Source organism: Zingiber officinale, chromosome 5B (genome assembly GCF_018446385.1).
Source record: "Zingiber officinale cultivar Zhangliang chromosome 5B, Zo_v1.1, whole genome shotgun sequence".
Classification (NCBI taxonomy): domain Eukaryota; kingdom Viridiplantae; phylum Streptophyta; class Magnoliopsida; order Zingiberales; family Zingiberaceae; genus Zingiber; species Zingiber officinale.
Genome location: NC_055995.1, coordinates 57810664 through 57882752, shown reverse-complemented (window position 1 = coordinate 57882752; position 72089 = coordinate 57810664). Strand labels below are relative to the sequence as shown.

Sequence of the window (72089 nt, the reverse complement as noted above, 5' to 3'; positions counted from 1 at the left end):
AGTTCTTCTCCAAAGCTTTCATCTCCTCAAGAATAGCTTCTCTCAACTCAGGAATATTCAGGGCTTCCTGGATGCTGTTAGGAATGGATACACTAGATAATTGTGAAATAAATGTACAATAGGAAGGTGAAATATTTTCATAAGACACATAGTTTGACAGGGGATATTTGTACAAGATCTAACACCTTTCCTAAGAGCAATGGGAAGATCCAGTTGATTAGAAAACTCAGGACTACCTGGAAGATTGGGTCCTTGTGAATCATGAATTTCATGATTGAACCTCTGATTGGATACTTGAGGATACTGGGAACTAGGGCCTTCCTTTTTCTTTGAATAGACCAGACCTTTATATCGTTTCCCATCCATTTCTGTTATTTCATTTTGTTCATTTTGAGATGGCATTATCATAGAGTGTTCTTGTTTGTCGGTAGACTCAATATTTTTCCCATTTTCTACCTCTTTTACTTTTAGTGATAGAGCATCATTAGGAACAAACGCAAAGGTTAAGTCAGATTTATCAATACATTCATCTTCATTAGGTTTGTTCTCCCCTTGAAGATGAGTGTTCTGGTATGAAGTTCCCTCAAGAAAAGTGACATCTATAGAGACAAATATTTTTTTCTAAATTGGATCAAAGCATTTGTAACCCTTTTGATTGTTGGGGTATCCTACAAATATGCATTTATGTGCTTTTGGATCAAGTTTTGATTTTCTAGGATCAAAATTATGAACAAATGCAACACTTCCAAAATTTTTAAAGGGATGTTTGTCACTAACCAAGAATCAGGAAAGCATTCTGTGTAAACCTGGATTGGAGTTCTAAACGACAAATTTTGGGTTGACATTCGATTAATCAAATAGGTTGCTGTCAGAACTGCTTCTCTCCAAAGATACTTAGGAACCTTAGTTGTAAAACTCAAGGCTCTAACAACTTCATTGAGGTGTTTGTTTTTCCTTTCGGCAATCCCATTTTCTTGGGGTGTATAATTACATGAACTTTGGTGCATAATTCCTTTCTCATAAAAAAAATTTCCCAACATATTGTTAAAGAATTCCATTCCATTATCACTTTGAAAAATTTTAATCTGAGTCTGAAATTGAGTTTTAACCATGTTATAAAAAATTTTGAACATCATTGCAGCCTCAAAATATTCTTTTAGCAAAAAAACCCATGTGACCCTAGTATGATCGTCAATGAAAGTAATGTACCATTGTTTCCCAGAAAGAGTGGTCACCCTAGAAGGACCCCAAATATCACTATGAATCATAGTAAAAAGTGCTGATTTTTTGTATGGTTGAGGTTGAAAAACAGATCGATGATGTTTTGCTAATTCACATGATTCACATTGAAAAACTGACTGCTCTTTATTAATAAACAGCTTGGGAACCAACAACTTTAAATATTGAAAACTAGGATGACCCAATCTATAATGCCATAACAAAATTTCACTATTATTTGGAACAGAAATAGAGTTGAAACAAGTTTTATGGTTTGACCCTTCATTAAATAGGTAAAGCCCACCATCCTGTTTAGCATCCCCAATCATCTTCCCCGAGGTTAAATCCTGAAATTCACAATGCAAGGAACAAAAATTAGCTCTACAATTATGATCATGGGTGAATTTACTGATGGATAGAAGATTGTAGGAAAGGGTGGGAACATATAGAACATCTTTCAATGTTATAGATTGAGAAATAGGATTGGTCCTTTTCTTGCAACAGTAGCAAAGGAACCACATGCAATTTTGATCTTTTGATTCCCTGCACTTGGTGTATAAGAAGAGAAATATTGCGAAATACCAGTCATATGATCAGTAGCACCTGAATCTAAGATCCAGAAGCCATTAGATTTGGTACATGCAAGGGTACCGATGGGAACAATACTTGAATCAGCAAGGGCACATGAAGAATTAGAATTTCCTAAGGATTGGGACTGAAATAGTTTTTGTAAGTGCTCCATTTGTTCCTTAGTGAAGAGAAAAGATTCCGAGGAAGATTGCTGCTTTGGATCTGAATGGTTCACATGAAGGGCACGACTTTCATGTGCTCCCCCTAACTTGTTATCACTGCCCTATTTCCTCTTCCCATATGCTAGTTTTCCATGCAACTTCCAGCAGTTTTCATGAGTGTGCCACGATTTTCTGCAATAGTCACACCAAGGCCTTTGCTTTCCTTGTCTATTTCCTTCAAATTCTGCACCACGAACTGTAAGAGCAGACCCTTCCATTTCTGGTTTTGATTCAGGAATATTTTTTAGCATCACATATCGTCTTGATTCTTCCCTACGTACTTCTGAGAAAACTTCCCTTGAGGAGGCAAAGGCTTTCGTCCCAGGATACACCCTCGAACCTCATCGAGTTCCTTGTTCAAACCAGCCAGGAACACAAATACCCGACCTCTTTCTATCTTCTTTTTATAGTGAGCACTATCATTTGGATTTTCCCAATCTTCTTCTTCAAACAAATTCAACTCCTGCCAAACAATCATCATCTCATTATAATAAGTTGTTAACTCACGATCTCCTTGCTCCATTTTCCATTGTCGAGTGTTTAATTCGAACAATTGAGAATGATTGTCCAAATCTGAATACGTTTCTCTAACAGTTTCCCACACATCTTGAGCCGTGGGTAGAAATATAAATGGCTTTCCAATCATAGGATCCATAGAGTTTATTAACCAAGCAGTGACCATAGAATTTTGAGACCGCCACTGCTCGAATCTTGGATCCTTTGTGGTTGGAGGTTTGATTTCACCATTGAGATACCCAAGTTTTTCTTTGCCGTCTATTGCCAATCGTACTGTCTGAGATCACTAAAGATAATTTTTTCCATTCAGTTTATGAAGAGTAATCTGGAGAGATCCAGTAGAGTTGTCAGGAAGAAAATCTACCATCGGTTGAGCATTTGCTTGGGCTTTTGCCTCCAAAGGCATCATCTCACTCCCAGCATCCGAAAATGCTAGACCAGAGCCAACTATGGCTGCCTTTAAATTTATCCTTGCATCCTATTGCTCTGATACCATGTGGAATTGTATGAAGAGAAAAAGGACATAACTCTTTTTCATTATTGTATAATTTACAAGGAGTCAGACTAAAATAGAAAGATACAAGAGACATTAGAAAGGAAGATTACAAAATAAAAAAGAAGATTACAAAATAAAAATCTCTCTCAATCACATATTTAATTCCTTTTATTCTATGTCATTTCATTAATCATATCAAATTAATTCCTTTCCTTCTATATCATTTCCTTAATCCTATCAAATTAATTCCTTTCCTTCTATATCAATTCCTTAATCATATCAAATCAGATCAGAATATTCTTTAATGTTGTCAAATCAAATCAGAATATTCCTTAATACTGTCAACATATCGTTTTCATGTTATTGGCCACACATTGCTTTTATACCTTTGTTATGTCAAACCTATAAAAGAGCATAGAAATTTTTAGCTAAGTCAATCTAATTTTGATCCCAGATGTCAATGAGGATAAAAGGAGTCTATGTTGAGTGGAGTTGATTGAGTTGCAGGTTCTGTTCAATAGAGCTTGACGATGTGGAAATGTGATGTGTTAGCCTCATTTGAAGTAGAACTTGTATGGATTCAACTCTTCAAACTGCAAGTGGTCCAAATGGGTAAATAAAAGAATTATACTGGCTTAGATCCGGCTGAAGAGCTTACTAGGTTGCTTACCTGTTAAACTGACACAGTATTTATGGTTAAAACGTTATTCACATAGCCATTTTCCAAAAAAAAAAATGTTCTACTTTGGGCTGGACCTTAGTATGAAGAGCATGTCGATCTCAAACTTTACCAAACATCCAATTGTTTAAAATGATTAGAACCAGCTCCATGTATAAACCTACTTGTTCACTCTTAATGGTTTGATTGGTTAGATTTACCAAATGTTTCCAGTCAAGGTTTTTGTTTAACCTATACAGATCTAATGAAATCATCGTTTCCTAGATAAGCAAATTTTCACTAATGAGGTAATTTATATTCTTTGGTAGGTCCACTCATTATCCAAAGATAGCTAAACCAAGTTACTGATAGTTCACCCTTCTAAGCCACAACCCACAACCTATAAAGCACCCACATCAACCCACAACCTCTTCCTTGGGAAATTATAGTCATCCTAACTCAAGACCGTTGACCTATTCATTAAGGCATGAAGTTCAACTTATAATTCAGAATCATCCTTAGTTGGTGAAGAAATATCCAATAATGGCAGCTCTGGTGCCATATGCTGATGTTTTAGATTTGCTACTTTTCTGGTTTTAAGAATGTTGACATGAAACATAGAAACTTGTCAGATCAAATAGACAAGTGTTAATCGGTAATTGCAGGCCTCTAACAAGTTAAGTTTCGGCACCAATATTTAATTCACTGAGCATGATAGGCTAGAGAATGACCTATTAGCTCAGTTGGTTAGAGTGTCGTGCCTTTATGAGGGAGATTTGTAGACTACCTACTCTTATGTTAGCAATTTTGAGCCGTAAAAATCGCTTTATGCGTTGCGGAAACCTCGAAGCTAGCCACGGAGCCGTGCAAAGATAGATAAATAAAAGATTCATGTACATGTTTGTCTACACTAGATCTACCTTAGATCTATATGAAAAAGAAGTATTACCCTTGCAGCGATACCCTTCGCGTATCCCGCTCGTCCAAATGGTTGCCGGATCTCGTAGAGTGTCAAGTGTACACTCCTCTACACGTATCCACACAGACAAAAGGTGGAGAGAACCACTTAGAGTATGCTAGCACTCTTGAGAGGTCTCGACAATGGAGGAGAAGGAGAGAAAAAGAAGAGAGGAAGAAGAAGAGACCTTGAATAAGCACACCCTTGCTTCCCTTCACTTGTGGTCGGCCACTTATTAGAGCATTTTATACCTCCATATAATACCAAGAGTCATGGCTTTTGGTCTTCCTCATGAGGTGGCACACAATGATGTAGCCTTGATGATGTGGAACATCATCATTGGCCAACCCATGCCAAGTCACAATGAAGTGACATTTAGTTAAGTCAAACTTGACCCTTCATCTTCCCTCTCAAGTCAAGTCAAACTTGACCTCTTATCTCCCATGGTTGATCAAATCTACCCTTTGACTCAAATCAATTTAATTTAATGAATCTCTATTCATTGGTTTAAATTGACTCAATGAATCATAGTCTAAATTAGACTCATTCGACACATGAATCAAATTGAGTCCAACTCAATTAGTTTAATTTGGATTACTCTTAATCCAATTTGGTTCATCACATGAACCTAATCCTCTTGGTTCATGTTATGAACCTAATCTCCATCTAACTGCCCTTTGTGTGTGACCCTATAAGTTCTTGTAACGTTGGCAATGCTCCTAAACTCATTTAGAAACATAAGCAATGAACGGTATCTAGCAACACATCATTACTACCCAATTTACAGGAATGTTGAGATCCAACATCACCATTGTGACTACTAATTGTGATTCTCACAATTTGTGACAATGTCCTTCTATCCTTGACATCTAAATTGATCAATTGAGGTATAGACCGTGTCATCCTCTAATCAATCTATGTCTTGAACTCCAAGTAGACTCACTCTAATCAAATGAGCTCAATATCTCATATTGACTTATTTGGGCATGACCATACACTTAGTGGTCTCACTCTATCAAGAATCATGATATCACTCCCGTCATATAGGAGGGATAGCACCCTTCTACATCACTCACATCCCTCCGCATAATTTGTTACATACCCAGTAGTCGCTTTTATAGTCCACCCATTTACGGGTGACGTTTGACGAAGCCAAAGTATGCAACTCCTTATATAGGGAACCATGGTGACTTCAGGTCCAAGGACTGATAGTCATACTAATAGTCATATGAGAAAGTATATTACAATCATATAACGATCTATAATACTTTCTCATGGCGGGTCATTCAGTATACATTCTCCAATGCATACCCATGTGTCAACTTGATATCTAATATCCATGACTTGTGAGATTAAGTCATTGAGTTGACCTACATTCTAGTCTCATCGCATTAACATTGTCCCTGAATGTTAATACTTGACTAGGAATGATTAAGAGTAGTGTTCTCTATATCATCTCATTATCAATTCAACCAATCGATTGATATAGATAAGAACCTTCTACTCAAGGGCGCTATTATACTCAGTTATTTGGCACCAATACAAGTAAGTATAATAACTATAAAGAAATGCCTTTATGATAGATCGAATCCATACAATAATCATCACATGATCGACTCTAGGGCTCTCACTAACAATCTCCCACTAGCACTAGTGTCAATCAGTGTAGGCTCTAACACCCAATGACCTAGTGTGACCATCATGCTTTCTTTGTGCCAAAGTCTTGGTCAAGGGATTAGCGACGTTAGCCTCTGTGGGTACTCTACAAATTTTCACATCTCCTCTATTGATGATCTCTCGAATGAGATGGAAGCGTCGTAGTATGTGTTTGGTCTGCTGGTGTGAGTGAGGTTCCTTAGCCTGCGCAATTGCTCCATTATTGTCACAATAGAGCTCTATAGGATCTGCTATGCTAGGAACCACTCCAAGCTCAATAATGAACTTGCGGATCCAAACTTCCTCCTTTGCTACTTCTGATGCAACAATATACTCGGCCTCTGTTGTAGAATCAGCAACTGTGTCATGCTTCAAACTCTTTCAGCTCACAGCACCACCATTCAAGAAAAACACGAACCCAGACTACAATCTATAATCATCCTGGTCAGTTTGGAAGCTGGCATCACTGTAACCCTTTACAGCTAGCTCGCCATTGCCTCTAAATATCAAGAAATATTCTTTAGTACTTCTCAAGTACTTAAGAATATTCTTGACCGCTATCCAGTGACACTCGCCTGGATCTGATTGGTATCTGCTCGTCATGCTCAAAGCATACGAAACATCAGGACAAGTACATAGCATGGCGTACATGATAGATCCTATGGCTGAAGCATAAGGGATCTTATCCATGTGGTCTCTCTCATCTCTAGAAAAGGGACTTTGAGTCTTTGAAAGACTCACACCATGTGACATCGGCAGAAATCCTTTCTTGGAACACTGCATGGCAAACCGTAGTAATACCATGTCAATGTATGTACTTTGACTTAGGCCAAGCAATCTTTTAGATCTATCTCTATAGATCTTTATGCTTAGAATATAGGCTGCTTCACCTATGTCCTTCATTGAGAAACAATTCCCCAGCCAAGTCTTTACATACTGCAGCAAAGGGATGTCATTTCCAATGAGTAGTATGTCATCCACATACAATACAAGGAAGACAACTGTGTTCCCAACAACCTTCTTGTAGACACAGGGTTCATCTTCATTCTTGATGAAATCAAACTGTTTGATCGCATCATCGAATCGAAGATTTCAGCTCCGAGAAGCTTGCTTTAGTCCATAAATGGACTTATGCAGCTTGCATACTCTACCAGTATGCAGTGGATCTACAAAACCTTCAGGTTGTGTCATGTACACATCCTCGAGCAAGTTTCCATTCAGAAACATGGTTTTGACATCCATCTGTCAGATCTCATAATTATGGTATGTTGCAATAGCAAGCATGATCCGAATAGACTTAAACATCGCTACTGGAGAAAAAGTTTCATCATAGTCAATACCATGAATTTGCTTGAAAACTTTAGCTACCAAACGACCCTTATAGGTATGCATAAGTCCATCTATGTCAGTCTTTCTCTTAAAGACCCACTTACACCCAATGGGTTTGACGCCTTCAGGTGGATCAACCAAAGTCCATACTTGGTTGGTGTACATGGATTCCATCTCGGATCTCATGGCCTCTAGCCATTCCCCAGAATCTGGTCTCATCACAGCTTCCTGATAGGAGATAGGCTCATTCTCAACGAGCATAACATCATCATGATCAGACAACAAAAATGAGTATCTCTCAAGCTGACGACGTACCCTGTCAGACCTGCGAAGAGGTAGGTCTACTTGAACTGGTTATTGCTCCTCAACTCCTTGTGCAACAATCTCATCATCCACAACATTTTGCGGTTCCAGTTCAACTTCCATCAAGGCTTCAGTGCTATGGTCCATATCTATAATTTCTTCAAGATCAAACGTACTCCCACTAGTTTTTCTAGAAACAAAGTTCTTTTCTAGAAATATCCCAGTCTTAGCCACAAACACTTTGTGGTGACTGGGAATATAGAAGTATTATCCCTTCGTTTCCTTGGAATATCCTATAAAATAGTACTTATCGGATTTGGGTCCCAGTTTGTCTAAGACTTGACGTTGAACGTAAGCCTCACAACCCCAAATCCTCATAAAAGATATCTGAGCATCTCTCCCAGTCCATATCCTATATGGTGTCTTTTATCACAGCTTTGGATGGAACATGGTTAAGTGTGAAGGCTGCTGTGTCTAGAGCATATCCCCAAAAAGATATAGGAAGATCTGTGTGACTCATCATAGATCGTACCATATCTAATAGGGTACGATTCCTCCTTTCGGATACACCATTCCACTGTGGTGTTCCAGGAGGAGTGAGTTGGGATATAATCCCACACTCAGCTAGATAGTCACGAAACTCATGGCTAAGGTATTCTCCACCTCGATCTGATCGAAGTATCTTAATACTCTTGCCAAGATGATTTTGTACTTCATTCATGAATTCTTTGAACTTATCAAAGGATTCAGACTTATGTGTCATCAAGTACACATAACCATATCTACTGAAGTCATCAGTAAATGTAATGAAGTACCTATAAACACCTCTGGCAGTGACATTGAAAGGGCCACATACATCACTATGTATAAGACCTAACAAGTCAGTCGCTCTCTCACTGTGTCCACTAAAGGGAGTCTTGGTCATCTTGCCTAGAAGGCATGACTCACATGTCTCATATGATTCAAAATCAAATGAGTCCAGCAAACCATCTTTATGGAGCTGGGATAAGCGATTTTCATTTATATGACCTAAGCAACAATGCCAGAGATAGGTTCGGTTCATTTCATTTAACTTGAACCTTTTGATACTTATGTTATAGATGAGGTTCTCTAAGTCTAGAATGTAGAGTACGTTCATCAGAGGTGCACTACAATAGAACATATTTTTCAAATAAACGAAACAACATTTGTTCTTTATTATAAATAAAAAGCCTTTCTTGTCTAAACAAGAAACTGAAATGATGTTCTTTGTGAGAGCAGGCACATAACAACATTCATCTAATTCTAGTACAAGCCCAGAGGGTAGAGATAGAAAGTAAGTTCCTACAGCAACAGCAGCAACCCATGCTCCATTGCCTACTTGTAGGTCCACCTCGCCCTTCGTCAATGCCCTACTATTTCTCAGCGCCTGTAAACTAGTACAAATGTGAGAAGCACATCAGGTATCTAATACCCACGATGAAGAAATAGAGAGATTGACTTCTATAACATATATACCTGAAGTATAAATATCATTTCTCTTCTTCTTAAGATCTTCCAGGTATCCTTTGTAGTTCCTCTTCCAGTGTCCGGTCTGACCGCAGTAGAAGCAGGTAGCATCCTTGGCAACCCCTCCTTTAGGTTTCATTACCTTGCCTTTACCCTTGGCTTGGGACTTTCCCTTACTTTTAGGCTTGCCCTTGCCTTTATGCTTTTGCACCATCAAAATGAAGTTGGGCTTTACCTTCTTAAGGTTGAGCTCAGCAGTTCGCAACATGCTTAGCAGCTTAGGCAGTGACTTATCAATTTCGTTCATGTTGTAATTTATGACAAATTGACTGTAACTTTCTGGCAAGGATTACAAGATCATGTCAGTGCCAGTTCTTGGTCAAGTGGGAATCCCAACCTCTGTAGGTTCTCTTTGTACCCAATCATCTTGAGTACATATGGACCTACGGGAGTCCCATCTTGCATCTTGCACTGAAATAGTGCCTTAGAGATCTCAAATCTCTCGTGTCTTGCTTGTCCTTGATATAGTTGACGAAGATGTTCAACCACATCATAAGCAGTCATCAACTCGTGTTGCTTCTGAAGCTCAGAGTTCATGGTTGCGAGCATGAGGCATGACACATCTAATGCATCATCTTGATACTTCTTATAAGTATCTCGGTCGGCTCGCGTGGCAGTGGCAGGAGGTGCCTCCGGAATGGGTTGCTCCAGGACGTACAGTTTTCTTTCTTGTGTGAGAACGATTCTCAGATTCCTGTACCAGTCCAGGAAATTAGCTCCATTGAGCTTGTCCTTGTCAAGGACAGAATGCAGGGAGAAAATGTTCGTGTTCGTTGGCATGACAATCTACAACATAAATAAAGCAGAAAGTAAATATCATATTCCACTTATCATTTAATTAGGCCTTTAACTAAATGATGCTTCCATTGAATTATAGGGCTTTTGTAGAATGAAGTCATGGATGTGGTCAAACCACACTACTAAATTCATACCAATTAGCTATAATTCTCACGGGACAAGATCCACATCATACTACGCCTTGAGTTAGCTTTGGCTAAATCGCCCAAGACTTAGTATGAATGGTAGATAACTAATTACCAATTACATCTTTATGCAACTCTTGTTTATACTATCTTCCCAACCGTTGGAAAATACTTATAGTTTTACCCGATCTAATTGAGTTAACTAGTTATACTCAATCTAATTGAGCTTGTTCTCACCCAAGCTTTGATAGGTGGGACCAAGATTGTCCCTCCGCACCCTGCCAAGATAATATGCGTTGCTCTGCTTTGGCAGATTCAACAACAACAAATGATAGAGGTAGTGATGGGTATCAAAACTTGGTAGGCATTTTGAGTTGACTTGATTAAGATCTAATCTAATCATGAATGTGTATCATATACGCATTAAGGCACTAATTACCCTACATTAGCATGCATCACATACACATAAGCAATGATAGATACATATATATATACATATATACTGATTAATTAATTTGTGATGAGGTCATGACCCTACTACGATCTTCTCAAGCCAATGAAAAGATCGGACGGTCAACCTAGGGTTAACGGCTTCTTCAAGCGCCTCCTTTTGACCAGCATGTGTTGACAGCACCCTCTTCGTAACTCCTTCTTGAGTGGACCTTTCACCGCTTCATTTTGTACATTACAAATATGAAACTTGAGTTACATTTGAGTCTAAAATCTATTTACAACAGGAACATAATAAGGGAGGCATGACGCGCAGGTCGCATATCATATACAACACGCACAATACTAAAATGGGACGTAGGCCATATTATAAATTACAACACAATTTTAACCAATCACATTGGGGTTTTTGGGCCATGACCATCACAATATCATACATAATTCTAAATTATGTATTTTACATAAATTTCTATAATTTTACTACTGTTTTATCAATTTTATGAGTCACAACTCCTTGGTGGTCCCGTTAAGCGGTTTTCGGGCGCAATCGCGAGACAATGCCCCTTGCGGGGTTAGGGGCAGCGCCCCATCTCACGAAATGAATATTGTGAGTATCCCAAACTGATCTAATAGCATCTTAAGTCACTGTCCCAAAAAAAATAATTTTATTTGGGCGAGACCTTGCTGATTTGGAAGGTTTTCCTCGGTATTTGAAGCCTACAAGTGTCCAAGCACTTGTTGCTTCGCCTCTACAAGAAAACTACTCACAAAATCCATAAAAATATAAAAATTACAGAAACTTACAGAACTGAAACCTTTTTCATAATAACAAAAACAAACATGTACAAGCTTCGCATGAGGCTCTAATACCACTGTTAGTAATTTCGAGCCGCAAAAATCGCTTTTTGCGTTGCGGAAACCTTGAAGCTAGCCACGGATCCGTGCGAAGATAGATAAATAAAAGATTCATGTACATGTTTGTCTACACTAGATCTACCTTAGATCTACATGAAAAATAAGTATTACCTTTGCAGCGATGCCCTTCACGTATCCCGCTCGTCCAAATGGTTGTCGGATCTCGTAGAGTGACAAGTGTACACTCCCTCTACACGTATCCACACAGACAAAAGGTGGAGAGAACCACTTAGAGTGTGCTAGCACTCTTGAGAGGTCTCGACAATGGAGGAGAAGGAGAGAAAAAGAAGAGAGGAAGAAGAAGAGACCTTGAATAAGCACACCCTTGCTTCCCTTCACTTGTGGTCGGCCACTTATTAGAGCATTTTATACCTCCATGTAATACCAAGAGTCATGGCTCTTGGTCTTCCTCATGAGGTGGCACACAATGATGTAGCCTTGATGATGTGGAACATCATCATTGGCCAGCCCATGCCAAGTCACAACGAAGTGGCATTTGGTCAAGTCAAACTTGACCCTTCATCTTCCATCTCAAGTCAAGTCAAACTTGACCTCTTATCTCCCATGGTTGATCAAATCTACCCTTTGACTCAAATCAATTTAATTTAATGAATCTCTATTCATTGATTTAAATTGACTAAATGAATCATAGTCTAAATTAGACTCATTCGACACATAAATCAAATTGAGTCCAACTCAATTAGTTTAATTTGGATTACTCTTAATCTAATTTGATTCATCACATGAACCTAATCCTCTTGATCTATCATATGAACCTAATCTCCATCTAACTGCTCTTTGTGTGTGACTCTATAGGTTCTTGTAACGTTGCAATGCTTCTAAACCCATTTAGAAACATAAGCAATGAGCGGTATCTAGCAACACATCATTACTACCCAAGTTACAAGAATGTTGAGATTCAACATCACCATTGTAACTACTAATTGTGACTCTCACAATATGTGGTAATGTCCTTCTATCCTTAACATCTAAATTGATAAATTGAGGCATAGACCATGTCATCCTCTAATCAATCTATGTCTTGAACTCCAAGTAGACTCACTCTAATCAAATGAGCTCAATATCTCATATTGACTTATTTGGGCATGACCATGCACTTAGTGGTCTCACTCTATCAAGAATCATGATATCACTCCCGTCATATAGGAGGGATAGATCCCTTCTACATCACTCACATTCCTCCGCATAATTTGTTATATACCCAGTAGTCGCCTTTATAGTCCACCCATTTACGGGTGACGTTTGACGAAGCCAAAGTATGCAACTCCTTATGTAGGGAACCATGGTGACTTCAGGTCCAAGGACTGATAGTCATACTAATAGTCACATGAGAAAGTATATTACAATCATATAACTATCCATAATACTTTCTCATGGCGGGTCATTCAGTATACATTCTCCAATGCATACCCATGTGTCAACTTGATATCTAATATCCATGACTTGTGAGATCAAGTCATCGAGTTGACCTATATGCTAGTCTCATCACATTAACATTGTCCCTGAATGTTAATACTTGACTAGGAATGATTAAGAGTAGTGTTCTCTATATCATCTCATTATCAATTCAACCAATCGATTGATATAGATAAGAACCTTCTACTCAAGGACGCTATTATACTCAGTTATTTGGCACCAATACAAGTAAGTATAATAACCATAAAGAAATGCCTTTATAAATAAGAATATGATGTATCGAGTCCATACAACAATCATCACATGATCGGCTCTAGGGCTCTCACTAACATCTTAGACCGTAGTGACTGACCGTCTCTCTACCGTCTGATGATACTTTGGACATCACTCAGGAGGTCAGAGGTTGCCCGTTAGATTTTGGAAATATGATACTCATGGTTGATTTATTAGTACTGGAAATGGTCGAGTTCAACATTATCCTTGGTATGGATTGATTGCCTGCATATCATGCCACGGTGGATTGCTAGATGAGGGTGGTCACATTCCGAACTCCGAACCAACCCTCGTGGGATTTCACTAGCATTAGGGATGACGACATATCGATCATTTCTGCAATGCAAGCTCAGAAGCTGCTGTCACATGGCTGTCAAGGATTTCTTTTGTCTTTGATTAATACTGACGACAGCAGTAGTACTCAGCTCTCAAATGTTCCAGTGCTCCGAGAGTATCCAGATGTATTTCTAGATGAGCTACCAGACTTGCCTCCCAGAAGGCAAGTGGAGTTTACTATTGAGCTGCTTCCGGGGACCGCGCCAGCATCGAAAGCTCCATATCGTATGGCGTCGAACGAGTTGGACGAGCTAAAGGTCCAACCCCAGGAGCTATTGGACAAAGGATTTATTTGCCCTAGTGTTTCTCCATGGGGTTCTTCGGTGTTGTTTGTCAAGAAAAAGGATGGTACTCTGAGGTTGTGCATCAATTACAGATAGCTGAATGCAGTGACTGTCAGGAATAAGTACCCCTTACCATGGATTGAGGATTTGTTTAATCAGCTCAGAGGTACATCAGTATATTCTAAGATTGATCTACGGTCCGGATATCATCAGCTGAGAGTTAAAGAATTTGATATTCAGAAGATAACATTCCGTTCCAGATACGGACATTATGAATTTTTGGTAATGTCATTTGAGATTACCAATACTTCAGCGGTGTTTATAGATTTGATGAACCACATTTTTCTAGAGTATCTAGATCAGTTCGTTGTCATTTTCATTGACGACATATTGATCTACTCGCGTTTCGAGGCGGAGCATGCATAGCATCTTCGCATAGTTTTGGAGACTCTTCGACGACATCGTCTATATGCGAAGTTAAGCAAGTGTGCTTTTTCTCTATCCTCAGTTGGTTTTCTGGGTCACGTAGTTTCCAGCCAAGGTATTTCAGTAGACCCTCAGAAGATCGAGGTTGTCACTAGCTGGGAGCAGCCGAAATCAGTTCAGGAGATTCGGAGTTTCTTGAGATTGGCCGGATGTTACAGACGGTTCATCGAGGGTTTCTCGCGTATCGCTATGCCGCCGACACGCCTGACCAGGAAAGGCGTGAAGTTCACGTGGTCCGAGACTTGTGAGACCAGTTTTCAAGAGCTAAATCAGAGATTAGTGTCGGCACCAGTTTTGGTTTTACCTTCTGGAGAGGACGGATTCATACTCTACACCGATGCTTCTTTATAGGGTTTGGGTGCTGTGTTGATGCAGCACGGCAGGGTAGTCTCCTATGCTTCTTGTAAGTTGAAGGAGCATGAGAAAAACTACCCAGTACATGATCTGGAGTTGACCGACATTATATTTGCTTTGAAGATTTGACGGCATCATCTGTATGGTATTACTTTTGAGATTCTCATTGATCATAAGAGTCTCAAATACCTTTTCACTCAGAAGAAACGTAATCTTCGACAGAGGAGATGGATGGAGTTCTTGAAGGATTACGACTGCACTATTAGCTACCACCTGGGGAAAGCTAATGTGGTTGGCGATGCACTTAGCAGGAAGTCCAGAGGGACTTTGGCTTGCCACCGAGTTATGGTCACAGACTTGATTCAGGATTTTTCCGAGTTGGGCCTTGAGGAGCAGGGACGGACAGAGCAGGGTATTCTAGTTATCATGGTTGCTCAGTTGTCGATCAGGACAAGGATCCGAGAGGCATAGGCCGGTGATCAGCGATTACAATCCATTGGCAGCCAGATAGCTTCTGGGCAGCCGACCGATTTCACCCGAGATGACGAGGGCATTATATATTTCCAAGGCAGATTATGCGTACCTCAGTCTCACCCGGTCTTGCAGGAGCTATTTCAGGAGGCTCATCGCTCTCGATTTGCAATCCACCTGGGCGGAACCCACATGTATCGAGATTTGAGGTGTTCCTATTGGTGGAACGGCATGAAGAAAGACACCACGGAATTTGTAGCTAGATGTCTTGTCTGTCAACAGGTGAAGGCTGAGCACCAGAGACCTACCGAATTAATTCAGAGGATTCCGATTCTAGAGTGGAAATGGGATCACATTACTATGGATTTTGTGGTGGGATTGCCTAGGACACGACGAGGCCATGATGCGATTTCGATAGGCATTGATCGATTAACCGAATCTGCGCACTTCTTAGCAATCCGGAAGACCGACTCTCTGGACTGATTGACAGGGTTGTATTGCAGAGATGTCATAAGATTGCATGGTGTGCCATTGAGTATTATATCGGATAGAGACCCACGGTTCACGTCTCGGTTCTGGCAGAGTCTACAGCAAGCCTTGGGCACACAGCTCCATCTACAGACAGATGGACAGTCAGAGCGGACCATCCAGACTTTAGAGGACTTGCTGAGGTTTTACGTTTTGGATTTCAGAGGTAGCTGGGAGGATCATTTTCCATTAGTTGAGTTCGCCTACAACAACAACTATCATTCGGCTATCCAGATGGCACCGTTTGAAGCGTTGTATGGTAGGCCTTGTCGGACACCCACCCTTTGGGAGGACGTTGGGTAGGCCCAACTGTTAGGACCTCAGAGAGCTCAGCGGGAGGCAGAGTTGGTCCGCACTATTAGACGGAGGATGGTCGAGGCACTGGACCGCCAGAAAAGTTATGCTAATCGGAGACGCAGACCCCTAGAGTTCTCTACTGGCGACCATGTTTTTCTGAGAGTCTCACCTACGAAAGGGGTGAAGAGATTTAGCCTCCAAGGTAAGCTAGCTCCACGATACATTGGGCCTTTCCAGATCATGGAGAGGAGTGGAGCAGTAGCGTATCGTCTGGCACTACCACCGGCTTTGGCAAGCGTACACGATGTGTTCCACGTGTCTATGCTGAGGAGATACGTAGCCAACCCAACCTATGTGCTATCAGATATACCAGTTTCCATTCAGCCTGACATGACCTACGAGAAGGTTTCGGTACGGATTTTGGATAAAAAAGAGCGTCAGTTGCGGAACAAGAATATCCGGTTGGTTAAAGTCAGATGGCAGCATCATTCTGACGAGGAGGCTACTTGGGAGCTCGAGGATACGATTCGAGTTCGATACCCTCATCTTTTCATTTGAGGTATGTGAGTTAATTTTTGTTCAGCATTTATACTATCTATCTGTTATTAGTACTTGTTGATGGTAGATAACGAAATTTGGGGACCAAATTTTTTATTAATAGAGGAGAATGTAAAATATTGAAAAAAGGGTGAATAACCATAATGGAATTTTTCAGAATTTTTAGAAATTTTCTGAGAATTTTTCGGAGACCGTATGGTGCAGGTTACGTGGATAAATATGGGTCCGGGGAAAGTCTGTTTAGGCTATCCATTTAAACGAGGAAAAATTTTAATTTTTCTTTTATTTTCTTTTTCTTCCTTTTCTTGTTTCGTTTTCTTTTCTCTTAGCCGACTCCCCCGACCCATGTCGGTTCTCCCAATCCCTTCATCTCCTCCAATCGACGGCGCCGCCAAGACACTTCGTCTCCTCTCTTGTGGACAAAAGGGGTAGACAAGGAGAAGTTGGTCACTTCTTCTCCCGATCTCCTCTGCTTTGGCCGATCTTCCTTCTCTCCCGATTTCTCTACATCGGACAACACCGAGTTCCTTGCCCAAGAGCCGGCGACGCTCGAGTCACCGTCGGTCATGCCCTTCTCCTGATCGCCTTCAGTCACTCTTTCTCCCGATCACCTCCCTTGCATGAGTGATCTTCGGTAGGAAGAGAGAGAACCCAAACCGCTCTTCTACCCGTGCCCTAGCCCTTGATCGTCGGCATGGAGGGTGTTCCGGACTTGGAGGGTAAGTTAACTTTGACCTATTCTTCTTCTTTTGCTTCTCTCCGATTCACACTGTTGTCGATTCTTCTCTTCGTCGTAGCCACTACCTCGCGGTAAATCGCCGACAAAGCCTCAGCCACATACTCGAGGCGATGTTCCACTAATCGAAATCCACTACCACCTACTGCAGTCACCTCCCGATGCCCTAGTGCCCTTTGCTCTAGTTCACCACCACAGTCGCATTTGGATTTCATCTGAGGGAAATCGGTGGATCCAGTTTAGGGCTTTAGGCGGGTAGATTTGAGGGATAGCTGGACTGTGGTTTTCTCCAGCGATGGTTCAACAGCTAAGATATCAGATTTGGGTAAGAAATGCTTGGTTTCGATCTGATATCATATTATAATTTTGAGATATTGAGGTTAGTTGTCTGATCCAGCCACTGTAGCTTCAGTAATAGCACGACTAAAATTGGCTTTGGCTGGCAGTGCTATTAAGGAGGTTTTTCTAACAGTGGACTGATTCAGGAACAAACGGATTTTTGTGTAAGTTGTGCTATGAAATTATTACATTTAGTACTGATTTAGATTAAGTTGTTTAGATTGATTACGTTTATTACAAGTCCTAATTTAAAGGGATTTATTAGAATTGATTGAGGAGTTAGATGATCCAATTAGGGTTTATAATTAGATTTGGATTTAGGTTATCTTCTCGGGGATTTAATTTAGCTAATTAATTTATATGTAATTAGCTAAATCTGTATATCATGTATTACAGGACTTTCATTCGAGATGGTGTCTCGACGTGAGATCTATTTCTGAAATGATCTCCACTTTTTGAGGTGGGTACCCTGACTTATCTCTTTTGATATGTCATGTTAATATGCTTAGTAGATTTTTAACGAGTAGTAAAATTATGTTTATATCTGCATTGGTATGTCACTATTTATTTCTGAGCCTGTTTTGTTTGTTACCTGTTTAGCATTCATGCACCTGTTTATTCTTTATGTTATAGAGGTAGTGACATGTCATGCCTTATGATATACCAGACTGGTTAGATACCATACCTGACCTGTGTACTTAGATCATATTATTTGATCCACGTATTTTTGTACATGTTTTATGGAGGTAGATATGGTCAGGAACTTTATGCTTAGTGTCATGCACCATCTCGCATGATTGCATGCTGAGCGAATAGCAGCTCCATTATTGTTGAGCACATCGCCAGTTACATGGATCTGCACACACAATCACTCATGGGTTAGTGGTAATCAGGCAGGGTGTGTGGCATTTATGCTCTGTTAGGCTTCGCTGGTCCACTCATGGGTAGTGTTGACGCAGCGTGGTAGCCGGCAGACAGATTTGCTCTGTTTGGCTCCATTGATCCGCTCATGGGTAATGTGATGCAGCGTGGTAGCCGACAGGAATCCCTCCTCTAGACTGGCTCAGGGAGATGAGAGTATTGAGCTCCCCCACTTATGATTTGGGGTAGGAGGATAGGTGTACTCCGACAACATCTTGTTCACTCGGTCACTCATCAGGAGCAGTGATAGCAGAGTGCACAGTTGTCATAGCCTTACCACTCGGTCTCACCATCGTGTGTGAGATGGCTCACTGGCGTCAGGGGTGATCAGGACATGTCATTTGCATCATATGCATTATTGCATTTATTGCTTGTGCTTGCTACATTTATTTGCTGCATATTGGATGGATGTATATGATTGACATGCATAGAGGGACATGTTATTTTCGGTCTAACGACCTATCCTGATAGGAGGTCCTGGTGAGTACAGCTTCTTCCTTTTTCTTTCAGTTTTGCATTGTATATTATCTCAGGAGGCTGTACACATATTTATTACTATTAGTTATAGTTTGCTATGCATGTCAACTTGGTATCCGCTGAGGAGTTGACTCACCCCGTTGATATTACCATTTTAGGTTAATGCTGTCAGGAGGTTCCAATCGTTAGTCCCCCACCACTTCGCGTCGCAACGAGTTTGCACATTTTGGTTTTTGGTTTTACTTGCTATATTTAATATATATGTGATGTATGATGGTACTCGAGGATTTTCATCGAGTTTTGGTCTACTGCACTTCTTTTTCCACTGTGTTGTTTTCTCTGTTGTGGTTTTATGTTTTCCGTTGTGTAGTGGAGTAGGTGGCTTTCAAATATAAATTGCGTGGTTGTGATAGCCAGAGGCTGATATATATATAAACTGCGTGGATTACTTGTTGTATTTATTTGTATTATGTTCCGGCCGTGTTGGCCGAGGTATGAGTGGCCCTGAGGGCTTGTAGAAAGTTTCATATTGTCATCCGTATAGGGGAGATGTTGCCGAAATTTCTTCTGGCAAGGACTACCTGGGGCATGACAAAAATATAGTCCGAAGTGAACCTCCTGCTATCCAAGCATCTAGCAAAATCGGAGTCTAAATATCCAATCACCTCTAGGTGATTTAATCTCTGATACGTGAGCATGCACCCTTTAGTTCTTTTTAAATACTACATTACTCTCTTTACCGCATTCCAGTGTGATGGTCCTATGTTATTAACATATATGTTTAACATCCTCACTATAAATGATATATCTGATCGAGTATAAATTTGTGCATACATGAGATTTTCCATTGTTGACGCATATAAGAATTGTGATAGTCCAAGAATGGACGATCACGATAGATCTGTATGTCTAAAACAAAGGATACTTTATCAAGATTTTTCATTTCAAAATTACTAGATAGAAATATCTTAGTTTCATGCAGCTACCCCTTATTATTGCTTTCAAGCAATATATCATCCACGTACAAAATAAGTATAATAAACTTAGGAGTGTGTATTCAATGTTGGACTTTTAATTATTTTAAATGACTTTTGTGGATTTTAAAAGTCTAGGTGTATTCAATCTAGACTTTTATAAACTTTATAGAAATTTAGTGGTATCCAAATCAGATTTTTATAGAGTTTTAAAAAGTTGTGTGGTATTCAAATTTAACTTTTTAAAACTCTATAAAAATCTTTTGGTATCCAAAGTTTCAATAGATTTTTATGGATTATTTTAGAATTCCTTAAATACAAATTTTAACCAATAAGAGCTCTCTAAAACATTTGATACAACTTTCAAAATAAAATAAAAAGTCTTCTCCTCACCCTTGAGATTTCTATAGACTTCAAATCATTTTAATTTTATGAATAAGTCCTTTCTCTTCTTTCTCCTCAATTTTGATTATTTCTTTAATCTTATTAAAAGAGATGTATTCAACTTTGCTCTTCCTGTGCCAGAGAGAAGGCGAGGAAAGGGGATGGAAGAGTAATGTAGAGATGACTCTTCCAGCAATCCTCCAGCTCCTGCTTGATTGAGTTGCTGACACTCTGCTGAAGTGCTTCAATTACACAGGACACACTACTTTGGGTTGGTGAGAAGTGATAGATTGAGGTTTGGTGATTGGTTATCCAGATCCATATCTTCCATTTTCTTCGGCAAAGTAGACGAGAGGGTAGGTGGACACTGATCTCTTAGATGGCTATAGGATAACCAATGGTGATGAAGGTGATGTTGGAAGCTGGCGCAGATTGAATTGCGAGCTCGATGCCTGCATTGGCTTCTCTATTGTTATCTGGTCACTGCGATAGATGAATGTGTGATAGAGGTCAAATGTGGCAGATCCCGTGGCTTTATCGCTTTCACGAGGCTTACAAGAAAGGGAAGAAGGGTGCTTGTGAGGTAGGAATTAGCCCAGGAAGCGAAGCGATTCAGGTGAAGATTCGAACCGGAATGCAAGGGTCTTCTACATCGGGGTCGATTGACCTGGGCGACTCGAGAATAATGCAAGGCCAAGTTTCTCTCTTGGGGTCGCTTACTTGTCTCGTTCCTAAGGCATTTAAATTCTTTATTTTTCGGCCTGATAAAAAGAATGCAATTGGTGACTACTCAGTGGGTGGGAGGGATATGCCATGATTCAAATATTTTGACAGATACTTTATCAAGAAATAATGGGTTTAAAGTTCCACAAGGTATGTATATTTTATTCTATATGTCATTTACTTATTTTATTTTATTTTATTATAAGATTTTAAAATTACAAGTCAGGTGAAGATTGAATTAAGAAAGGTGTATTCAATCAAGAGTTTGTACACCTTGGTGACTACTTATGGATTAAAGTTAATGAAAGTCATTCAATCTCTTGATTGAATACACCTTTCTTAATTCCACTGAACTAGATATATATGTACTGATCAACGAAATTCTCTTTAAATTCAAATGAGATAACCACTTAATCAAATTTATGGTACGACTGAAGGGACACCTGTTTCAAACGATAAATGGGCGTTTTTAATCTACATACTAGGTGCTTTGAGTTTGAGGACTTAAAGTTTTTCGGTTGTACCATATATATAGACTCCTCTATGTCTCTATTGAGGAATGTAGTCTTTACATCCATTTGGTATAGCTCTAAATCATAATGAGCTACAAGTGCCATGATTACCCTAAAGGAGTTTTTCATCGACACAAGTGAGAAAGCCTCCTTATAATCAATGTCTTTTTTCTGAGTGAATTCCTTGACAATAAGACGAGTCTTATACTTTTCGATATTGTCTCTTGAATCCCGTTTGATTTTAAATATCCATTTACAACAAATGGGCTTTTTTATCTTTAGGCAATTCGACAAGTTCTCAAATATCATTATCTACCATAGACTTCAACTCTTCTTGCATGGCGTTAATCCACCTTTCAGGGTTAGAGCATTGTTTGATTTCTTGGAAAGATATAGGATCATTTTCCAATCCTATGCCAAAATCATGCTCTTGGAGATAAAGATAATCACAAGAATTCGTGGTTCTCCGTTCTCTTGTGGATCGTCTTCAAGGTACTTATGCTTGAGGTGGTTGAGGTACTTGTTCATCAAGATGGGGCAATACCTCAATTTCAGTGGCAGACTCCTCTAATTGTATTGGAGATGCCATGGGAAGATCTTAGTTCATTGCGCTCACTAGATGTGTGATACTCATAATGTGCGGTATAGTAATCACACCGCTATTGATCACATTAGTAGTGATCATAGGAGGATCGCCAACGCATTCCTCAAAAGATACCTCCTTGATGTTATCACTCCCACTATCCTTAATGAACTTGATGTTTCTCGTTTTGAAAAAGGATCTATTAGAGAAATCATAAAATTTATATCCTCTTGACTTCTCAGAGTAACTTACAAAATTACAGCTAATTGTTCTTGAGTACAGTTTTCTTTCGATAGGCCTGTAAGGCCTAGTCTCAGTTGGACAACCCTAGACATATAAATGTCTAATGCTAGGCTTTCTAACTATCCACATCTTGAATGCGATTTTAGTTACTGCCTTATTAGGTATTCTATTGAGTAAGTAAACTGCAGTCTAGAGTGTGTCACCTCATAAAGACTCCGGTAGAGAAGTGAAGGTCATTATACTTCTCATCATATCTATAAGTTTCCATGAAGTTTATAAATATCTGTAATGAAAGTCATTCAATCTCTTGATCAAGTATTTAAAGTATCCATAAGTCATTCAATCTCTTGAATTAAGAAAGGTGTATTCAATCAAGAGTTTGTACACCTTGGTGGCTACTTATGGATTAAAGTCAATGAAAGTCATTCAATCTCTTGATTGAATACACCTTTCTTAATTCCACTGAACTTGATATATATGTACTGATCAACGAGATTCTCTTTAAATTCAAATGAGATAACCACTTAATCAAATTTCTGGTACAACTAAAGGGACACCTGTTTCAAACCATAAATGGACGTTTTTAATCTACATACTAGGTGCTTTGAGTCTGAGGACTCAAAGTTTTTCGGTTGCACCATATATATAGACTCCTCTATGCCTCTATTGAGGAATGTAGTCTTTATATCCATTTGGTATAGCTCTAAATCATAATGAGCTACAAGTGCCATGATTACCCTAAAGGAGTTTTTCATCGACACAAGTGAGAAAGTCTCCTTATAATCAATGTCTTTATTCTGAGTGAATCCCTTGACAACAAGACGAGCCTTATACTTTTCGATATTGTCTCTTGAATCCCGTTTGACTTTAAATATCCATTTACAACCAACGGACTTTTTATCTTTAGGTAATTCGACAAGTTCCCAAATATCATTATCTACCATAGACTTCAACTCTTCTTGCATGACATTAATCCACCTTTCAGGGTTAGAGAATTATTTGAGTTCTTGGAAAAATATAGGATTATTTTCCAATCCTATGCCGAAATCATGCTCTTGGAGATAAAGATAATCACAAGAATTCGTGGTTCTCCGTTCTCTTGTGGATCGTCTTAAAGGTACTTGTGCTTGATGTGGTTGAGGTACTTGTTCATCAAGATGAGGTAATGCCTCAATTTCAGTCGCAGACTCCTCTAATTGCATTGGAGATGCCATGGGAAGATCTTGGTTCACTGCACTCACTAGATGTGTGATACTCATAATGTGCGGTATGATAATCAGACCGCTATTGATCACATTAGTAGTGATCATAGGAGGATCGCCAACGCATTCCTCAAAAGATACCTCCATGATGTTATCACTCCCACTATCCTTAATGAACTTGACATTTCTCGTTTTGAAGAAGGATCTATTAGAGAAATCATAAAATTTATATCCTCTTGACTTCTCAGAATAACTTACAAAATTACAGCTAATTGTTCTTGAGTACAGTTTTCTTTCGTTAGGCCTGTAAGGTCTAGTCTCAGTTGGACAACCCTAGACATATAAATGTCTAATGCTAGGCTTTCTAACTGCCCACATCTCGAATACGATTTTAGTTACTGCCTTATTAGGTATTCTATTGAGTAAGTAAACTGCAGTCTAGAGTGTGTCACCTCATAAAGACTCCGATAGAGAAGTGAATGTCATTATACTTCTTATCATATCTTTTATGGTTCGATTGTGACGCTCAGTTATACCATTCTGATTGAGTGTATCACAACCATATCACATAACCTAGCAGCTTGCCATAACTTATAAGAGATATAACATACAATAATAAATGGTCAACTGATTCCTAGTGTATCAACATAACCAACAATAATTATGAATCAATATTCCTTAACCATATTATATCCACAGTCGACAATTTTCCATGAAATTAAATCCACACACAATGAAAGAAAATCTTTGACAGATGTCCTTTAAACTATACTAGGTTCCACCATTTTTCACTGGATCTATTCCGTTAGTCCTACAAAGCTTCACAAGCATTCACAAGAAAGAATCATTCTTGTGAGAAATTCCAAACAATCACATCCTTCTCATCCATTCTAAATATTCAAGCATCCTTCAGCAATCAATCACTCGGCACCGACAAATAAAAAGCAGAACTTCACACTGTTTAACAGAACTGAATTCAACCAGGGAACTAGGACCCTATATCTTGAAGAACATTTGTTCTGTAAGGGTTCCGAAATTCAAATATGTACACAAACTTCTAAAACTTAAATGATTCTGAATCAACATTTAGTTTGTATAAATCTCAATTGAAAAGACATGCTACAAATCCAGTGATATGGTATAGAACAGTGTGCCAGAATTCATTCTGTCAGTAAGGCAGTGGAGAGACCTGTTTAAGGTTCAGAAGTTGAGGATACTAGAGATCATCTAGGCTTATCAAAGCTAGCAGTGGTGAACTCCAACAGAATCCAAGGTCAGAAAGAGGGAATATCACAACACATCTGGATTTTCAGTTCACTGAACATATTGTTGTGCAGACCTTGAACCTATGTACTTAACATATATATCAGGTTGGATTTAATTAAAGATGAAGTTATTCCACAATCTCAGATACCTTAGTTAGACTTCAAATTCCACCATGGCTTAGTTGATGACATTTACCCTTCCATATCTTTTGTAAACTTAAGATGTATCTCAAGTAATTCAACTTCCTGCAAGCCCCACTTCGGATGCAGCAATGCTATAAAACAAAAACATACTAGTCCTCCATTGCAGTAAGCAGAATATCAAAGCATGCATGATTGGGTGGCATGAAGGAGAACATGCATGCTCACTTGTCTACTAAGGCTGAATACCTGAAGATAATAGTCATTACAATTGGTGAGAAAAATGTTAGGCTACTTAATTTCGGCTCTATAATTCAAAATTCAGTTTCAGGCCTCAATTACAACAACTGCTTTAAATGTAGCTGATCCAATTCTCTTCTTCATTAAATACTTTCTCTTGTACACTTGTCTCCCACTATCTAGTAAACAACCCAACCAAGTTGAGCCTCTTCAAGTTGGAATCTTACTTAGTACACTCATCAAAAATTAAGCTATGAAACTCGGATTGAATCATCATTCTCTTTTTACCTCAACATTCCAGAATTTCTGTAATCCCATCAAGTTCTGGAAATCATCGGTTTCCTATTAGTTCCAATTATGACATCTTCACTTCAATACCTCCTTTACTTGCTGTGTACCCCTAATTTCAGCAACTAAATATCACCAATACAGATGCACAGTGAAGCATCAGATTCAGCTAAACATACCCAGAGTTCAGCTCAATGAAATTATAGAGAGCAGCTTTAGTCTTCTACAAATAGAATTCCTACATTTCAACAATTTAGAAATCGAGTCCAGCAAGAATTCAAGGAATTGTAAATGCCAAAGGTTCAGAATCCCAGAAATCAGATTCAGATTCAAATAAGGTTCTCACTAATTTACCTAACTCAGAGGCCTGTAGGTTCAACCAGGGTATCAGAACTGATTAGAGTTCAACAACCAAAGGGTTGTTTTTTTTACGACTCAGATTCACAAAATCCCTTCAAAATCTCACTAAAAAATTCCATAAAAATCTAACAACTTTAAAACAAATCATGGAATTGGACTGTTGCAAATTTGAGCTCATGTAACCATAATATATACTGTTTTCAATAACCCTTGTATTAAGCATTACCGATACTCCATCCAATAGCAAGGTTCTGATACAATTCTGTATAGCATATGTTCTGACAAAATTCTCCAACTTCTGTTTTCAACAATTTTCTACAGCATATACTCATACGATTCTCTAAAACCAACTTACAATTCTTGCTCAAACCATGTTTCACCCTCAAATCCTACTAATAAATTCTTCACGGATACCCACATTTTTTTTATCAATCAGAGAATTATTGAAACAGATTACAAAGTATTTAAAGCGGTACACCAACTTGCAGCTACATTTCTAGCGAACTGGGGAAATAGAGAAAACAATTGGAAATGAAATGATAAGAGCATCATTTGAGGTTGCTCCCGGTTAGAAATTTGCAAAATGGTTTGACACTTAACATTCTCAGTTTGATACTTTGTTACTGGTGAATGAACTGATCAAAATCAGGATCTATTTGGCTTGGTTACTAATTACATGTGAAAATGTAGCTATACTGTAGTTTCAATTAGCAACAAAAGTTTTCCTTTTCAGCATGTATCTGGTGAAACTTCCTTGGGAGAAAGGTCCTTTTTACTTCACACTAGTATTTTATTTTATTTTTCCCTACAGCAGCATATCTCAAGGTTCCTACTGATATTAGCTACATCCCATAGACAGCTCATGAAACAATACTTATTCGTGCCCTGCATTATAAGCCAACATCTTTCCATGTAACCTCCCATACATGCCTTTTTACTTCTACACTATCAACCCCAATTCATCCTCAACATCAAACCAACTTGGTAGCTTCATAAATAATGATAGAGAAAAAGGAGATCATCCATCCTATTGGAATAATTTAGGTACCCTAAGTTTTGATGTATGGACAAAAGTTTAAGTTAGGTTTATTGTTGTATTTGATATGCATTGTGAGTGTGCAGGCAGGTACAACAAGGAGAGTCCAAGTGTGATCTTGACAAATGAGGAAAGTCCAAGCATGAGTCTTGGTAGTGTAAGTCCAAGCATGTAGTCTTGGTAACGTAAGTCTAAGTGTGACTTGGCCATGGATAAAGTCTCGGAGGCGCGGCCTCTTGGTAAAGGAAGACCCGACAACAAAGACAAAGCTAATGGAAGCTCCAAAGGGCAAAACGTGAAGGATGAGGAGGCATCAGAGGGACGCGAGGTTGATGGAGGAAGTTAGAAGGCGAGCAAGAATGAGTGCATGAGAGATTGTGTCACGCCCCAGGTAGTCCTTGCCAGAAGAAAATTTCGGCAACATCTCCCCCGTACGGGTGACAATATGAATCCAGAAATACATATATCTCAACCTTTGGCCCACACGGCCGGAATAATACACACAAATAGTAAACAATCCATGCAGTTATATTCAACATTCCACACAGATATAATATGAACAATCCACGCAGTTATATAAAGGAAGACGATATAAAATCATCGTAGATATATGTAAAACCTCCTATTCCACTACAACGAAGAAAACGAAATCCACGAAGTAATGAAAATATCCGCAGCGGAAAACCAAAAGTAGTAAACCCAAGTGTTTGATATAAAGTCCACAATACAAAACCCACAACACAAGTATATAAGATGCAAAAGCAAAACATATCCCGACAACAAGAAATCCTCGCGATAAAGGGGGCTAGCGACTGGAATATCTCCCAACGGCCTCAACCTGAAAGGTAGTAATAAAACGGTGTGAGTCCAAAGAACTCAGCAGGTAATCCAATAGATATGTATAGCAACATATAACTACCAGCAACAATCCTACGGTACAGTATCCTAACAGTATAACATATAATACAGTCTCCTAACAGTATAACAGGTATTCATAACTGAATAAACCGCAGTAACCAACAATAAGCATGTAATACAGTCTACTGCAAGAATAATAAGAAGTGCATAACTGAAGTAAAATGTACTCACCTGCGAGGCTTGTGCAACTGACTGTGAACATACACAGATAAAAATAGTCAGAGCATATAAGTATGTAGCCTGTATGCATGTCAATCATATGCAGTCACCAAAATGCATCATCCAATATGCAACAATCACAATAAATGTAATCTGTGCATATGATGCAATATGACATGGTCACCCCTGACGCCAGTCAGCCATCTCACACGCGATGGTAAGACCGAGTGGGTAGGGCTATGACACCGTGCACTCTACCGTCACTACCCCTGATGAGTGACTGAGTGGACGGGATGCTGTCGGAGTACACCTATCCTCTTACCTCAAACATAGTGAGGGAGCGCAATGCTCTCATCTCCCGGGGAGGGATCCCTGCCTGCTACCACGCTGCAGTCTCACTACCCATGAGCGGACCAGCGGAGCACTACAGAGCAACTGCCATACACACCCTGGGTGATGTGCCACTACCCATGCAGTGGTCACGTTGTGTGCAAGCCCGTGTAGTCGGCCGACGAGCTCAACAATAATGGAGTCGTCAATCGCCCAGCATGCAATCATGCGGGATGGTGCATGATGCTAAGTATGTCATACCTGAACATAGCCTCCTCCATATATGTGTGTGCCAAAAAGGTAAACGCATATATATAACCATGATATAAACAGCATAAATCCAAGAACATCACATATAACAATGATATAAGTATCATGAATCCAAGAGCACGTATCAAACATGTAAAGCAACTAATCCAGTATAGTGGAGCACTATAAATATACATATCCATCTCTATAAACATAGATACACATGGAAAAAGATAAAAGCATCCAATTCTAATGTAAAGCAACTAACAGTAGAAGCATGATAGGTATTAACTAAACTAAACCAAGGAAATACTAACTACCAACACTAGCAAGTATATATAAACTGCACATATCATAAAACACTATCAAGAGATAAGTCAAAGGGTACCCGCCTCAAATAGAAGGTACAATCAAGCAATCCAAGGTCGAGACGCCCGTCTCGAATCAAAATCCTGCATCAAACAATATATATATATTTTATTTAGCTAAATCCAAATGAATAGCTAAATAAAATCCCTAAAACTAAATTAGGGCAAAACCCTAATCAAACACAATCACAACCTACCTAATTAAATCTAATGGTTAATTAGGATTAGTTATCTAATCCCTAATCGCCAATTAGATTAGATATCTATGTTAGCTAGAGCCCTAGAGCCAATCATTTGATGATTGTATTATGGACTTGTTGTATCATATTCTATATAAATAAAGGCATTTGGTTTTTGGTTATTATACTTACTTATATTGGTGCCAAATAAACTAAGTATAATAACGTCCTTGAGTAGAAGGTTCTTACCTATATCAATCGGTTAGCTGAACCGATAGTGAGATGATATAGGGAACACTACTCTTAATCATTCCTAGTCGAGTATTAACATTCAGGGACAATGTTAATGCAATAGGACTAGCATGTAGGTCAACTCGATAACTTGATCTCACAAGTCATGGATATAGAGATATCAAGTTGACACATGGGTATACATTAGAGAATGTATACTGAATGACCCACCATGAGAAAATATCATGGATCGTTATATGAGTGTCATATACTTTCTCATGTGGCTATTAGTATGACTACTAGTCCTTAGACCTGAAGTCACCATGGATCCCTACATAAAGAGTTATGTACTTTGGTTTCGTCAAACGTCACCCGTAACTGGGTGGACTATAAAGGCGATTACTGGGTATGTAACGAATTATGCAAAGGGATGTGAGTGATGTAGATGGGATCTATCCCTCCTATATGACGGGAGTGACATCGATATTCTTGATAGAGTGAGACCACGAAGTGCATGGCCATGCCCAAATGAGTCAATATAGGATATTGAGCTCATTTGATTTAATGAGTCTACTTGGAGTTCAAGATTTAGATTGATTAGAGGATGACACGGTCTATGCCTCATATTGATCAATCTAGATGTCTAGGATAGAAGGACACTTGTCATATTTTGTGAGGAGTCACAATTAGTAGTCACAAGGTGATGTTGGATCTCAACATTCTTGTAACTTGGGTAGTAATGATGTGTTGCTAGATACCGCTCATTACTTATGCTCCTAAATAGGTTTAGGGGCATTGCCAACGTTACAAGAACCTATAGGGTCACACACTAAGGACAATTAGATGGAGATTAGGTTCATATGATGAACCAAGAGGATTAGATTCATTTGATGAATCAAATTGGATTAAGAGTAATCCTAATTGGGCTAACTTGAGTTGGACTCAAGTTGATTCATGTGTTCAATGAGTTTAATTTAAATTATGACTCATTGAATCAATTTAATTAAATGAATTAGATTCATTATATTAAATTGGCTTGAATTAAATGGTTGGATTAGATCAACCATGAGAGAGATTAAGTCAAGTTTGACTTGACTTGAGAGGAAGAGAAAGAGTCAAGTTTGACTTGTCTTTTTGCCACATTATTAGTAAGTTGGCAAGATGTGAACCAATGATGATGCTCCACATCATCATGATTAATTAAGTGAGATGCCACCTCATGGAGGTTACAATTCTTCACTTTAATGGCTACACATTAATTGCACTTAATGCAAAATGGGAGTTACATTCTTTTGAATGTGGTCGGCCACTATGGTGTGGTGTGGAATGAATTTTTCATTCATGTGTGCATTCACTCTCTCTTCTTCCTCTCAAGCTCTCCCTCTCCCTCTTCTCCTCTCTTGCCGTGACCTATCAAGGTGCTAGCACACCTTTGTTTAGGTCTTCTCCACCTAATTAGTTCGTGTGGATACTACTAGAGGAGTATCTATTTTGATACTCTTGAGATCCGGCACCGTTTGGACGAGCGGTAACGCGAAGGGCTTCGCTTCAAAGGTATAACCCTTTTTCATGTAGATCTAGGAGTAGATCTCGGTAGAAACTCGTATTCGTAGTTTTTCGAAATTTTTCTTTGCACGGCTTTGGGGCTTTCGGGGTTTCCGCGATGCGAAAACGCGGTTTTCGCGGCCCGAAAAACCCAACAATCTAAACTTAGATTAGATCCAATAGTTGACTAGTGTTAATTGTCTTAACCCTAATCATTCCATTAGATTAAATCTAAGTAAATATATCTAATCACAATCAACCACTAATTACAACCTCTAGTCAAACCTACACATGATCATGCAATCAAAATTATACTATAATCTACAATCCGGATCAAATACCTACACATAAGCCTAATTCAATACATTCACATCATGTATCAAAATCCCTACACATACCTCAATTCACAGCCCCTATGGATTGCTGGATCAAGGGATGCTACTAGAAATCACTTCACGGTCACCCTTCCAACACCACAGCAGAAGGACCTCGCTGCTCTAATCGAGTTGCTGTTGAAACCATATGTTGCTGGATCATAAAGCAATCCACAACACACAAATTGAATTCCACAGAACAGGTCCTCACTGGAATCAATCAAATCAAACAATGAATTAAGCTGGAATTCATTGATCAGATTAAGATTGAAGATCACGGATCAATTAGTAGATCACACCATGGAACCATAGATCAAACAACACCCTAATCTTACCTCAACCGAGTGTCTCCAGAAGGTGTCGCCCGATTCGACTCTTCGTTCCAGGGATTCCTCTGACCCTCAATCAACAACAAGGAAGGGATCCACGCCCTAACCTGAGATCGCCAACAATCAGCGAGGCAGCGAGAAAGAATCGGAAAAGAAAACTCGAACTAGGGCACAAATCAAAGAATAGAAAAGAGGAAAGATTGGTCGCTTACCCTCAAGGCCCTAATGGTCTCTTCACGCCGGCGATCGGATGGCCAAGACTCGACCCAGTGGCATCGAATCGGGGAAGAAAGGTCGGCAGTCCGCTAGAGGAGACGCAACTTCGTGTCTGCGATCAGGAGAGGAATAGCGCCGCCCGAATCTGAGCTCAACGACCGCTGATGCCGGTAGAGGAAGATCACCGGAGCTGGAGCCTTGCTCCCGTCGCCGTCGCTTGTCCGCGAGAGAGAGAGAACAGAGAGAGATCGGAGTCGGGGAAGAAGAGGGGAAAGAGTTCGGGTATCGGCGATAGGTTTAAGGAAAAGAAATAGAAAAGGAAAAGAATATTTATATTAAAACATTTCCTAACTTAAGTGGGTATCCCAACACAGGCTTTATCCGTATCCGTCGATTGATCCCCTCAAATCCTCCGTACGAATTTCGAAAAATTCCCAGAAAATTTCTAAAAACTCCGAAAAAATTTTATAAGGCTATTTCTCAAATAACCCTATTTATTTAAATTTTCCGATATCTCACATTCTCCCCTACTAATAAAAATTTGGTCCCCAAATTTCGCTATACCCAACAGCAAACACTAGAATATAACCAAATAGTATAAATGCTGAAAGAAACTCTAACCCACATACCTCAAGTAAAAAGATGAGGGTATCGGGCTCGGATCGTATCCTCCAACTCCCAAGTAGCCTCTTCGTCAGAATGATGCTGCCATCCGACTTTAACCAGCCAGACAGTCTTGTTCCTGACGCTCTCTATGATCTAGAATCCATACAGGAACCTCCTTGTAAGTAACGTCAGGCTGAATGGGAACTGATATATCTGATAGTACATGTGCTAGATCGGATACGTATCTCCTCAACATAGATACATGGAATACATCGTGAATGCCTGCTAAAGATGGTGGTAGCGCAGGGTACTGCTCCAATCTTCTCCAAGATCTGGAATGGCCCAATATATCGTGGAGCTAACTTACCTCGAAGACCAAATCTCTTCACCCCTTTCGTGGGTGAAACTCTCAAAAATACATGATCACCAATAGAGAACTCCAGGGGTCTCCGTCGCTGATCAGCATAACTCTTCTGACGGTCCTGAGCCTCTGACATCCTCCGTTTGATAGTATGAACTAACTCTGCATCCTGCTGAGCTCTCTAAGGTCCTAGCAGCTGGACCTCCCCAACCTCCTCCCAGAGGGTGGGTGTCCGACAAGGTCTACCATACAACGCCTCAAACGGTGCCATCTGGATAGCCCAATAATAGCTGTTGTTGTAGGCGAACTCCACTAATGGCAGGTGGTCCTCCCAGCTGCCCCCGAAGTCCATAACACAAGACCTCAGCAAATCCTCCAAAGTCTGAATAGTCCGCTCTGACTGCCCATCTGTCTGCGGATGGAATGCCGTACTGAAACGAAGCTGTGTGCCCAAGGCTTGCTGCAGACTCTGCCAGAATCGGGAAGTGAACCGTGGGTCTCTATCAGATATAATGCTCAGTGGAACTCCATGCAATCTAATAATCTCTCGACAGTATAACTCAGCTAATCGATCCAGAGAATCAGTCTTCCGGATCGCTAAAAAGTGTGCGGATTTGGTTAATTGGTCAACGATTACCCAAATCACATCATGCCCTCGTCGAGTCCTAGGTAATCCTACCACAAAATCCATAGTAATATGCTCCCACTTCCACTCTGGAATAGGGATCCTCTTGTTAGCTAGAGCCCTAGAGCCAATCATTTGATGATTGTATTATGGACTTGTTGTATCATATTCTATATAAATAAAGGCATTTGGTTTTTAGTTATTATACTTACTTGTATTGGTGCCAAATAAACTAAGTATAATAACGTCCTTGAGTAGAAGGTTCTTACCTATATCAATCGGTTAGCTGAACCGATAGTGAGATGATATAGGGAACACTATTCTTAATCATTCCTAGTCGAGTATTAACATTCAGGGACAATGTTAATGCAATAAGACTAGCATGTAGGTCAACTCGATGACTTGATCTCACAAGTCATGGATATAGAGATATCAAATTGACACATGGGTATGCATTAGAGAATGTATACTGAATGACCCGCCATGAGAAAGTATCATGGATCGTTATATGAGTGTCATATACTTTTTCATGTGGCTATTAGTATGACTACTAGTCCTTGGACCTGAAGTCACCATGGATCCCTACATAAGGAGTTATGTACTTTGGTTTCATCAAACGTCACCCGTAATTGGGTGGACTATAAAGGCGATTACTGGGTATGTAACGAATTATGCAGAGTGATGTGAGTGATGTAGATGGGATCTATCTCTCCTATATGATGGGAGAGACATCGGTATTCTTGATAGAGTGAGACCACGAAGTGCATGACCATGCCCAAATGAGTCAATATGAAATATTGAGCTCATTTGTTTTAGTGAGTCTACTTGGAGTTCAAGATTTAGATTGATCAGAGGATGACACGGTCTATGCCTCACATTGATCAATCTAGATGTCTAGGATAGAAGAACACTTGTAATATATTGTGAGGAGTCACAATTAGTAGTCAGAAGGTGATATTGGATCTCAACATTCTTATAACTTGGGTAGCAATGATGTATTGCTAGATGCCGCTCATTGGATCTCCTATATGTTGGATCTCAACATTCTTGTCTAGAAGCCCTATCCTGATGACCAAAGAGTTCCTTGAGATTGTTCATAATATCATAAGCTGTTGGTAAATCTTGATGCTGATGTTGCAATACATTTGACATTGAAGCCAAAATGTAACACCGCGCCATCTCATCTGCCTTTACCCATCTCTTATGATATTCAATCTCCTCTTGGGTAGATTCACCAGTGGGTGCATCAGGGCACTGCTCAGTCAGTACAAATTTATAGCTTTCAGCAGTAAGAACAATGTCCAGATTTCTTTTCCAATCTATGTAATTAGGTCCAGTAAGTCTATTATGTTGAAGTATGATGGACAGTGGGTTGAAAGTCATCCTAAGAATCACAAATAACTTTTGGTCAGAACTCTAAATTTAGAATAATATTGATTCCTCAAACAATACTATTTTAAATTAACCAACATCTCATAACACCGTGAATTTTGTATGCCACGTTAGTGTGGACGTATACAAATTCAACATTTGTAAAAGGAGGGTTTTAACCCATTAATTTTATTATCTTGTCAACCTAACTTTTGACAAATAAAATTAATAGTTGGTATTATTTGGTCACACAAATAATAGCAGTGACTCCGTTGGGAAGGATACTATTAGATGTGTCTAAGTGTACACCATTACTTGACTCTAAGTCCATTAATAAGATTATGCCCCTTCCGTTGGGGAAGATCACACGCTCTTAATTAATTTCCTATAGTCATCCAAAAATGGAAGTCTGTTCTAGTGATCCACAAACAAGCTCATCCGTTATGGAGGAAGGCACTCAGAGCCAACGCGCAAGCTTGTTTGTATCACTTACAAACCAGTAATGGAGACCATGGGATTTATTTAAAAATCCCTCTCCCACTTAGTTATTTATAAATGAGGAATTTTAACTATGCTAGCCTACTAAACTTGTAAACTTACATGCACACAGAGCACAATACAAAAGCAATAAATAGAAAAATTTAATTTTCAACTATTATGGATTTTATCTCTAGTTGTTCTCCGTGTGTTGTCATCCCAAGCTACTGCCATATTTGGCCACCGCCACTGGATCTAGCTGTCGCATCCATCTTGCTCTTAGTTCCGCTGCGCCTCTGGTCCTAAGAAGGTTCCACGCTTTGCAAGACTCGATCCGCGACATAAATAGAATTTTACATTTTTGATCCTATATTCCAAAAAAGGAATGTACATGTATCTAGATCAAAAATAAAATCCTAATAAAACTAAATACAGCTCCTGCTATATTTTAATACAATCATGCACACACATATAAATGCCCTTGACATGTCCAAGGGTCCAATCACACACATAATAACTAAAAGCCATAATAGTTGGATCCTGCATCCACAAAGTTAGCACATCCTACTATTAACCTGCCTAAATTATGTATGACATGTGCATAATTAAACTAAATACCAAATACACAGAGGCAAAACCCTAGCTCTGATACCAATTGTTGGTTGATACTCGGAAAACCTATAGGTTCCACTGTACAAAAATTTTGTACAAAGGTCTGAACCTTTTCCTAGCTACCATGTGTTCTTTTAAATTAAATTTTGGATCGCTTGCTGAACTTAACACGTTTGATCCAAAATTTAATCTATTTGTTCTTTTAGGTTTTGACTTGGATCTCCTGCGGAACTTAACACGTTCGACCCAAGTCTCCTTAAGTTATTAATTCCATTAAATATTAATTTCCATAATTGGTTCACAGTACTGACGTGGCGAGGCACATGGCCTTCTTTGATATGGGAGCAACCACCACCGACTAGACAAAACCTTTTATAGAAAGCTAATATTTAATTTCCTAAAATAATTTTAGGTTAACCAAAAAGAACAATCAAATCACAAGGAAAAGAAAATACAAAAGAACACAACATCGAAAAACATATTCGAAATTCTAGAACGTAAGCCTCTTGTATTTGGTATTATTTCCATAAATAACTAGCATGATGCGGAAAGAAAAATTACTAGTTATACCTTGTAGAAAAACCTCTTGATCTTCTACCGTATTCCTCTTCTAACCTCGGACGTTGTATGGGCAACGATCTTCCAATATGAGAAACCACCAAGCACCTTCTTCTCCTCCTAGCTAGGTTCGGCCAAAACAAGAAAGCTTCACCAAGGAAGAAGAAAACCACCAACCAAGCTTTAAGAGATGCAAGCTTCCTCTCCTTCTTCTTCTTCTTCTCCAAGTAGTATCCGGCCTCCACAAGAGCTCCAAGCAATAGAGAGTTTCGGCCACCACAAAGAGGAAGAAGAGAAGAGATGATGGCCGTCCACAATACCAAGGAAAAAAGGGAGAGAAAATAATAGAGGTTGTGTCTTGTGAAGGCACCCTCACCCCTTCTTTTATATTCCTTGGCCTAGGCAAATTAGGAAATTTAATTACAATAAAATTTCCTTAATTCCCTTGACATGATTTAATTGAGAAAAATAAAATAATATTTCCCCAATTAATCTCTAATGGCCGGCCACATCAATGGGAAGCAAATTGGACAAGTTTCAATCAACAATTAAAACTTTCCTTATTTGTTTCCGGAAATTTTAAAAATAAATTTTCTCTTCAAAAAATCTCTTCATGGTTAATAAAAAGAAATTTCCATAATTTTAATTTTACAACATGTGAATAATTTTTAAAGAGAAAATAAAATATCTCACCAATCTACAAATAAGGAAAGAGATTTAATCTCTTTCTTTAATCTTTTGTAAATTTTACAAGGGAGATAATTTAATTCAAATTCTCTTTAATAAATTATTTCTTCCACATAATAAAAATTAAAATTAAAATTCTTTTTAATTTATTTTGGCCGGCCCTACTAGCTTGGGTTCAAGCTAGAGCCGGCCACCCAATCTTATACCTAGGCCGGCCCTAGCTTGTTCCCAAGCTAGCTTGGCCGGCCCCTATTGAGTGGGTATAGAAGGTGGGTATAGGTGGATATAGAACTCTATAAATAAGAGGCTACGATAGGGACCGAGAGGAGGAATTGGTTTTGGTCTCCCGATAAAATTAAGCATCCCGTGTCCGCCCCGAACACACAACTTAATTTTATCAATGATAATTCATTCCACTAGAGAACTATCATTGAACTACCGCACCAATCCCAAATTACATTTTTGGGCTCCTTCTTATTATGAGTGTGTTAGTCTCCCTGTGTTTAAGATATCGAATGTCCACTAATTAAGTGAGTTACTGACAACTCATTTAATTAATATCTAAGTCCAAGAGTAGTACCACTCAACCTTATTATCATGTCGGACTAAGTTCACCTGCAGGGTTTAACATGACAATCTTTATGAGCTCCTCTTGAGGACATTATCAACCTAGTATCTCTAGGACACAGTTTCCTTCTATAATCAACAACACACACTATAAGTGATACCATTTCCCAACTTATCGAGTTTATTGATTCATCGAACTAAATCTCACCCATTGATAAATTAAAGAAATAAATATCAAACATATGTGCTTGTTATTATATTAGGATTAAGAGCACACAGTTCCATAATAACTGAGGTTTTTGTTCCTTTATAAAGTCAGTATAAAAGAAACGACCTCTAATGGTCCTACTCAATACACTCTGAGTGTACTAGTGTAATTATATAGTCAAGATAAACTAATACCTAATTATACTACGACCTTCTAATGGTTTGTTCCTTTCCATTTTAGTCGTGAGCTACTGTTTATAATTTATAAGGTACTGATAACATCATCTTCTGTATGTGACACCACATACTATGTTATCTACAATATAAATTAAATGAACAACTATAAACAAATGTAGACAATTTGACCAAATGTGATTCTTTATTCATAATGAATGTTTACAAAGCTTAGGCTTTCAGTATACACTCCAACAATCTCCCACTTATACTAATGACTGAGCTGCCATATCTTCTACCATACATCTGATTCCCATTCCCTCCACATGCCGATCGAAAGCTTTCGTCGGAAGGGCCTTAGTGAAAGGATCTGCCAGGTTATCCGCTGATGCAATCTTGGCGATGACAACTTTTCCTTGCTTCATAATATCTCGTATCAGGTGGTACTTGCGCTCTATATGTTTACTTACCTTATGGGCTCGTGGTTCCTTCGAGTTTGCAACTGCACCGCTATTATCACAATAAATTGTGATGATTTTGGGCAAACCAGGAATCACATCTAAGTCCATTAGAAAGTTCCTGAGCCAAACTGCTTCTTTAGCTGCCTTAGAGGATGCTACATACTCAGCTTCCATGGTTGAGTCCGAAACGCATTTCTTCTTAACACTCCTCCATGAAATGGCTCCACCTCTTAAAGTAAACACATAGCCTGATGTAGACTTACTGTTATCCCCATCTGATTGGAAATCTGAATCCTTGTAACCCACAGGGAGCAAATCGTGTGCTTGATAAACTAGCATATAGTCTCTAGTCCTTCTCAGGTACTTTAATATATGCTTTACCGCAGTCCAATGTCCTTATCCAGGGTTACTCTGATATCTGCTGACCATGCCCACGGCAAAACAGATATCAGGTCTCGTACATAGCATTTCATACATTAGGCTTCCTACAGCCGAAGCATAAGGAACTGCTTTCATGTCCTCAATCTCTTTTGATGTCTTTGGAGACATCTCTTTAGATAGAGCTACTCCATGTCTAAAAGGTAAGAAACCTTTCTTGGAATCCTGCATGCTAAAACGAGCAAAGATTGTATTTATATATGAAGCTTGGGACAGACACAACATTCTTTTCTTACGATCCCTTATAACTTTGATCCCAAGAATGTGTGCACAATCTCCTAAGTCCTTCATATCAAATTGTTTGGACAACCATACCCTTACGTCTGATAATACCTTGACATTGTTGCCAATTAACAAAATATCATCTACGTATAGTACAAGAAATACCACCACGTTTCCGTTACACTTCTTATATACTCAAGACTCATCCGGACTTTGAATAAATCCATATGATTGGATTACTTCATTAAACCGGATGTTCCAAGATCTTGAAGCTTGCTTTAATCCATAAATGGACCGATTGAGCTTGCACACTAGATGCTCTTTGCCTTTTTCAATAAATCCTTCTGGTTGCTTCATATGGATGTTCTCTTCAAGACTTCCATTAAGGAAAGTCTTGACATCCATTTGCCAAATCTCATAATCCATATGAGCGAAATGGATAAGAGTATCCGGATAGACTTAAGCATGGCTACGGTGAAAAGGTTTCTCATAATCGATTCCCTCTTTCGAGTGTACTTTCGCAACAAGCCTAGCTTTGAAGGTTTCTACCTTCGCCATCCCTCTTTTCCTTTTGTAGATCCACTTGCATCCAACGGCTTTTACACCATCAGGTGGTTCTACAAGCTCCCAGACCTTATTAGAGTACATAGACTCTATTTCAGAATTCATTGCCTTTTGCCAAGATGCTGCATCTATATCTTGGAGTGCTTCGTCATATGTTCGTGGATCAGGTTCATGTTTAGCCGGGATCAAGTCCGAAGACTCTCCCAAAAACATGAATCTTTCAGGCTGCCTTACAACCCTCCCACTACGACGAGGCACTGTCTGTGATTATGTATCATGTGTGTCACGTGTTGCAGTCTCTTGTGGTACTTCATCTTGTACTGTTGGTACTGAAGTAGACATGTCCTCTCTAAGTTCTTCTAAATCAACTTTACTACTGGGCTTGTGATCCATTATATAGTCTTCTTCTAAAAACTGGGCATTGGTGCTAACAATAACCTTCTGGTCTTTAGGACTATAAAATAAACCACCTTTCGTTCCTTTGGGATATCCTACAAATATGCGAACTTCTGTACGAGATTCTAACTTATCAGCATCTGGTTTCAGCACATGTGCTGGACTACCCCAAATCCGAATATGTCTTAGACTGGGTTTTCGCCCATTCCACAATTCTATGGGAGTAGAAGAAACTGATTTAGAAGGTACTAAGTTCAGAACGTATACTGCTGTTTCCAGAGCATATCCCCAAAACGAATTTGGTAATTCTGAATAACTCATCATCGATCTAACCATCTCCATAAGAGTCCTATTCCTTCGTTCTGCTACACCATTCTGTTGGGGTGTTCCAGGTGCAGACAATTGGGATTGAATCCCAGCCTCTGATAAGTAATTCCTAAACTCTCCTAAGAGGTATTCGCCACCACGATCAGATCGTAGTGTCTTGATACTTTTACCTAATCGTTTCTCCACATCAGCCTTGTATTCTTTGAACTTATCAAAGCACTCGGACTTGCGGCGCATTAGGTAAATGTATCCGTATCTTGAATAATCGTCTATGAAAGAGACAAAATATTCAAAACCTCCTCTTGCCTGGACAGACATAGGACCACACAAATCAGAGTGAACCAATTCTAACACTTCTTTGGCTCTATACCCCTTGGCCTTGAACGGCCTCTTGGTCATTTTACCTTCTAAGCAAGATTCACAAGTTGGAAAATTTTCCAACTCTAATGAACTCAAAAGTCCATCGGCTATAAGCCTCTGAATCCTACTTAAGTTAATATGACCAAGCCTTAGATGCCAAAGATATGCTTGGTTTATTTCCGAAGGTTCTTTTCTCTTATTAGAATTAGAAGATGAGTTATAAATTTCCATGTTTTGCTTTGTGGAAGAAATTGGATTTAAAGTATACAAATTGCCAACTAATGCACCAGAACAGATAATCACTTTATTTCTTTTAATAACTACATCGTTACTGAAAGAAACTGAATATCCATCTAAAAACAGTTTAGAAACTGAAATTAAATTCTTTCTAAAACTGGGTACATAAAGACAATTTCTTAAAACCAAATTTTTATTTCTACTAAAAGATAAGTAGACGTCTCCCACTGCAACAGCTGCCACCTTAGTAGCATTGCCCATGTAGACGGTAATCTCCCCTTCAGATAGTCGTCGGGTTTCCTGGAACCCCTGCAAGGAATTGCAGACATGATCAGTGGCTCCCGTATCTACACACCAGGTGCTGGTAGATAACACCGCTAAACATGTTTCAACAACTAGAGCATGAGATATACCTTTGTTTTGGTTCCTACGAGGACAGTCCGCCTTCCAATGTCCTGCCTGCTTGAAGATGAAGCACTTGCCTTTCGGCTTCTTCACTCCAGCTTTAAATCCCGTACTCTGAGACTTTTTCACTTTCTTTTCTGAGTCAGCTTGTTTCTTCTTCTTCTTTCCTCTCGGTTTAGAAGTAGAACCATTTTCAGCAAAGTGAATTTGAGAATTATGACGAAATAATCCTTCTGCTGCTTGAAGTTCTGTCAGTAGTTCCCCTAATGAATAAATCCTCTTATTCATATTATAGTTCAGGCGGAACTGCTCAAAACTTCTAGGAAGCGTTTGGAGGATCATATCGATCTAGGTTTCCCCATCAATTTCTCCTCCAAGGATCTGTATCTCGTTCAGATAAGCCATCATCTTTAGGATATGATCCCTTACAGGAGTACCCTCTTGCATGGTGGCTGTCATTATCTTTCTCATAGCTTCTTGTCTAGAAGCCCTATCCTGATGACCAAAGAGTTCCTTGAGATTGTTCATAATATCATAAGCTGTCGGTAAATCTTGATGCTGATGTTGCAATACATTTGACATTGAAGCCAAAATATAACACCGCGCCATCTCATCTGCCTTTACCCATCTCTTATGATATTCAATCTCCTCTTAGGTAGATTCACCAGTGGGTGCATCAGGGCACTGCTTAGTCAGTACAAATTTATAGCTTTCAGCAGTAACAGCAATGTCCAGGTTTCTTTTCCAATCTATGTAATTAGGTCCAGTAAGTCTATTCTGTTGAAGTATGATGGACAGTGGGTTGAAAGTCATCCTAAGAATCACAAATAACTTTTGGTCAGAACTCTAAATTTAGAATAATATTGATTCCTCAAAAAATACTATTTTAAATTAACCAACACCTCATAACACCGTGAATTTTGTATGCCACGTTAGTGTGGACGTATACAAATTCAACATTTGTAAAAGGAGGGTTTTAACCCATTAATTTTATTATCTTGTCAACCTAACTTTTGACAAATAAAATTAATAGTTGATATTATTTGGTCACACAAATAATAGCAGTGACTCCGTTGGGGAGGATACTATTAGATGTGTCTAAGTGTACACCATTACTTGACACTAAGTCCATTAATAAGATTATGCCCCTTTCGTTGGGGAAGATCACACGCTCTTAATTAATTTCCTATAGTCATCCAAAAATGGAAGTCTGTTCTAGTGATCCACAAACAAGCTCATCCGTTATGGAGGAATGCACTCAGAGCCAACGCGCAAGCTTGTTTGTATCACTTACAAACCAGTAATGGAGACCATGGGATTTATTTAAAAATCCCTCTCCCACTTAGTTATTTATAAATGAGGAATTTTAACTATGCTAGCCTACTAAACTTGTAAACTAACATGCACACACAGCACAATACAAAAGCAATAAATAGAAAATTTAATTTTCAACTATTATGGCTTTTATCTCTAGTTGTTCTCCGTGTGTTGTCATCCCAAGCTGCTGCCATATTTGGCCACCGACACCGGATCTAGCTGTCGCATCCATCTTGCTCTTAGTTCCGCTGCGCCTCTGGTCCTAAGAAGGTTCCACGCTTTGCAAGACTCGATCCGCGACATAAATAGAATTTTACATTTTTGATCCTATATTCCATAAAAGGAATGTACATGTATCTAGATCAAAAATAAAATCCTAATAAAACTAAATACAGCTCCTGCTGTATTTTAATACAATCATGCACACACATATAAATGCCCTTGACATGTCCAAGGGTCCAATCACACACATAATAACTAAAAGCCATAATAGTTGGATCCTGCATCCACAAAGTTAGCACATCCTACTATTAACCTGCCTAAATTATGTATGACATGTGCATAATTAAACTAAATACCAAATACACAGAGGCAAAACCCTAGCTCTGATACCAATTGTTGGTTGCTACTCGGAAAACCTATAGGTTCCACAAAAATTTTGTACAAAGGTCTGAACCTTTTCCTAGCTACCATGTGTTCTTTTAAATTAAATTTTGGATCGCCTGCGGAACTTAACACGTTTGATCCAAAACTTAATCTATTTATTCTTTTAGGTTTTGACTTGGATCTCCTGCGGAACTTAACACGTTCGACCCAAGTCTCCTTAAGTTATTAATTCCATTAAATATTAATTTCCATAATTGGTTCCCAGTACTGACGTGGCGAGGCACATGGCCTTCTTGGATATGGGAGCAACCACCACCGACTAGACAAAACCTTTTATAGAAAGCTAATATTTAATTTCCTAAAATAACTTTAGGTTAACCAAAAAGAACAATCAAATCACAAGGAAAAGAAAATACAAAAGAACACAACATCGAAAAACATATTCGAAATTCTAGAACGTAAGCCTCTTGTATTTGGTATTATTTCCATAAATAACTAGCATGATGCGGAAAGAAAAATTACTAGTTATACCTTGTAGAAAAATCTCTTGATCTTCTACCGTATTCCTCTTCTAACCTCGGACGTTGTGTGGGCAACGATCTTCCAATATGAGAAACCACCAAGCACCTTCTTCTCCTCCTAGCTAGGTTCGGCCAAAACAAGAAAGCTTCACCAAGGAAGAAGAAAACCACCAACCAAGCTCTAAGAGATGCAAGCTTCCTCTCCTTCTTCTTCTTCTTCTCCAAGTAGTATCCGGCCTCCACAAGAGATCCAAGCAATAGAGAGTTTCGGCCACCACAAAGAGGAAGAAGAGAAGAGATGATGGCCGGCCACAATACCAAGGAAAAGAGGGAGAGAAAATAATAGAGGTTGTGTCTTGTGAAGACACCCTCACCCCTTCTTTTATATTCCTTGGCCTAGGCAAATTAGGAAATTTAATTACAATAAAATTTCCTTAATTCCCTTGACATGATTTAATTGAGAAAAATAAAATAATATTTCCCCAATTAATCTCTAATGGTCGGCCACATCAATGGGAAGCAAATTGGACAAGTTTCAATCAACAATTAAAACTTTCCTTATTTGTTTCCGGAAATTTTAAAAATAAAATTTCTCTTCAAAAAATCTCTTCATGGTTAATAAAAAGAAATTTCCATAATTTTAATTTTACAACATGTGAATAATTTTTAAAGAGAAAATAAAATATCTCACCAATCTACAAATAAGGAAAGAGATCTAATCTCTTTCTTTAATTTTTTGTAAATTTTACAAGAGAGATAATTTAATTCAAATTCTCTTTAATAAATTATTTCTTCCACATAATAAAAATTAAAATTAAAATTCTTTTTAATTTATTTTGGCCGGCCCTACTAGCTTGGGTTCAAGCTAGAGCCGGCCACCCAATCTTATACCTAGGCCGGCCCTAGCTTGTTCCCAAGCTAGCTTGGCCGGCCCCTATTGGGTGAGTATAGAAGGTGGGTATAGGTGGGTATAGAACTCTATAAATAAGAGGCTACGATAGGGACCGAGAGGAGAAATTGGTTTTGGTCTCCCGATAAAATTAAGCATCCCGTGTTCGCCCCGAACACACAACTTAATTTTATCAATGATAATTCATTCCACTAGAGAACTATCATTGAACTATCGCACCAATCCCAAATTACATTTTTTGGCTCCTTCTTATTATGAGTGTGTTAGTCTCCCTGTGTTTAAGATATCGAATGTCCACTAATTAAGTGAGTTACTGACAACTCATTTAATTAATATCTAAGTCCAAGAGTAGTACCACTCAACCTTATTATCATGTTGGACTAAGTCCACCTGCAGGGTTTAACATGACAATCTTTATGAGCTCCTCTTGAGGACATTATCAACCTAGTATCTCTAGGACACAGTTTCCTTCTATAATCAACAACACACACTATAAGTGATACCATTTCCCAACTTATCGAGTTTATTGATTCATCGAACTAAATCTCACCCATTGATAAATTAAAGAAATAAATATCAAACATATGTGCTTGTTATTATATTAGGATTAAGTGCACACACTTCCATAATAACTGAGGTCTTTGTTCCTTTATAGGGTCAGTATAAAAGAAACGACCTCTAATGGTCCTACTCAATACACTCTGAGTGTACTAGTGTAATTATATAGTCAAGATAAACTAATACCTAATTACACTACGACCTTCTAATGGTTTGTTCCTTTCCATTTTAGTCGTGAGCTACTGTTTATAATTTATAAGGTACTGATAACATCATCTTCTGTATGTGACACCACATACTATGTTATCTACAATATAAATTAAATGAACAACTACAAACAAATGTAGGCAATTTGACCAAATGTGATTCTTTATTCATAATGAATGTTTACAAAGCTTAGGCTTTCAGTATACACTCCAACATCCGCGACGCGAAAAAGCGGTTTTCGCGGCCCGAAAAATCCAACAGTGGTATCAGAGCCACGTGCGTAGACATGTACGAATTTATTTTGTATTTTTATGAAAAATATAGTTTCTGTGAATTTCTGTAATTTCATGAATTTTATAGTTTTAAAGGGTATTTTTCTCGTAGAAGCGGAGCACAAGTGTTTAGACACTTGTAGGCTTCGACTACCGAGAAGATTTTTCCGTAACGGCAATGTTTCTACCCAAAACCTTTTGGGACAGCGGGCTAAGGCGCTGTAGGATCGCTTAGGAGCAACTCACGATGGTTAGATCGCGGGTAGGGGTACTTCCCCTAACCCCGCAAGGGGATTTGCTCCGCGATTGCGCTCGAAATCGTTAATCGGGACCGCCGGGAAAATTTACTCATAAAATTGTAAAAATTATGAAAAATTACAGAAAATTATGAAAAATATATAATTTAGAATTATATATTATTTTTGTGATATTCATGACCCAAAAAGACCCAATATGATTGGATTTGTGTTGTAATTTATAATACGGTCTACGTGCCGTTATGTGTTTGTGTGTGCTGTATTTGATACGCGACCTGCGCGTCGTGCCTCCCTATTTATATTCTGGTTGTAAATTAGATTTAGACTCGAATGTAACTCGAGTTTCAAAATTGTAATGTTAATTTTGAAGCGGTGGAAGATCCACTCAAGACGGAGTTACGAGGAAGGCGCGAGCAACACAAGGTGGTCAAAAGGAAGGCGCTTGAGAAGCTATTGACCATAGGTTGACCATCCGATCTTGTCATTGGCTTGAGAAGATCGTAGTAGGGCCATGACATAATCACAAAATTATTTAATTAATTGCTTATGTGTGTATGTGATGCATGCTAGTAAAATAGTAATTAATTAGTGCCTAACGATTAGATTAGGTCTAAATTGTGCACAAGATGCACCCTTATGATTAGATTAGATCTACATCGTGTACAAGATGCACCCTATCGATTAGATTAGATCTATATCGAGTATATGATACAACATCGACATTTAGATTAGATCTAAATCATGACAACTCAAAATGCCTACTGTGCCGAGATACCTACTACTACCTCGATCACATGTCGTTGTTGAATCTGCCAAAGCAGAGCAACACATATTATCTTGGTAGGGTACGGAGGGACAATCTTGGTCCCGCCTATCAACGCATGGGTGAGTACAACTCAATTAGATTGAGTAACTAGTTAACTTAATTAGATCGAGTACAACTATAGACATTCTTCCAACGGTTGGAAAGATAGGACATAGATCCCATTTATATTAATTCTTGGGCGTATTAGCCAAAGCTAACTCAAGTTTTAATATAACTGCGGATAATGATCCTATAAACAAGAGTTGCATAGAGATGTAATTGGTAAATCGTTACCTACCGATCATACTAAATCTTGGGCGTATTAGCCAAAGCTAACTCAAGGGTTAGTATGATGTGGATCTTGTCCCACATGAATTATAAAATTCAGTGGGAGCATCATTTAGTTAAAGACCTAATTAAATGATTTAAAAAGAATATGATATTTATTTTCTGCATTTTTCTGTTGTAGAATTGCCATGACGTCAAACACGAACATCGTCTCTCTGCGTTCTGTCCTTAAGAAGGACAAGCTCAACGGAGCAAATTTCCTGGACTAGTACAGGAATCTGAGAATAGTTCTCACTCAGGAACGTAAACTGTACGTTCTGGAGCAGCCCATTCCGGAGGCACCTCCTACCACTGCCACGCGAGCTGACAAAGATGATTATAAGAAACATCAAGATGACGCATTAGATGTGTCCTGTCTTATGCTCGCGACCATGAACTCTGAGCTTCAGAAGCAATATGAGTTGATGAGTGCTTATGATATGGTTGAACATCTTTGTCACCTATATCAAGGACAAGCAAGGCATTGGAAGAGGAACTTCAAAGAATACCTGGAAGATCTTAAGAAGAAGAGAAATAATATTTCTACTTCAGGTATACATGTTATAGAAGTCAACCTCTCTATTTCTTCATCATGGGTATTAGATACCGGATGCGCGTTGCACATTTGTACTAATGTACAAGCGCTGAGAAATAGCAGGGCATTGACGAAGGGTGAGATAGACCTACGAGTAGGCAATGGAGCACGGGTTGCTGCTGTTGCTGCAGGAACTTATCATCTATCTCTGCCCTCTGGGCTTGTACTAGAATTAGATGATTATTGTTATGTGCCTGCATTAACTAAGAACATTATATTAGTTTCTTGTTTGGACAAGAAAGGTTTCTCATTTACAATAAAGAACAAATGTTGTTCTGTCTATTTAAACGATATGTTCTATTGTAGTGCACCTCTGATAAATGGACTCTATATTCTAGATCTTCAAAGCCCTATTTATAACATAAATACCAAGAGGTTCAAGTCAAATGACCTGAACCAAACCTATCTCTGGCACTGTCGCTTAGGTCATATAAATGACAAGCGCTTATCCCAGCTCTATAAGGATGGTTTGCTGGACTCATTTGATTTTGAATCTTATGAGACGTGCGAGTCATGCCTACTAGGCAAGATGACCAAGACACCCTTTAGTGGGCACAGCGAAAGAGCGACTGATTTGTTAGGACTTATACATAGTGATGTATGTGGCCCTTTCAATGTCGCGGCTAGAGGCGGTTATAGGTACTTCATCACATTTACTGATAACTTCAGTAGATATGGTTATGTGTACTTAATGACACATAAGTCTGAATCCTTTGAAAAGTTCAAAGAATTGAAGAATGAAGTACAGAACCAGCTTGGCAAGAGTATTAAGATACTTCGATCAGATCGAGTTGGAGAATACCTTAGCCATGAGTTTCGTGACTATCTAGCTGAGTGTGAGATTCTATCCCAACTCACTCCTCCTGGAACACCATAGTGGAATGGTGTATCCGAAAGGAGGAATCGTACCTTATTAGATATGGTACGGTCTATGATGAGTCACACAGATCTTCTGACATTCCTTTGGGGCTATGCTCTAGACACGGCAGCTTTTATACTCAATCGAGTTCCATCCAAGGCCGTGATAAAGACACCATATAGGATATGGACTGGGAGAGATGCCCAAGTGTCTTTCATGAGGATTTGAGTATGTGAGGCCTACGTTAGACGTCAAGTCTCAGATAAATTAGGACCCAAATCCGACAAGTTCTACTTTATAGGATATCCCAAGGAAACTAAGGGATATTACTTCTACATTCTCAGTCAGCACAAGATAGTTGTGGAAAAGACTGGAGTCTTTCTAGAAAGGGACTTTGTTTCTAGAAAGACTAGTGGGAGTACATTCGATCTTGAAGAAGTTCAAGATGCGGATCCTAGCACTGAAGCCTCGATGGAAGTTGAACTGGAACCATAAAGTGTTGTGGATGATGTTGTTCCACAAAGAGTTGAGGAACAACAACCAGTTCAAGTAGACATACCTCTTCACAGGTCTGATAGGGTACGTCGTCAGCCTGAGAGATACTCATTTCTCTTGTCTGACCATGATGACATTGTGCTCATAGAGGATGAGCCTACCACCTATCAGGAAGCTGTGATGAGACCAGATTCTGAGAAATGGCTAGAAGCCATGAGATCCGAAATGGAATCTATGTACACCAACCAAGTATGGACTTTGGTTGATCCACCTGAAGGGGTAAAACCCATAGGGTGTAAGTGGGTCTTTAAGAGAAAGACTGAACTGGATGGACTTATCTATAAGGGTCGCTTGGTAGCTAAAGGTTTCAAGCAGATTCATGGTATTGACTATGATGAAACCTTTTCACCAGTAGCGATGTTTAAGTCCATTCGGATCATGCTTGCTATTGCAGCTTACCACGATTACGAGATCTGGCAGATGGATGTTAAAACTACGTTTCTGAATGGAAACCTACTCGAGGATGTGTACATGACACAACCTGAGGGTTTTGTAGATCCAAAGCATACTAGCAGAGTATGCAAGCTGCATAGGTCCATTTATAGACTAAAGCAAGCTTCTCGGAGCTGGAATCTTTGATTCGATGATGCAATCAAACAGTTTGGTTTCATCAAGAATGAAGATGAACCTTGTGTCTACAAGAAGGTTGTAGGGGACATAGTTGTCTTCCTCATATTGTATGTGGATGACATACTGCTCATTGGGAAAGACATCCCTTTGCTACAGTCTGTCAAGACTTGGCTAGGGACATGTTTCTCAATGAAGGACTTAAGTGAAGCATCCCGCATTCTAGGGATACAGATCTATAGAGATAGATCTAAGAGATTGCTTGGCCTAAGTCAGAGTACATATATTGACAAGGTACTCCTTCGGTTTCCCATGCAGAACTCCAAGAAGGGATTTCTGCCGATGTCACATGGCGTGAGTCTTTCGAAGACTCAGGGCCCCTCTTCTAGAGAGGAGAGAGACCGCATGGATCAGATCCCTTATGTTTCAGCCATAGGATCTATCATGTACGCCATGCTATGTACTCGACCTGATGTCTCGTATGCTTTAAGCATGACGAGCAGATACCAGTCAGATCCAGGTGAAAGTCACTAGATAGCGGTCAAGAATATTCTTAAGTACTTAAGAAGGACTAAAGAATATTTCTTGATATATGGAGGCGATGATGAGCTAGTTGTAAAGAGTTACAGTGATGCTAGCTTCCAGACCGACCAGGATGATTATCGATCGCAGTCAGGGTTCGTGTTTTGCATAAATGGTGGTGCTGTGAGCTGGAAGAGTTCGAAGCAGGACACAGTAGCTGATTCTACGACAGAGGCCGAGTATATTACTGCATCAGAGGCAGCAAAGGAGGCAGTTTGGATTCGTAAGTTCGTCACTGAACTTGGGGTGGTTCCTAGCATTGCTGACCCTATTGAGCTCTATTGTGACAACAATGGAGCTATAGCCACTACAACAAAATCGCTAATAGACATCGGTTTTCCACCGGTGTCTATTTGATTTTCGACCGATGTCTATGAAGCCGATGTTAAAAGTCTGCCATTTTAGACATCGGGTTAAAACCGGTGTAGTATCACTTAACGACACCGGTCTTCGAATCGGTTATTAACCGGTGTAGTATCACTTAACGACACCGTTTCATCAACGGTGTAAAACCGATGTAATATTGTATGTTAATAACACCAGTTTTGGCAGCGGTAAATGACCGATGTAATATTACTTTATAACACCGGTTTTACATCGGTGGAAAACCGATGTAATATGTATATTTTTTAACAGCACAGATTTGATTTTATAACCGACAATAACAAAAAAAAAATACAAATATTCACAAATTATACAAATATTCTTCATTCAATAATATCCATAAAATACACAAATATTCACAAATTATATAAATAATCTTCTTACAACAATATCCATAAAATACCCAAACATTCTTTTTACATCAAAAGCTAGCTAATAGATATCAAAATCAAAGTATAACATTCTGTTAACACATCAAGGTACAACTGTCTAAAATGTAATCTAGCTGCATTCAGCCCACTCGAACCGCACTTCATCAATTTCAACTCTGGAGTACTTGAGATTTGTACAACAACAACAACAACAACCAAGCCTTTTCCCACTAAGTGGGGTCGGCTGTATGAATCCTTTTACGCCATTGAGCTCTATCTCCTATTATATCATCATCTATATTTAAATAAATTTTATCTTGTTTTATTGTTGCTAACCAAGTCTTTTTTGGTCTTCCTCTTCCTCGTTTTATATGCATGTTTATCATAGTTTCACATCGCCTAACTGGAGCATTTATTGGTCGTCTAAGTACATGTCCGTACCATCTTAAACGTGTCTCTCTGAGTTTTTCCTCAATAGATGCAACTCCTACTTTCTCTCTAATGCTCTCATTTCTTATTTTGTCCATCCTCGTATGTCCACACATCCACCTTAACATCCTCATCTCTGCAACTCTCATCTTCTGCTCATGTGCTCGAGTCATAGCCCAACATTCAGCTCCATATAACATAGCAGGTCTAACTGCTGTTTTATAGAACTTACCTTTAAGTTTAAGAGGTACTTTACGGTCACATAAAACACATAAATACAGATTTGTAAACTGTAAAAACACATAAATAATATATTAGTAAATCAAGACCAAAAATCATAGTTGAAAAAGTAGTAAGAGCACCAGGTAACAAAATGACTAATTTGAATGCTTAAAAAGAGACCTATTCATCATTTATCTCAACCACATCAATGCTTACTTCAATGCTTGCAATAAGGATCTTCAGTGATTCACAAGGTATCAGAAAGTTGAATTTGCAGTTACAAATGAAGTAAAAGAATCATATTCAGCTGTCAAAAGATAACTAGGTCCATGCTCTTAGAGAGAACCATACAAAACAAAATGAAAGGCTTTGAACATAAAAAAAAAAATGTTAGTCATGCCAAGACTGAGATCACTCATCTATCTATCATTTCAACCTAATAAATTAGTTACTTTGGTTTTACAAAGTCTCCCAATTGTGTAGGAAGATCACAGAAGAATATTCCTGATAAAAGTTAACTTTCTTTAGTAGAAACAACCAATAGCGCTATAACAAATCCAGGAACAGCAACCAACCATTAGTCACTAATATATGAAGAGATTGCAAATGGAAGTGAACTTAAAGAAACAAAAAGAGCAAATAAAAATCAACTAGACAGCAATGGATCCAACATAAAAAATTGTGCAAAAACTAATAAATAATAATAAGGGTTACAAATCACTCCTACACAATCAGCACTACACTTGCTTCCAACTAAGAGAGCCTATAATTAAACAATCAAAAGTGTACCAATAATTCTCCTTTCTGATAAATAGCTGTAATAATAAATCAAAAGCATAGCATGTTGTGCTCATATAGCTAACAATAAAAGTGAAACAAAAAAATATAGCTCTTGGGAATTAACTGACACGTATGGTAAACATGACCACCAAATCAAAGATGAAGTGTGTGAAAAATACCTTTGGTTTCTCTTCCTCCTTTGGTTTCAGTAGCTCTTCCTTTGAAATAGCTTTCCCTGCAGAAAATAATTCAGTCACTCAGCAGTCAGAAACATGCAAATATAAAACTACAAAACCGGTAGAATCTGGGCTTCCAAATGTACATGAAAAAATTTCAAATTCAATGCTGTGTCAGAGAACTCAAACCTTTTGCATCACGATATACTGGTTCTGCACTTTTACCACTCAAACTAGGATCCAAGGATGCAAATCTGGGACAAAAAAACAAAGAATAGTGAACATATATATACCAGTCGTGAAGGCATACTCAGCCGATGTCGTATCCTTTTCCCAGTCCTTCCATCTGTGTATCTGCCCAAGAGAAGATTATCAATGCAAAGTGGATACTGCAACAGCTAAACTAAATCATCCTCAGGCAATGCTATGGAATTATTCAGAATGATACATAATGTAATCCACTACTCTATCACTGCAGATTCACCTTTGCTCTTCCAAGGACCATTATAAGAGCACTATTTACCACATGAAACTCAGCCAAAAAGAAGATCAGAATGTGCAACTGGTGCAAGCCTGTGGCAGTAATCAGTTGCTCCTTTTCCTACAAGTGATCGCAACTGAACATTTTAGTGAAAGCTTCTTAGATTTTGTTTACAATAGATTATTTTCAACCAAACAATCAGAGAATTGGAAGTTGCTGTGCACTACTCACTGGGGGGCATTCAACCACTGAACCACCAACAGCTAAAATCTTGCGCTTCAGGTGTGACTCCGTCAGCACCAGCGCGAGCAGCCGCCTTTTATTTCTGCCAGTTGACTCTGCATCAGGGCGACATGGCAGCATAGAATCTGCAACTGCCTTTGGCACGCAGATTTTCGCGATCTGGTCCTGACTAAATGTCAACAGCAAGGAGATGAAGCCGAGAATCATCAACTCTGCGAAAACCACAATGGATCACAGAGTTACAGTAATTCATCTATTCCGGATACCATGCACGTCGAAAGAGTGCTCCAATTTAGGTATGAACTTTCTGGTTTTACCGGCTTTCACCTTCTCAAGAACTTCAAAAAGAGTTCTCTTTTGCCTCTTGATAAACCACTGACAACGAAGTCAAAGCAGATGTAACTGTCAGTCATATGAGAAAATGATGCTAATGCAGGACAAGATGGAGTAGCATAATTCCAAGCTAGGAAAAAGATAAGCCATTCAAGGATCTGAAGTATGAAATTATCAGGACAATTTCTCACTTGCAGCCCCAGACATTCCAGAAACTGAAAAATGATTAATCTTTAAGATATAAACTGAGAATTTATAAAACCATGCTTCCTCGTGAAACTTGACTGATAACTCATAAAGAAACCGCTTTCGCTTCATTTAATTTCTTGATGTTACTGATAACTCCCAAAGAAACAACAAAGCAAAACAACTTTTTGTATTCGCAAACCAAGTTCATCCTGATCAAGATAGTTTAGATTTTTTTCCCCAATACATACATACATAGATCAAGATTGAGACAAACGCCTCATAATTTTCCTTTAAAAATTATAGTAAAAAAAATAAATTCCTGAGCAACTTTCCTGTCAAGAAAAATACCCAAACACATATCAGACAAAGTGAAGCTCTGACTCACCTCCCGGACATGATGAAGTCCCTTCTCCAGCAACAAGGAGATGATGATGATGGCCAACTCAAAAATCGAGCAATCGACCTGCCTATCCGTGAGCTACGCCATAGGACTCAAAAATCGGCCCGACGTCGAAGATAGAACCCTCAAACGCCATGCCTTTCTTAGGGTTAAATCAGCCGCCCATGTTCCTCGAGAGCAACAAGAAATGGAAATTCAAGCTAACATCTTTGCTTTTGGAGTAGTTTTACTGGAAATAATCAGTGGAAGACCTCCATATTGCAAGGAAAGAGGGTGTCTGATAAATTGGGTAAGATGCATATTTGAAAATATTTGATACTCAAAAATAGCATCAGCTTCTTGTAACAGATACTGAGGGCATAAACCCAAATTTGTTCTTATTTCCTACAAACTTCCGATAATCATTTGTTCCATGTAGTTTAGAAGCTTAATTCTCAACAAGCCCTCTAATCAGTTCATACAATAGTCAGGGTAAGTTAAAGGTTGTATTACCTCTATTTAGCTACCTTATCACATCCCAACTGAGGAAACCATAGCCTCGCTACAAATCACAAGTTTCTTTCAACATTATCTTCCCTTTGGAGATTCATTAGTTGGAAAAGACATAACATTGTTTGCCCTTTGGGTTCGCTAGTCTCAAGATATATCCTTCTTGATCCAACAGTTTGTGATTCATATTAGTAGATTCATGCTATATATCCACGGCTCATTGTTCTTCTATGTTATACAGGCCACAAAGTATCTTCAAAACCCAGAAGAGATAAGTAAACTAGTAGACCCTGAACTGAAAAACACAAAGTCAGAAGACCTCGCGGGTTACAGTTAGCCATGTGCATGAAGATGGGGGTCTAAAAGTGTATATCTGGTTAAGTAGGGTGTTATAAGAAATTCCTCGAACCATGAGTATTAACAAACAGAGAAATGCCATAAGATATAATTTAATGATATTAAGAAGAAGATAAATTACAAAAATTAGAAATTTTTTGCATTTATCCGGGTGTTATACTTGTATCAACAGCAGATGCTGATATACATGTTGGCAGTAAAAGATTTTCAACAGGCTCTGACGTATTCTTGTATGCATATAGTCAGATATAGACAAAGTGGAAGACTCTTGGATTTCACATAATCATTGTCTGGTTTAAAAATAACCAGTAGCAGTGAGCCCCAAATTCATGAAATATTTGAGAATTTCCCTAACTTTCATTTGTAATAGTTTTCTGATAAATCTGATTAACCACTTTAAAGAGTGAGGAGTTAGTCTAATTATGTTCTTCAATGTATAATTGTTCTCTGTCTTGCAAATCTACATCTGGTGGTTCTGCAGTATCAACACTTTTCAAGAAATAAAAAATGCCTGCAAGACATCAGTAACTGTCAAGAATTCCCAAAGAAAATATAATTTAAATTCATATTTTTCATCTTCACTACATATAGTTTCTATTTTCTAGAGTACCTAGTATTCTGTGTTAAATTCAAATTCTGCAACTTGCCAAGACAGCATGAATTTTTAACTAATCCTTTCTTATTCTTGAAGTATTGCAATCTTGCTTACCAAGCAGAATAACAATAATTGAAGATTAAGTATTTATTGGTATCGTACCTTTATTGTAACATCTTCAATCACATCAGCGACAATAATTCTAACAGGAGGGGCATTCTTATCAGAATTCATAAAACATTCTTGAACCACACGCAGAGAGTTTTTTACCAACTCAAAGACCATAAGGTGCAAATGAGAAGGAAAATACCTGGTCCACAGTAGCAAGTTGAAAGAAATAATCAGATAAGTCATAAATATACAATATCATCAAAAAATTATTTATACAGTAAGGATGTGAACCTCAAACAAAAAGAAAGTTATAATCATATTACTCTGAAACGAGAGGATTGGTTATACTAATTCCTCCTCCTCGCGCTCTCCCCTGCCTTGTGTCTCTTGGGGAAGCACGAGTTTGGGATGAGGATCATGGCCTTCGTGACCTTCTGCGGGCTGAGGATGGGGGACCTGCGGCTGATCGCTAGGACTGTGCTGCCGAAAATTTTCTTGGAGAACCTCCATCTGCATGCATGCGAGGTGCTGAAAGGGAGGCGAGCTGTTGTGCTCACCACCTTGCCGAGGCTCATGGTGGAGGGATTCTTGAAGGAGTACTTAGAGGTGGGGGCGGAGCTGCAGGTGGTGAAGGGCTGCTACTTCACGGGGGTCATCTCTTGGCCTGACAAACAGAGAGCTCTCAGGGACATGGTCAAGGCCGGTGTGGCCATACATAAAGAAAGCAATAGTTAAACAAGGCCGGTGTGGCCATATATAAAGAAAGCAACAGTTAAACAAAAAACAATTGACTAATCAACTTAACAACAATCAAATAAAACCTAACTATGCATAAAAGCTAAACATGTATCACATTGTCACCCTATGATACAAGATTAACAATCATACATAAATAAAACTAAACAAAGTAAAGCTAAACACTCCACATGTATCATAAGGAAATAACACATAGATTAAACACAAAAGTAAACTAACAACTAAACATGAAACATTCAATAGGAAAATAAACTAACTATCCAAACCACTATTCCGCGATCAACTCCAATCGACTACCTCCTTTGTCACAAGGGGGCCCGGAGATGGAACCAGCAACGCCGGTGGACAGCAATACAGATGACTAAACTGATCCCGGACAATGATACATAATGGCTGGTTCTTCCCGCAGTTAAACACTTCAGTGAAGAGCAACAGATTACACAAAAATTACTGTCCTCACCCTCTGATCTACTGATTCCACCAACACAAACTACGCGAAGTTGAATAGCAGAGAGATGAAATGAAGCTTGCTGCCAGAATTGAAGATTGAAGTTGCTGGGATCATGCCAGCATTCGCAACCACGTTCGTGGAAGTCCACAACAGCCTCAGTGTTGGATTTCAGTAAGGCTTCACCAGAGAAGATGTTCAAGGCCAGCTCCGTCCTCCTTTGAGTTTCCCTGCTCTCGCTACCACGTCGGCAAGGGATTTCAGACTTGGTCAAATCAGAGATGAGGGAATCCTCCGGCGCAACCACGCCGGTGAAAACCCTAATTAAATCCGCCGCCTGTTGATGGATAATTCGGGGAAAATGGAGAAGAGGGATCCTCACCGGAGTAAATGCTGAAGGCCAGCTTCGTCCTCCTCTGAGTTGCCCTTCTCAAACGCCGTCGGAGTTGCTGTTGTCGCCGCTTGGAGCAGATCACGAGAAGGCAGATTTGGGGGCGTCGGTCATGCGAGAGAGGAAAAAAAGAAAGAAAAATGAAGAGGAGAGACAAAGCCCGTGCCAATTTTTGCTTCTAGGCACTGTGCCGATTAAAGGCATTGTAGCTTCTCAATGCCGATTAGGGACATGGTCAAGGCCGGTGTGGCCATACATAGCCGGGTGTCGGAGGCGTTGGCACCGATGCGGACTGTGCGGCTGACCCGGGACAGGGGACGAGACGCGGCGACGATGCGGCGGCTGTTGGCGGTGGAGGGGGGCCTGGCGGTGTGCCCGGAGGGGACGACGTGCCGGGAGTCGTATCTGCTGTGGTTCAGCCCGCTGTTCGCGGAGGTGGCAGAGGAGGTGGTGCCGGTGGCTCTGGACGCGCGGGTGGTAATGCTGTACGCTACCAAGGCCTCCTCTTCTCAACCAAATGGAGGAGTTGGAGGAGATGCGGTGTGGTTGGACGGAGAAGCAAGTTCGTCGTGTCTTGATCCTGATCGGGAGAGGATCTAGGAAAGGGGGAAGAGGGAGATGAGGTTGAGAGAGATGGTCGGAGTTTTAGGTTTAGGCTGAGATAGATGGTCGGATGGTCTGATGGTCGGAGGTTTAGGTTATCGCGAGAGAGATGTCGCGCGGAGGAAGGGCGGGATAAAAATTTAGGTTTGGAGGGAATTCACAGTGTGCAGATTTTGGCTTGTGGGGAAAAATTAAAATATTATTTGGGTTCATTAACATCGGATTTTAAAAACCGAAGTTAAAATCGGTGTCTATTAACCAAAAAAAGGGCGCTCATAGACATCGCCTAAAAAACCGATGTCTATGAGCTAAAATCTGCGCTCATAGACACCGATTTTTAAAAAAACCGGTGTAAAATACTCAAAGACATCGGTTTTAGCCTAAAACCGTTGTTGTTCCACTGATGTCTATGAGCGATTTTGTTGTAGTGAGCACAGGCGAAGGAACCTCGCTCACACCAGCAGACCAAACACATACTACTGCGCTTCCATCTCATTCGAGAGATTATCGAGAGAGGAGATGTGAAGATTTGCAGAGTACCCAGAGAGGCAAACATCGCAGATCCCTTGACCAAGGCTTTGTCACAGAGGAAGCATGATGGTCACACTAGGTCATTGGGGCTTAGAGCCTACACTGATTGACACTAGTGCTAGTGGGAGATTGTTAGCTAGAGCCCTAGAGCCAATCATTTGATGATTGTATTATGGACTTGTTGTATCATATTCTATATAAATAAAGGCATTTGGTTTTTGGTTATTATACTTACTTGTATTGGTGCCAAATAAACTAAGTATAATAACCTCCTTGAGTAGAAGGTTCTTACCTATATCAATCGGTTAGCTGAACCGATAGTGAGATGATATAGGGAACACTACTCTTAATCATTCCTAGTCGAGTATTAATATTCAGGGACAATGTTAATGCAATAAAACTAGCATGTAGGTCAACTCGATGACTTGATCTCACAAGTCATGGATATAGAGATATCAAGTTGACACATGAGTTTGCATTGGAGAATATATACGGAATGACCCACCATAAGAAAGTATCATGGATCGTTATATGAGTGTCATATACTTTCTCATGTGGCTATTAGTATGACTACTAGTCCTTGGACCTGAAGTCACCATGGATCCCTACATAAGGAGTTATGTACTTTGGTTTCGTCAAACGTCACCCGTAACTGGGTGGACTATAAAGGCGATTACTGGGTATGTAACGAATTATGCAGAGGGATGTGAGTGATGTAGATGGGATCTATCCCTCCTATATGACGGGAGAGACATCGGTATTCTTGATAGAGTGAGACCACGAAGTGCATGGCCATGCCCAAATGAGTCAATATGAGATATTGAGCTCATTTGTTTTAGTGAGTCTACTTGGAGTTCAAGATTTAGATTGATCAGAGGATGACACAGTCTATGCCTCACATTGATCAATCTAGATATCTAGGATAGAAGGACACTTGTCATATATTGTGAGGAGTCACAATTAGTAGTCACAATGTGATGTTGGATCTCAACATTCTTGTAACTTGGGTAGCAATGATGTATTGCTAGATGTCGCTCATTGGTTATGTTTCTAAAGGAGTTTAGAAACATTGCCAACATTACAAGAACCTATTGGGTCACACACAAAGAACAAGTGGATAGAGATTAGGTTCATATGATGAACCAATTGGATTAGGTTCATATGATGCACCAAAGATTGGATTCGGATTAATTCAAATTAGACTTGTTGAGTTAGACTCAATTAGATTCAATTATTGAATGAGTCTAATTTAAATTTGATTCATTGAGTCAATTTATATTAATGAATTGAGATTCATTAAATTAAAAATTGACTTGAATCAAATGTTGGATTTAACTCAACAAGGAAGAAAATTGGTCAATTTTGACTTGACCAAATGGAGGTTGAAACATCAAGTTTGACTTGATGTATTGCCACATCATGAAGGTTGACTCATCCTACATGGCATGACTAATCTTGCCACATCATCTCTACCTTATTATGGTGTGCCACCTCATGGAGGTTACACATCCCATTCACTTAATGTGGCCGACCACATTAAATGGGGGGTTACAAGATGTGGCCGGCCACACTAATGCTTGTGGAGAGGTTTTGTTTTGTGGCATTGATGTGTGTTTATTGTTGCATCTTCTTCCTTGGGTTCTTCCTCCTCCTTTGCTACTATTGTCGTGGGTTTCAAGCAAGGAAGAAGAAAGGTGAGTGAATCTAATCTAAGAAGAAAGGTTAGTGAAAGTCACATAGAGTTTTTAGAGGAGTGTGTTCTCTTCTTTTCCTTTCTTCATCTTCCAATCCTATCCAAGAGCATCAAGAAGTGCTAGCACACTTGTGGTGTTCTCTTCTCCATCCTTGAGTGTTAGAGAACACTTCTTGTTCGTGTGGATACTACTAGAGGTGTGTACGTTTGAACACACTCGAGATCCGGCGCACCTTGGACAAGCGGGATTCGCAAAAAGGCACGCAACAAGGGTAACCTTCTAAACATGTAGATCTAAGTGTAGATCTAGTTAGTAAACTCGTACATGTAAAATTTTGTTCTATACTCTTCGCACGGATCCGTTGGCTAGGGAGTTTCGGGGTTTCCGCGACGCGAAAAAGCGATTTTCGCAGCCCGAAAAATCCAACACCTCTGAAGTAAACCAGATGGTCTCTGGTGCTCAGCCTTCACCTGCTGACAGACAAGACATCTAGCTACAAACTCCGCGATGTCTTTCTTCATACCGTTCCACCAATAGGAACGCCTCAAATCACGATACATACGGGTCCCACCTGGGTGGATAGCAAATCTAGAACGATGAGCCTCCTGAAGTAACTCCTCCATGACCGAGTGAGACTGAGGTACACACAATCTGCCTCGAAAATAAACAATACCCTCGTCATCTCGTGTAAACTCGGTCTGCTGTCCGGAAGCTATCTGGCTACTAATGAACTGTAAATGCTGATCTCTGGCCTGGGCCTCTCGAATCCTCATCCTGATCGACGACTGAGCAACCATAGTAACAAGAATACCCTGCTCTGTCCGTCCCTGCTCCTCAAGGCCCAACTCGGAGAATCCCTGAATCAAGTCCGTGACTAAAACTCGGTGACAAGCTAAAGTCCCTCTGGACTTCCTGCTAAGTGCATCAGCAACCACATTAGCTTTACCTGGATGGTAGCTAATAGTACAATCGTAATCCTTCAGGAACTCCATCCATCTCCTCTGTCGGAGATTGAGTTCCTTCTGTGTGAAAATATATTTAAGACTCTTATGATCAGTAAGAATCTCAAAAGTAATACCATAAAGATGATGTCGCCAAATCTTTAAAGCAAAGATAATAGCGGCTAGCTCTAAATCATGTACTGGGTAGTTCTTCTCATGCTCTTTCAACTGACGAGAAGCATAGGAAACTACCCTACCGTGCTGCATCAAAACAATGCCCAAGCCCTGAAGGGATGCATCTGTGTAAAGTACGAACCCGTCATCACCAGAAGGTAAAACCAAAACTGGTGCTGATACTAATCTCCGCTTCAGCTCCTGGAAGCTGGTCTCGCAAGCCTCTGACCACGTGAACTTCATGCCCTTTCTAGTCAGACGTGTCAACGGCATAGCAATATGGGACGCGAGGTTGATGGAGGAAGTTAGAAGACTAGGTCTAGGTTGTGCGAGCAAGGATGAGTGCATGAGAGATTGTACCCAGGGTAAAATGCAGTGCATACTGTAGCGTTACTGTAGCAGTCGACTGGTATTTTCATCAGTCGACTGATAGCCGACTGTTGACGGGAAACACAGCTAGGTGTTTCCTCCCGAGCTCTATTTAAGAGAGCTCGGGTGCTTGGCTATGGTTGAAGAAAATAGAGGTGATTAACCCCTATTAGAGTCTCTAAGGTCTTTTTGAGTGATCAAGAGCTTTTGCGAGTTTATGGTGAGATTTCTCCACCTACAAGGAGCTACTCGAGCTAGCTAGAGGTTTTCGAGGAGTCATCCACCGACAAATCGGGATCATCCACCTTACGAACAACCGTGGAGTAGGAGCTGTTGGGTTTTTCGGGCCACGAAAATCACTTTTTCGAGTCACGGAAACCCTGAAACACCGCCATCGGATCCGTGCAAAGAATAAAACTTTCGAAAAACTACGAGTACGAGTCTACCAACCTATAGATCTACACTAGAACTATATGTTAAAGAGTTTTACCCTTGTAGCGTGCCCTTCGTGAGTCCCGCTTGTCCAAGGAGATGCCAGAACTCAGGTTGTCAAGGTAGACAACTCTCTATGAGTATCCACACGAACTAATTAGGTGGAGAAGACCAAACAATAGGTGTGCTAGCACCTAGGTGGTTCGGCCAAGGAGAAGAGGGAGAGGAGAAGGAGAGATTGAGGAAGAAGATGAGTTGAATTCACTTGAATGAAAAAATCAATCTCATTCACTATGAAAAGTGCCCGGCCACAATGGGAAGTGTAACTCCCATTCTCATTTAATGTGGTCATTAAAGAGATTTGTAACCTCCATGAGGTGGCACACACATGTGCTAAACATGATGATGTGGCACATCAACATTGGCCACTTAATGCCAAGTCACAAATGATGTGGCATAAAGTCAAGTCAAACTTGACTCTTCCTCTTCCTCTCAAGTCAAGTCAAACTTGACTTAATCTCTCTCATGGTTGATCTAATCCAACCATTTAATTCAAGCCAATTTAATATAATGAATCTAATTCATTTAATTAAATTGATTCAATGAGTCATAATCTAAATTAGACTCATTGAACACATGAATCAACTTGAGTCCAACTCAATTAGCCCAATTAGGATTACTCTTAATCCAATTTGATTCATCACATGAATCTAATCCTCTTGGTTCATCATATGAACCTAATCTCCATCTAATTGTCCTTAGTGTGTGACCCTATAGGTTCTTGTAACATTGGCAATGCCCCTAAACCCATTTAGGAGCATAAGTAATGAGCGGTATCTAGCAACACATCATTACTACCCAAGTTACAAGAATGTTGAGATCCAACATCACCTTGTGACTACTAATTGTGACTCCTCACAATATATGACAAGTGTCCTTATATCCTAGACATCTAGATTGATCAATGTGAGGCATAGACCGTGTCATCCTCTGACCAATCTAAATCTTGAACTCCAAGTAGACTCACTAAATCAAATGAGATCAATATCTCATATTGACTCATTTGAGCATGGTCATGCACTTTGTGGTCTCACTCTATCAAGAATATCGATGTCTCTCCCGTCATATAGGAGGGATAGATCCCATCTACATCACTCACATCCCTCTACATAATTCGTTACATACCCAGTAATCGCCTTAATAGTCCACCCAGTTACAGGTGACGTTTGACGAAACCAACGTACATAACTCCGTACGTAGGGATCCATGGTGACTTCAGGTCTAAGGACTAGTAGTCATACTAATAGCCATATGAGAAAGAATATGACACTCATATAACGATCCATGATACTTTCTCATGGCGGGTCATTCAGTATACATTCTCCAATGCATACCCATGTGTCAACTTGATATCTCTATATCCATGACTTGTGAGATCAAGTCATCGAGTTGACCTACATGCTAGTTTTATTGCATTAATATTGTCCCTGAATGTTAATACTCAACTAGAAATGATTAAGAGTAGTGTTCCCTATATCATCTCACTATCGGTTCAACTAACCGATTGATATAGGTAAGAACCCTCTACTCAAGGACGCTATTATACTTAGTTTATTTGGCACCAATACAAGTAAGTATAATAACCCAAACAAATGCCTTTATTTATATAAGAATATAATAAAATAAGTCCATAATACAATCATCAAATGATTGGCTCTAGGGCTCTTGCTAACAATCTCCCACTAGCACTAGTGCCAATCAGTGTAGGCTCTAAGCCCCAATGACCTAGTGTGACCATCATGCTTTCTCTGTGCCAAAGTCTTGGTCAAGGGATCTGCGATGTTAGACTCTGTGGGTACTCTGCAAATCTTCACATCTCCTCTCTCGATAATCTCTCGAATGAGATGGAAGCGCCGTAGTATGTGTTTGGTCCGCTGGTGTAGCGCCCCGCCCCTCCTGCTAAGGTCATGGGGGTTACTTTACCCTACTTAACAACTTATTAACTTATTACAGTGGAAGTCTTTCTTGTAAATTTTTGAAACATAAAATCCATATGTCATACTTTACATTATTTCAAGACATATAGGAATTAACATGATAAAATGTCATGGAGTTACATTCATAAAAATATCAACTAAGCACAATTCATATTTAATGAAAGCAGGTCTTTTCTTCTTTAGCCAGTCACTACCACACACATCCTGCTAGCCCCTCCCGTTGCTCCCCTAGCTCATCCAACCTTTGCCCTTATCTGTGGTACAAGAAAGTAAGCTGTGAGCACTCATGGCTCAGTAAGTTCCTTTCCTACTCACAAAATCCGTATAGCATGTCAACAATCACAAAGCATCTATCAAAGCATAAAGTATCATAGCATATCATACATGATCATCATACGTATCATGAGCACAATCATAGATATCATGGCATAAACACAAGGTAGCATGGCATATCATAACATGATCATCATACTCATCATGGCATATTCATAAAGTATATGCAAGGTGAACTTTTAAAACATGCACCATGTCTTGTTAAAACGTATAGTATAGATACTTAAACATAATCTCAACATAAGAGGGGATCCCGGCTTGTACCATGTACATAAATGCGCGCGTCCTAGTAGGTTCAAGGTAGCAAGTCTTGAACCCTACAAGGCATATACTAGGCCCGTTTCTTAGTCCATCGACCTAGGGGCACTTAGGAGCCCATCCCTAACGAGGCCCGTTTCTTAGTCCATCGACCTCGGGGCGCTTATGGAGCCCACCCTTGGTACAAGCCTTAAAAGTAAAATAGCATGTCATATTTACATAGTCCATATCACTCATGTCATATTCATATCATGAAGAGTGCTCTTGATCCCACTTATAGGGAAGTAACTCTTTTAGGCATAGCTTAAAGCATGTATATTTGAGCACTCAGCATATCATGATTTTGAGCACACAGCATATCATGAACACATGCATAATTAAGCATACAACCTATCATGAGTTTAAGCACACAACATATCATGAATTTGAGCACATAGCATATCATGAGTTTAGGCACATAGCATATCATGAATTTGAGCACATAGCATATCATGAGATTGAGCACACAGCATATCATGAAAATAAGCACATAGCATATCATGAAATCAAGCACACAACATATCATAAAATAAGCACATAGCATATTATGAAATTTAGCACACAGCATATCATGAAAATGAGCACATAACATATCATGAAATCAAGCACACAGCATGTCATGAATAGGACCTAACATATATAAATGAACATCAAAGCATGTCATACTCTCCACATATCATAAAGCATTGCATGTGAAGTTCATGGAAGAACACAATTAGGTCTCTAACCCTAGTAACAAGTGGTGGCCGAAACATGTAGAGATGGTTTATGTTATCAAGCAACAAAAGAACATATGAACCCTAAAAATCTATCATTTCTTATGACATAAGAGGCATCTTAAGCATGTTAGGTATAGGTTCCAAGCTTTCTAGGTCCCTTTTCATAACCTGGTCGAAACTCATTAAGCCTCCTTTTGGGTTATTAACAACATACAAGCATGAACAACCCTAACAATTTTCATATCATATTCCATAAGCAACCACTTGAGCATATTTGATTTAGGTTCTAAGTTCTCTAAGCCTTTAACCCTAACATGGACGAAACCCTAGCAACATGTTTCTAGGTTACAAGCAACATGAAAAGGTTGATCTTCATACTAACATATCAATACATATCATGAGAATCACCATAAGTACTTTTAGTCTAAGTTTCAAGCTTCTCAAGCCTTTTAACCTAATGTGGCCGAATCTTGTAAGCATGGGAATTAAGTTTCTAGTGGCATATTAGCATGAAGACCATAAGAACTTTCCTAGAATTCATTTCAAAGAATAACATGGACCACTTAGTTTAGAAATTTAAGCATCCTAGGTCTTAAAAATAATTGTGGCCAAATGCTAAAGAACAAGGATTCAAGTTTCAAGCAACATGTGAACATTAATTTATTTCATATCTCTTCATCAAGTAGATCATAAGTATCTTAGACTTGCTTTAAACTTTCCTAGGGTTCAAGTCTTAAAATGGTCGAATCATCATATACATAAGAAATATTGTTCAACTTAACCTAAGATCATGGCATGTCATATTAGCTTCATATCTTGTCTTATGAGAATCATAGCATGCTTAAATTTTTAGGTTAAAGCCCTTCTAGGCCCTCAACTCTATCATGGCCGAATGTACATGAATATGGAATCAAGTTTAAGTTGACATACAAGGGGGAAAAAAACATTAACAACACCATTTATCATGAGGTACACATCATAAGAACAAGGGAACATGCTTGGTTTAGGTTTAGAGATCTTCTAGTTCTTTTGTTCCTTCTATGCCGAAAATCTAAGTTCATAAATTTATGTTCTAACCAAACATTCTAGCATGAAAATATTAGTTTAACCCTCCTACCATAAGGTACATAACATAAGCAACATCATGAACATATCTTAGTTGGTTTTCAAGGTTCTTTAAACTCTTTCTTTTTGTTTGGCCGAAACCCTCATGAAACAACCCTAGGTTTTTAAGCAATATTTTTACATAACAATCACATAGCTATTGTACCACAGGTGAGGGGAACTTACATCCTTTCGCTTGTGGTTTTTCTTAAGGAGGAAAGTGTTCTAGTTGTTAAGGAAGGAAGAAGGTTCTTCTTCTTATGCCTCCTTTGATTTCCTTTGCTTGGGAGGGCTAGAACTTGAAGATTTCTTCTTGGAAATTAGCTTCCTTGGAGAAGAACTTGACTTAGTGCTCGGATCAAAGAGTTGGAGGATCTCCTAGTCTCGGTGAAGAAAAGAAAAGGAGGAAGGAGGAGGAAGAATGAGGAAAATGAGAGCTTTACTTCTCATTTTTCTATTTATTCATCATGAGAGGAAATTTATGCCTTCATTAATCTTTCCCTTAATTTATCTATTACTCCTCTCTTGATTCCCATGAAAATGAGGAGAGGGAAGGGTGAGGAAGACAACTTGCCATCTTCTTGTTCCTTCTCTTAACCAAGAGGGATAAGAGGTGAGCAATTTGGTTTTCTCTTGCTCTTTGCTTTATTTTTTTTTCTTCTCTCCTTTAACTAACTTTTTTATTCCTTCCTATGCATATGTTACTCTCTATCCTAGTGGTGATCATGCCATTAATCTTCCCCATTATTGGTGGGAGGTTCAAGGTTCAATCCTTGGCCTCCACCTCCTACCTCTTATTTTTATTTTGTTTCTTACTCTTCTTTTTCTCTTATTCTTTTTATTTATTTCCATGCTCTTAATGAGAATAATACTCATGTATTTATAAAAATTCATGGGTGTTACAGCTGGTGTGAGCGAGGTTTCTTCGCCTGTGCTATAGCTCCATTGTTGTCACATTAGAGCTCAATAGGGTCAGCGATACTGGGCACCACCCCAAGTTCAGTGATGAACTTGCGGATCCAAACTGCCTCCTTTGCTGCCTCTGATGAAGCAATGTACTCGGCCTCTGTCATAGAATCAGCTACTGTGTCCTGCTACGAACTCTTCCAGCTCATAGCACCACCATTTATGCTAAATACGAACCCTGACTGCGATCGATAATCATCCTGATCGGTCTGGAAGCTGGCATCACTGTAACCCTTTACAGCTAGCTCATCATTGCCTCTATATATCAAGAAATATTCTTTAGTCCTTCTCAAATACTTAAGAATATTCTTGATCGCTATCCAGTGACTTTCACCTGGATCTGACTGGTATCTGCTCGTCATGCTCAAAGCATACGAGACATCAGATCGAGTACATAGCATGGCATACATGATAGACCCTATGGCTGAGGCATAAGGGATCTGATCCATGTGGTCTCTCTCCTCTCTAGAAGAGGAACCTTGAGTCTTTGAAAGACTCACGCCATGTGACATTGGCAGAAATCCCTTCTTGGAGTTCTGCATGGCAAACTGAAGGAGTACCTTGTCAATATATGTACTCTGACTTAGGCCAAGCAATCTCTTAGATATATCTCTATAGATCTGTATCCCTAGAATGAGGGATGTCTCACCTAAGTCCTTCATTGAGAAGCAACTCCCTAGCCAGGTCTTGACAGACTGAAGCAAAGGGATGTCCTTCCCAATGAGTAGTATGTCATCCACATACAATATGAGGAAGACAACTATATCCCCTACACCCTTCTTGTAGACACAAGACTCATCTTCGTTCTTGATGAAACCAAACTATTTGATTGCATCATCGAATCGAAGATTCCAGCTCCGAGAAGCTTGCTTTAGTCCATAAATGGACCTATGCAGCTTGCATACTCTGCTAGTATGCTGTGGATCTACAAAACCCTCAGGTTGTGTCATGTACACATCCTCGAGTAGGTTTCCATTCAGAAATGCGGTTTTGACATCCATCTGCCATATCTCATAGTCATGGTAAGCTGCAATAGCAAGCAAGATCCGAATGGACTTAAACATCGTTACTGGAGAAAAGGTTTCATCATAGTCAATACCATGAATCTGCTTGAAACCTTTAGCTACCAAGCGACCCTTATAGATAAGTCCATCCATGTCAGTCTTTCTCTTAAAGACCCACTTACACCCAATGGGTTTTACCCCTTCAGGTGGATCAACCAAAGTCCATACTTGGTTGGTGTATATGGATTCCATCTCGGATCTCATGGCCTCTAGCCATTTCTCGGAATCTGGTCTCATCACAACTTCCTGATAGGTGGTAGGCTCATCCTATATGAGCACAACGCCATCATGGTCAGACAAGAGAAATGAGTATCTCTCAGGCTGACGACGTACCCTATCAGACCTGCGAAGAGGTATGTCTACTTGAACTGGTTGTTGTTCCACAACTCCTTGTGGAACAACATCATCCACAACACTTTGTGGTTCCAATTCAACTTCCATCGAGGCTTCAGTGCTATTGTTTGCATCTTGAACTTCTTCAAGATCGAACGTGCTCCCACTAGTCTTTCTAGAAACAAAGTCCCTTTCTAGAAAGACCCTAGTCTTTGCCACAACTACCTTGTGCTGACTGGGAATGTAGAAGTAATATCCCTTAGTTTCCTTGGGATATCCAATAAAGTAGCACTTGTCGGATTTGGGTCCTAATTTGTCTGAGACTTGACGTCGAACGTAAGCCTCACAACCCCAAATCCTCATGAAAGACACCTGGGCTTCTCTCCCAGTCCATATCCTATATGGTGTCTTTATCACGACCTTGGATGGAACTCGGTTGAGTATAAAAGCTGTCGTGTCTAGAGCATAGCCCCAAAGGTATGTCGGAAGATCTGTGTGACTCATCATAGATCGTACCATATCTAATAGGGTACGATTCCTCCTTTCGGATACACCATTCCACTTTGGTGTTCCAGGAGGAGTGAGTTGGGTTAGAATCTCACACTCAGCTAGGTAGTCACGAAACTCATGGCTAAGGTATTCTCCACCTCGATCTGATCGAAGTATCTTAATACTCTTGCCAAGCTGGTTCTGTACTTCATTCTTGAATTCTTTGAACTTTTTAAAGAATTCTGACTTATGTGTCATCAAGTACACATAACCATATCTACTGAAGTCATCAGTAAATGTGATGAAGTACCTATAACCGCCTCTAGCAGCGACATTGAAAGGGCCACATACATCACTATATATAAGACCTAACAAGTCAGTCGCTCTCTCACTGTGCCCACTAAAGGGAGTCTTGGTCATCTTGCCTAGTAGGCATGACTCGCACGTCTCATAAGATTCAAAATTAAATGAGTCCAGTAAACCATCCTTATGGAGCTTGGATAAGCGCTTGTCATTTATATGACCTAAGCGACAGTGCCAGAGATAGGTTTGATTCAAGTCATTTGACTTGAACCTCTTGGTATTTATGTTATAGATAGGGCTTTCAAGGTCTAGAATGTAGAGTCCGTTCATCAGAGGTGCACTACAATAACATATCTTTTAAATAAACAGAACAACATTTGTCCTTTATAATAAAAGAGAAACCTTTCTTGTCCAAACAAGAAACTAAAATTATGTTCTTAGTTAATGCAGGCATATAACAACAATCATCCAACTCTAATACAAGCCCAGAGGGCAGAGATAGAAAATAAGTCCCTACAGCAACAGCAGCAACCTGTGCTCCATTGCCTACGCGTAGGTCCACCTCGCCCTTCGCCAATGCCTTGCTATTTCTCAGCGTCTGCACATTAGTACAAATGTGAGATTCACATCCGGTATCTAATACCCATGATGAAGAAATAGATAAATTGACTTCTATTACATATATACCTGAAGTGGAAGTCTCACTTCGCTTCTTCTTAAGATCTTCCAGGTACACCTTGCAGTTCCTCTTCCAGTGCCCGGTTTGACCACAGTGGAACTAGGTAGCATCCTTGGCGACCCCTCCTTTAAGCTTCAGTTCCTTGCCTTTGCCCTTGGCTTGGGACTTTCCCTTGCCTTTGGGCTTGCCCTTGCCCTTGTGTTTCTGAACCATCAGAACAGAGTGGGGCTTAGCCTTCTTAAGGTTTATCTCAGCAATTCTTAACATACTGAGCAACTCGGGCAGTGGCTTGTCAATTTCGTTCATATTGTAGTTTAGAACGAACTGACTATAGCTATCCGACAAGGATTGCAAGATCAGGTCAGTGGTCAACTCTTGGCCAAGCGGGAATCCCAACCTCTGTAGGTTTTCTATATACCCAATCATTTTGAGTACATATGGGCCTACGGGAGCCCCATCAGACATCTTGCACTGAAACAGTGCCCTTGAGATCTCAAATCTCTCATGCCTCACTTGTCCTTGATACAGTTGACGAAGATGTTCAACCATATCGTAAGCGCCCATTAACTCGTGTTGCTTCTGAAGCTCAGAGTTCATGGTCGCGAGCATTAGACAGGACACATCTAATGCATCATCTTGATGCTTCTTATAAGCATCTTTGTCAGCTCGCGGGGCATTGGCAGGAGGAGCCTCCGGAATGGGCTGCTCCAGAATGTACAGTTTACGTTCCTGGGTGAGAATAATTCTCAAATTCTTGTACCAGTCCAAGAAATTTACTCCATTGAGCTTGTCCTTCTCAAGAACAGATCGCAAGGAGAAAGTGTTCGTATTTGACGTCATGGTTATCTACAACAGAAAAATACAGAAAATAAATATCATATTATTTTAAATCATTTAATTAGGCCTTTAACTAAATGATGCTCCCACTAAATTCTATAATTTATGTGGGACAAGATCCACATCATACTAACCATTGAGTTAGCTTTGGCTAATACGCCCAAGATTTAGTATGATCGGTAGGTAACGATTTACCAATTACATCTCAATGCAACTCTTGTTTATAGGATCATTATCCGCAGTTATATTAAAACTTGAATTAGCTTTGGCTAATACGCCCAAGAATTAATATAAATGTGATTTATGTCCTATCTTTCCAACCATTGGAAGAATGCCTATAGTTGTACTCGATCCAACCGAGTTAATTAG

General features: G+C 39.4%; 1 protein-coding gene and 3 long non-coding RNA genes across 5 annotated transcripts; 1 reads left to right on the top strand and 3 right to left on the bottom strand.

Moving 5' to 3' along the window:
• Positions 1 to 27930: 27930 nt before the first annotated feature.
• LOC121987428 lies at positions 27931 to 32397 on the bottom strand. Of its 2 annotated transcripts, none has more exons than XR_006113582.1 (4): positions 32104 to 32397; positions 31898 to 31998; positions 31587 to 31772; positions 27931 to 28047 (listed from the first exon to the last, which is right to left on the bottom strand). It is a non-coding gene; the product is annotated as an uncharacterized LOC121987428 (long non-coding RNA). The 2 variants fall into 2 exon arrangements; XR_006113581.1 differs by lacking the exon at positions 27931 to 28047 and adding an exon at positions 29257 to 29317.
• A 20667-nt stretch (positions 32398 to 53064) lies between these two features.
• Positions 53065 to 54179, bottom strand: LOC121984423 (MLO-like protein 7). The gene is made up of 4 exons (XM_042537349.1): positions 53775 to 54179; positions 53547 to 53663; positions 53252 to 53416; positions 53065 to 53121 (listed from the first exon to the last, which is right to left on the bottom strand). The coding sequence occupies exons 1-3, from the start codon at positions 53991 to 53993 to the stop codon at positions 53291 to 53293; spliced, it is 462 nt and encodes a 153-aa protein (XP_042393283.1). The 5' UTR covers positions 53994 to 54179; the 3' UTR covers positions 53065 to 53121; positions 53252 to 53290.
• A 693-nt stretch (positions 54180 to 54872) lies between these two features.
• LOC121984425 lies at positions 54873 to 55485 on the top strand. Its single transcript, XR_006112896.1, has 2 exons — positions 54873 to 54997; positions 55439 to 55485. It is a non-coding gene; the product is annotated as an uncharacterized LOC121984425 (long non-coding RNA).
• Positions 55486 to 57075: 1590 nt separating this feature from the next.
• LOC121984424 lies at positions 57076 to 58114 on the bottom strand. The gene is made up of 2 exons (XR_006112895.1): positions 57847 to 58114; positions 57076 to 57703 (listed from the first exon to the last, which is right to left on the bottom strand). It is a non-coding gene; the product is annotated as an uncharacterized LOC121984424 (long non-coding RNA).
• Positions 58115 to 72089: the final 13975 nt, after the last annotated feature.

What these genes read in the sequence shown, in the direction of transcription:
- LOC121984423 (XM_042537349.1), bottom strand. Translation starts at nt 53,993, where the DNA reads ATGATTCTCGGCTTCATCTCCTTGCTGTTGACATTTAGTCAGGACCAG. An exon ending in CAGTGGTTGAATGCCCCCCA is followed by an intron (nt 53,664 to 53,774) that starts GTGAGTAGTGCA and finishes GATCACTTGTAG; the next exon opens with GAAAAGGAGCAACTGATTAC. An exon ending in TGGTCCTTGGAAGAGCAAAG is followed by an intron (nt 53,417 to 53,546) that starts GTGAATCTGCAG and finishes TCTCTTGGGCAG; the next exon opens with ATACACAGATGGAAGGACTG.